At 34.0% G+C, this 72,089-nt stretch overlaps 1 protein-coding gene across 2 annotated transcripts; it reads left to right on the plus strand.

Annotated features, from left to right (window-relative positions):
• The first annotated feature begins 11,461 nt into the window (after positions 1 to 11,461).
• On the plus strand, positions 11,462 to 50,862 carry LOC138691587 (golgin subfamily A member 6-like protein 7). Of its 2 annotated transcripts, none has more exons than XM_069813708.1 (6): positions 11,462 to 11,528; positions 30,380 to 30,949; positions 37,074 to 37,203; positions 38,293 to 38,356; positions 41,595 to 41,691; positions 44,415 to 50,862. In XM_069813708.1, exons 2-3 carry the CDS (start codon positions 30,383 to 30,385, stop codon positions 37,200 to 37,202), a joined length of 696 nt encoding a protein of 231 aa, XP_069669809.1. In that variant the 5' UTR covers positions 11,462 to 11,528; positions 30,380 to 30,382; the 3' UTR covers position 37,203; positions 38,293 to 38,356; positions 41,595 to 41,691; positions 44,415 to 50,862. The 2 variants fall into 2 exon arrangements, with proteins under 2 accessions (XP_069669809.1, XP_069669798.1); XM_069813697.1 differs by lacking the exon at positions 11,462 to 11,528 and adding an exon at positions 26,497 to 26,711.
• Positions 50,863 to 72,089: the final 21,227 nt, after the last annotated feature.

Genomic DNA, 72,089 nt, shown 5'->3' on the forward strand with positions numbered 1-72,089 from the left:
AGGCATTGAATTAAATTTATTTCAATTGTATTCTTGAGACACGACATCACATTCTAATTAATGAAGACTGGAGTATTCTTTTCACTGTTTTGTTTACAACACTATCTGTCATCATAAGGCCTACGTGCTGGGCGAATACGTGTAGTAAAAGATGCTCTGAAAGAAAAAATTAATAAGTACAAGAATTGATTTGAATCAGACTTACTTCCATATTCCTTCCCACCGCCATGTCTTAAGCTGTGATATCACACTGTCTATAAAAGACCTGATCAAGAAGTGAGTCTTGTACCTTCAGTAATAGTTCATATTCCTCAGAAAAGTGAGTGGAAACAGAGGTATGCGTTCAAAATGTTGACCAAGACGCTGAAGTTAATGTAGGTTAACATTACCATGTTATATAATCATTACTGTGAAAACACAAGCATGCAAACAAGGCTTAAATGTTAGTTCTCAACCTCACTTCATACGATCAGGCATATGCTCAATATAGAGGGCGATATTAAGAACCGCAGCTCTAGCTGCAAGTCTAGTCAATGACCACTATAAATAAAATACTTGAGTGGAGACCTTCCTGTTTTACGAGCCTAGTAAAGTTATTCTTGATAGGGTTTTCCACCATTCAGTGGTTTGCCTCTTAATGCTCTTTCCTCTCAACGGAGGAGAGTACAATCAACGAGTTGTGATGTTTCTCCGACAGACAGCAGACCTGTCGTGCTTAACAGATGAAATTAAATGAAAAATACTGACTCAGTCGCCAGCTCAAAGATATTTAATCCTGCGATTAACACTGTGGCATGATTCCAAAGTACAAAAACAGTGACAATGTGCGGGTGTGTATGTGTGGACGAGCAGAAATTGGTCGCACCTAATGAACTCTGGGTGCCACAAGTAGCTCCACTTAACGTCGAACATGTTATGTACAATGTATGCACAGTGGTTGGTTGCACAAGTTGCGACCATTATACAGCAAGTCTAGAATGACTGCTATCGTCTACGTCCAACATGGAGCCACAAGTAGCTCCACTTAACGTCGATATTTTGTCTATTGTGTATGTAGTTGGTTGCACAAATTGTGGCCATTGTGAAGGAGTTCCAGTGAGACTATTATCACTTCGTTCAATATATAGCCATGAGTGGTCCAGTATTCGTCTACGATGTGTTTTCCTGGTTACACGTGGTGAGACAAGCTAAAGGAGGTCTAGCGCGACTCCTGTACTCTACGTGAGCAGAGTCAAAAGATCTCCTGCAACGTCAAATATACAAAAGATGGTACAGCTGCATGGATGGAATTCAAAGCTTTACTAAGATATTGTGCTCTGTCTTAAGACATAGGTAACCCTACAATCCCAGTAGGGACAAGTTACGTAGTTGAGGTTTTTTGGGGTTTTCCCTCAATCCATTAAGAGCAAATACTGCGCTGGACCCTGCACTCATTTCGTCGGCAATATCAAATTCATCTCACTCCGATGCTACGTAATCATAGCAGTTGGTAAAACGTCGCAAATCAAGTCACTAAAAAACCCTGCGCCCACAAGTGCGATGTGCTCAAACACACACCATACAGCCCGCACATGTCAAAAGCTCCCTCAAGATAACACCGCACGGTCATAGTTGGCGTTATTTGGCGACTCGTGTTATGGGACTTAGATTTATGAAGTAGCTTACACTTAGTTAGTTGACTGCGAACAATTTGTCTGAACATAAAGTTTCTTTCTTTTCATGGTACACCGGCGGCGCGGCGGGAGGAACATCGAGCGCACCTCCCAACTGCAGGATCGCCGTGGAGGATGGAGGTAACACTCCTCATGGGGATTAAGGGGGTGGGTACAGGGGCGGGTAAGGGTGTGATGGGGCGGGTGGGGGTGGGATTGGGTGGATTGGGGTAGGGTGGGGTGGGGTGGGGTGTTAGGGTTCGGGGTTGGTGGGTTTGGGGAGAATATGGCATTAGTTTTGTCAACAGTGCAAATTTTAATTTACTTTATATTGTCGGAGTTCAGTGAAGGTGCTTTCCAAACTTCATTTATGAGGCACAGAAAGTAACAGAACATTTTATTGTCTCACAATAGGAGTATGGGTTTCGTAACCCGAATGGGAAGTCCAACTGACTTAACACACTTCACAGTTTCGAATGGAAGCACAGAACTCCGGCAGCAACACAGAATAAAAGAGGATTTGTCTCAATTATCTAAAGGGATGTATACTAAAAATCTTGACCTCACAACAGGGTGAAAATTACGAAATTAAATCGTAATGAATCAAATTCAAATCAGTTGTAAAGTCATACATAAATTTACAGAATAACACACCACAGCATAATTTACAAGGTAATACTGATATCAGAAATAAAAGATACATTTATTTATATTGTCATCGTAGACAATTAACAGTATTAAATATATAAATATATGTAGCACAGAGAATATTATACAGTGCAAAGTGTGCACAACAGAGCTAAAAGTCCACATCGGACCTGAATAATAAGGGCCAGCAGGACAACTGACTGCAAAGTGGCAGAGTTGAATTCCCTTCATGATAAGGAGAGATATCAACTGTCACAAATTGCAGGCCTGCTAACCGTCCAGCCTCGTTTCGTATGCGTCTACCCGGGAAGTCTATATAAGCAGAACAAGGTGATAAAGTATGCCTCAATCTCGACCGACACAACACAGAAATCATGGAGCCCTACCTCTATGCTTTCTGTAAACAATACTTTAATTACTAGAATCGGCAAAATTATGAGATATAAAGATTATGAAAACGATATGCATACCAGCATATGTAGGCTTATAAAAATAATAAAAACGAATGTACATATATATCGAAAATTTGTATTTCCATGCATTCGTGTAAAAATAAACAGGCAGACCTATCACCATTCCAAAATAACAGTGATTGCAGAAATGTGACAATCGCCTATACTAAGTTTACATTCAGATCATATTAATTATGCTAAATGAAGAATATTTAATACATAAAATATATGCACTGTAAACTGCACACTACAGAGTCCAAATCGGACCTGACTAACAGCAGTTGGTAGGGCAACTGACTGGAAGTGGCTGAGTTCAGTTCCCTCCGAGATAAGGAGGGGAACTATCTGAGCCACAAAATGCAGCATGGCTGCTATCCGTCGAGGCTCGTTTCAGGGGTTACCGAGTTACCCAGGAACTGAATAACCAGAACAGGATGATCAATTATAGTTCAATCATACTTTGACCGGTACACAAAGCATGGAGCCCTACTTCCTCTGTGCTTTCTGTAAAAAAAGTACTTTTGGGGCTTATTGTCACAAGAAGTAAGCTAAGGAAATCTAAAACAAATAATACAAGCCATTGAGCAACTATATTACAAAATTAGATTTCCTTGCATTCATGTTAGGCCTAATAATAAATCGGTATCAAAATTCTAAAATAACAGTGATTGCAAGAATGTGGCAATCACCTATCTTGTACTTATCATGAATTTTATCGCAAACAATGTTATTTAGCAAATAAAAATGAAACTGTAACAATGAAGCTAGCAAGTACAAATTGTAGTTGACTAATATCAGTTGGTAGGGCAACTGACTGCAATGTGCCTGAGTCCAGTTCCCTCCGAGATGAGGAGGGAAACGAACTGTACCAAAAAATACGAAACGGCCATGTGCCGTTCAATTTCATTTCAATGATTACCTGGTTTGTCTATCCAGGAAGTGAATAAGCGGAGCGAGATGATACAAGTATTGGTCAATCTTGCTACGCACGGTTCAGAGAGCATGGAGCCCCACCTCTATGCTTTCTGTAGAACAGAGTCGGCAAAAGCAAGAAATAAAAGAGAACGAAAAATACAAATTGTACCTCAAAACTATGAGTAATTCCCATGTATTTACGAGAACGAAATACATGGGGATTAATGGATTGTTACAGTGGCATAAAATTCAAAAACAAAAATATGTAACCTTTTACTAAACATTCTCTATACCAACGAAATCAATTCATAAGGCCACTGTTAGAAAAAGGAATTGTTCAGAATAACTGAACTAAATTATCACTCGCTATCGCCTGAAAAAAATTCATAGGCATTTTAAAAAACCATAATATCATGTGAAAAAATACCATCTCCAAAAAAAAAAAAATCATGTGAAAAAAAAATACCATCTCAAAAAAAATCATGTAGGGGGGGGAAACACTTTCAATTCCAAATATCACATCATCATCATTTGAAAAAAAAATCATCTTCATGAAAGTTATCACGAATTACGACCTGAAAAAATCATCCTCCTCCTTTGCCACAAAATACAATATGGCTGCTATCCGTCGAGCTTGTTTCAGGGGTTACCGAGTTACCCAACAACTGAATAACCAGCACAAGATGATCAATTATAGTTCAATCTTCCTTTGCACAGTACACAAAGCATGGAGCCCTACTTCCTCTGTGTTTTCTGTAAAAAAGTACTTTTGGCCCTATATGGTGACCAGAAGTACGTAGACTAAGGAAATCGAAGACAAGTAATACAATCCATTGAGCAAATATATTGCGAATTTATATTTTCATGCATTCATGTAATAACAAATCGGTATCAAAATTCGAAATTAACAGTGATTGCAAGAATGTGGCATTCACCTATATTATATTTACCCTGTATTTTATTGCAAAGAATCATATTACTTCTATGAAGATTATTTAACAGATTAAAATGAAACTGTAGTCTACACAGTGAAGCTAGTCAGTACAAATTGGAGTTGACTAATAGCAGTTGGTAGGGCAACTGACTGCAATGTGGCTGAGTTCAGTTCCCTCGACATAAGGAGGGAAATGAACTGTACCACAAAATACGAAACGGCCATGTGCCTTTCAAAGATTATCTGGTTTGTCTATCCAGGAACTGAATAAGCGGAGCGAGATGATACAAGTATTGGTCAATCTTGCTACGCACGGTACAGAGAGCATGGAGCCCCACCTCTATGCTTTCTGTAGAACAGAGTCGGCAAAAGCAAGAAATAAAAGAGAACGAAAAATGCAAATTGTACCTCAAAACTATGAGTAATTCCCATGTATTTACGAGAACGAAATACATGGGGATTAATGGATAGTTACAGTGGCATAAAATTCAAAAACAAAAATATGTAACCTTTCACTAAACATTCTTTATACAAACGAAATCAATTCATAAGGCCGCTGTATAACTGAACTGAATTATCACTCGCCACCGCTTGAAAAAAAATTCATAGCCATTTTAAAAAATCATAACATCACGTGAAAAAAATACCATCTGCAAAAAAAAAAATGTGAAAAAAAATACCATCTCGAAAAAAAAATCATGCCAAAAACATTTCCATTTCCAAAAATCACATCATCATTTGAAAAAAAAATCACCTTCATGAAAATTATCACGAATTTATGACATGAAAAAAAAATCATTCTTCCTCCAATGGGGAAAAAGATCAAACGCATCATTTGATCTTCAATAAAAATTTCAAAATCTTAAAAAAAAACTCACCACAATATCTGCTATCAATGATAAAGTCATCAACTAGCTACCTTAATTACATCTTTTCTCATAAATGTAATCCAAAATATTCTTCAAACGAATCTTTCTTTTACTCCAGCAAGCAACAGCAACTCAATATATCATTTCTTCTCATATGAGAAGCGAAACTCCTTCCAAATAAATCATAAAAAAATAATAATCAAGAGATCACAAGTAATAACAGCCAGGAAACATTAATAAATTTTCCATTAGTGAAACTATTCCTCTGAAATTAAAAAAAAAAACTGCATCACCAATACAGAAGAGCTCCAGATAAAGCAAACCATTATCTTTAATAACATATTCTTCAATGAACGAAAAATGAAAACCAAGAAAAAACCATATTATCTTTTGTCAACAAGGAAAACGATATTACTGTTTACCAAGACGTAATGCAACTGTGAAAACACATCTTAAACGAAGAAAATTGTACGCTGCTAACTAAGAATCACAACAATACTTTTGACCAAGAATAAATGCAACAAGAAGCACTTAATCAACAATGAAGAAGAAAGAATTTCTAAAATTGGAAATTACAGAAGCAAATAAAATGAAGTAGAAGCTGAAATATCTCTACATTATATCCACTGAAGAAGAAATAAAATTCTTATAAACAACATTACGTAACCAGACTTCAGCAGTCATCAGTAACGTACGATTGCAGCGAGGTGCTGAGTCATCATTCTTCTGCCATAGGCAACTTCTTCGACTGCAGCGAGGTGCCGAGTTATTAGACTTCAGCCAGTCAACTTATACCACTGCAGCGACATGCTGAGTCATCTGACTCCAGCAATGGTCAACTTCTGCAACTCCAGCGAGGTGCTGAGTCATCATTCTTCTGCCATAGGCAACTTCTTCGACTGCAGCGAGGTGCCGAGTTATTAGACTTCAGCCAGTCAACTTATACCACTGCAGCGACATGCTGAGTCATCTGACTCCAGCAATGGTCAACTTCTGCAACTCCAGCGAGGTGCTGAGTCATCATTCTTCTACCGTAGGCAACTTCTTCGACTGCAGCGAGGCGCCGAGTTATCAGACTTCAGCCAGTCAACTTATACCACTGCAGCGACATGCTGAGTCATCTGACTCCAGCAATGGTCAACTTCTGCAACTACAGTGAGGTGCTGAGTCATCATTCTTCTGCCATAGGCAACTTCTTCGACTGCAGCGAGGTGCCGAGTTATTAGACTTCAGCCAGTCAACTTATACCACTGCAGCGACATGCTGAGTCATCTGACTCCAGCAATGGTCAACTTCTGCAACTCCAGCGAGGTGCTGAGTCATCATTCTTCTGCCGTAGGCAACTTCTTCGACTGCAGCGAGGCGCCGAGTTATCAGACTTCAGCCAGTCAACTTATACCACTGCAGCGACATGCTGAGTCATCTGACTCCAGCAATGGTCAACTTCTGCAACTCCAGCGAGGTGCTGAGTCATCATTCTTCTGCCGTAGGCAACTTCTTCGACTGCAGCGAGGTGTCGAGTTATTAGACTTCAGCCAGTCAACTTATACCACTGCAGCGACATGCAGTGTCATCTGACTCCAGCAATGGTCAACTTCTGCAACTCCAGCGAGGTGCTGAGTCATCATTCTTCTGCCATAGACAACTTCTTCGACTGCAGCGAGGTGCCGAGTTATTAGACTTCAGCCAGTCAACTTATACCACTGCAGCGACATGCTGAGTCATCTGACTCCAGCAATAGTCAACTTCTGCGACTGCAGCGAGGTGCTGAGTCATCATTCTTCTGCCATAGTCAACTTCTGCAACTCCAGCGAGGTGCTGAGAGGTCTATTCTTTACAGTTGTATAAGGTATTTATTTCACCGTTCTACAAGCTTATGAATATGTAGAAGTGCCTTTCACTATTGCAGATTCCGTTTATGATTCAACATTCTTTATTGCAAAATGATTCCACGGATTACATGTAATTATTGGAACAACCTTCTTAATGACGTGTTCATTACGACACTTACATCATCATTCTTCTCTCATAGGCAACTTCTTCAACTGCAGCGAGGTGCTGAGTTATCAGACGTCAGCCATTAACAACATCTGGGGATGGGTGAAAGGTGATGAATCATCAGACAACAGCCAGAATCTACGTCCATTGTTCTTGTTTCTCAAATATGCAAAAATTAGCTAATTAATTGTTTTATATTCTGACCATTAGTTGTCTTGTCAGTTCCATTTGGATGACGTATAATAAATACTATTTCTGATTTCATTCTTTGTAGTTGCAACATTACTATTATCTATATTTAATCTAAACAATAGGATAAAAGTGTTAAAACCCTTTGCTATCCAGTAATATTTTTTATGCTTAATCAATTTTGCTTACAGCTAGCTCTGTCTGGACCTGTAGCATGTATATAATACTGATCCAGGGAATACGTCTATTAATGACCGGGTGATGGAACGAATGAATGAATGAACATAAATTAATGGATAACATATGTGGATGCATGAATGAAATAATACGGGCCTATTTATACTCATCTTCCTAAGTACGTGCACTATATGCACCACAGATGACGGGAAAGTAATTCGAAGTCATGACTTTAAGACCACCTTCCGTCACACTACCACAAGAAATGTTGCTGCTAACATAACTATATATATCATTATGTAAAGGTTAAGGCCTATACATATCAGGTTGACAATTTGAAAGTATATCTTTGAATATAATAGTCGTAATGGAATTCCATATTACCCTACTAAATTAAAACTACAGATATTCAAAGATAAAGACGGTGATTTGTCGATAATGGAGGTACAGTTAAAAGAAAATTAAAATGCAGGTTATTTGGATAGATAAATCTTAAATCAGTTGAAATATATTGATATATATTCTACAGAGAGACAATCAAATCATATGGTAGTAATGAAAGAATGAATCTAGAAACATAATAACCGATATGTAATGGAAAAGCATCATTACTTCGATAATGGACCTATAGTTAAATGGAAATTAAGAGATGATTTATTTGGAAAGAGAATGCTGAAAACAGTTCAAATATATTCATATATCTCCTACAGGGAGACAATCAAATGATGAAGTGGTAATGAAAGAATGGATTTCGAAAAGTAATAACCGATACGTAAGAGAAAAACAGCAATATGTCGATGATACAGCTGCATAATAATAATAATAATAATAATAATAATAATAATAATAATAATAATAATAATAATAATAATAATAATAATGTTTTATTTTCGCTGGCAGAGTTAAGGCCATAAGGCCTTCTCTTCCACTCAACCAGCCTTAATCAATACAATACATAAATTTAAATTACAAATATTTACACTACACTTAAAAGGTTATCCAGCAATATTCTTCACTACACATTTATTTAAATTAAAACAAAAAAGTGAATTATTTGTAGAGAGAAAGTTCAAATCATTTGAAATACATTCATATTTCTCCTACAGAGAGACAATTAAATGATAAGGTTGTAATAAAAAATGAATATAGCAAAATAATAAGGGATACATAATGGAAAAATTTTGTGTCTCTTAAGAAATCTTTAAAAGAACTCAAAGTTTGATAGTAAAATAAAAAATTAGTATTAACTATAAAGCCTTTACAGATATTCGAGACAATGGGATGAGAAAGGAGTAATAATTGTGGAATTAAATTGAGAGAGAAATAGCATTGCACAGATCACCATAGAAACAGTGAATTACAAGTCATATCGATAACAGCGAATTGTTCTCGATGGTTTATTCTCGAGTGGCTATCTGACTACCATTGTTATTATTATATCAGAGATTGTAGGCACTAAATCTGCCAAGTACAATGGATTTTAAGGGTGATATCTGATAACTAAACTGAGAAGGAAATTAATTCTTTTTGGAAAGGCTGCTTCTTAGATACACAGAACTAATAACATTGCTCTGAATTTATAAATTTTACACACATATTAGTAAGTAATGGAAAGGATACATAAAAGTATAACTGTATTAAATCCTTGGTAGAAAGACAGTAAAAATACTCTGGATATTCAATGTGAAAATGTTTGTAAACAAAGCCCTCCGGGCACTCTGAAGCTATGAGAGCGAAACCAATTGAGGCGCTGACATGGGAAAGGTAGTAACTGCCAAAAACAAAATTTTTCAGGGGAAGCAAAAAACAAATTTATGAACACTTTCTCACTTACATTATTACAGAAACTGCTTTAAATGAAAGGCATGCACCCATGTTTGTGTTACATATGAAATTTGAAAAGTCTGGCACAGATTTATCTGTGAAATCCTATTTTATGAAAACACAACATTGAAATCACTCCTTCGCCAAACTGAGAATTAACGTTATTTATACATTATGCACAAATTTTTCGTAAAATGCATGATACTTTTCATCGAGGAAGTCTAACATAGATAACAAGTCTCTCTTTTTGGCATCAGGGACGACTGGTCTTCTTTCAAGGCGTTGGTTGCAAGCACTGCAAGTTAGTGATTGACGTTAATGACTGTCCTTTCTTAAAAATCCTGTGCTCTGTCCACATTTCAAAGTCATTAAATGACTGTCTTGTTTTTATTAGAGGAAAATCAGCTCCTGAGAGTCTAATCCAGTTGAGGGTGCTGATTTTGATAGGAGTTGTATTCAAAAACTTGTCACATTATGCAGAAAAGTCGAAGAAATCCTCATCCTTCATCATTATTACATTATTAAGCCTTACCTCTTCTGGAACCATGGTCTTGCATTTTTTTTTCTTTTCTCTATGATGCCAAATTCCCTATCACATGGCATGTAGGAATGTTCTGAAACCAGGAATTTCAAGTCCACTGAATCAAAATGTTTCTTGGTAATAATGTAAATCAGGACCATTAGAATCACCCGATTCTTATTCTGCCCTGCACAGTTATCGGCCCATATTTGTCTAGACACACTCTGATGTTGTAAAAGGAGTTACTAGGCCTACCTTCTCCGCGCCAACAGCAGTGCACATACAACTTACAACATCTAGTGACTACGTTTCCAACTTCGTTTCATTACATACGGACATACTACCTTCTCTGTGCCATTGGCATGGCCATTTACTACCTTCTCAATGAAAAACCTAAAAATTCGAATTTTTGGCAGTTACGACCTTTCCCATGTCAATGCCTCAATTGAGAAGAGAAAGTTATATAACCATTACAAAATCATTCACCTAACAAGCCTCGTATTTGCTATTTACTTAATCGTGGATTAAGTATGAAACAAGATAAGATTCCAAGCCATTGCTAGTTCTAACTATTGTGGTCTGATCACTTGAGGCAGCTCTATCAGTCTATCAACAGTATCAAAACCATTGCACCTGGGAGTATCTTATATTCATTGTGTGTTATATACAGTTGTTTCAGGAGAAACAGTAAATATTTTAGGTGTGGTAGTAAGGACTATTCTGTTTAAAGAATCCATATAAACCCACGTCCAATTTGCAATGGATGTGGAAATACAGCTGTTGGAACACTGCCCACAACAAACCTTACTAATAGTATGAATGAAAGACGAATGAATATGCACAATAGTGGCAAAAAAACCGGACCGACCCTTGTAGCTGATTTCAGAGTCACAGATTCAAATGTTGCTAGTCATAAAACACATTCATCTTGTATAATTAATTGTAACAATGAAATGTATTGCATTTCTTCGATTCTTACCGTCTTTTGTTTCCTTCAGTGCCTCAAACTTACAGACGAAAAAACTTTGACAGTTTTATTTTTATCTGGTATCAATATTACATTTCTACCACTATTCGGCAAAGAAAACTGTGTATTTTTACATTAAATAGCAGTACAAACCTCTAGCTTCACTATCCATATTGAAATTACCACAGTTTGACACAATACACAGCACAGGATTCTTTTGTATCAGCTACAAGGGTCGGGCCGGTTTTTTTGCCACTACTGTACAACGGAATAGTACTTTCTCTTCTCTGACATGATCTGAGGGCGATCTAGTAGGCTCTGATGATGGTGCGTGAAGCACTGAAACAGCTGTAAGCCGGACAGATATTTCATATTTAACACGAGTAAGTCCACTAGTTCATCAATTAATTATATTCAAGTGTTAAAAGTGGTGTACGCAAGATTCAAAATGGAATAAGACACAGAGATGTGTCTTATGATTGAAATTTATATATACTTATTCTATTATAAAAATATTTACACAAAAATAAGTAATTTTTGGAACATTTCAATTTTCATAAACAGCATAATTATGGCATGATTTAGTTCTTGTTGAACTTATACAGACCATGTAATACAGAGTGGTACATGTTTCAACCAATCGAAAGTTCTCCACTTCTTTCCTTACATCAGGGACGTTCTTGTATGAAATGAATATCAGACCACATATAGGTTTATTTACACTTACTCCTATGCAATGCAAACATTCTTTGTACTGTCCTTTTTATTTTTTAATTTTCTTAGTATATGTCTTGTGGTAAAAGTTAGTGAAAAGACACAAGAAAACACCACTTATGAATATGAAATAGATGGATAATCCTTTTAGTTAATCACAGTCAAGCGCCAAACTTCCTATCATGCACGACAGCATCATACAAAACTGGATCTGTAAGCAACAAAACTTAGGTTAGAACTTTAGTTCTACACAAAAATATCCAACAAAAACTTCACCGTAAGTATGAGAGATGCTCCAAAAGTAATGTGATCTATTTTGACGTTTAAAGTTTGGTGGAACAGATATTACACTGATCGTGTAGAAATGCTTACGTTATTTCCGATAAAAGAAGCAACGAAAACGGGTCCATTCCTAGATATAAACTCGTATATAGGGGAATCTGCATAATATATAACATACTTGGAAGAGTTTATTATAATCCATGGGAGGTTACAATAGGCTATATTTAAAAAAATAAAATTATTCAAGTGTTCTTCGACATGCGCGTGAGACAGACGCGTGCACAATACATGCGTAACTATAGAAAATTAATACAAGCTTGGCACATACAGATGAATAAATGGTGAATGTTACTTATGTCCCGACCACTACAGAAACTTGATAAAAATACCTTTAAAATGCATTGGATTGAAAGTAGTCTACTGATTAGTAGATAATTGATGTAATCACTGGGGGAACTTGTAAGTCCACCCAACCCGCCCTAAATACGTACCTTACTTATATACGAAAATCGTAGTGCGTGAACGAAGAATACCGCCATATTTCTTTAATGTAACCAGTGGCGGCTCGTGCCTTTCTTGGATGGGTGTTCACAAAAAAAAATATATTGGTAATGAACACACTGATATATTCTCGTATAGCTGAGTCACACGTCAGAGATAAACGAGGTCTAATATGCATGTACCAAATCTACGCATATAAACCAAAATTAAAACCGTTAAACAAGAGTAGAGTAAAATTAATTCATAGGACTCACCTTCACTGCTGTTTTTGAAGATCTAGATTTATTTGTAGAGAAACTCCATGCGCCTAGTTTTGAGAGATGCAAACTTATCAATAACTCTAATGTTATTAACAATTTTTTTCCCAACATAGCCAATGTACTTAATCAGTCTTCTGTCATTGTATTACGGAGGAATGTTTTAATCCTCTTTTAATTTAACACACTCACAATTTCACACACGTCCGTCTCCACCTTCAAGTACTACTACTCTTTCAACTTTCAATACGCACCATTGCAGCTTGTATTTTCCTTACTTTGCTGAACAAAAGACAACAGAATCAGCCCCCGTGTGTTACGGTATTTAGAAAAGAAAGAGTAAAGAGAGAAAACGAGGAAAGAGGGAGAAAGGAACAGGATGCCAGACCCAAGAGAGATGGAGCATCTCTGTTTCTCTGTCACTAGCACGTTAAGACCTGTGCGAGCAGAGCTATTGCAACCATTGTAACAAACCAGAAAATATTCTCGCCTCAGGCTATTCCACCCTGCTAGAGAAAAATTGTGCGAGCTGCTGTCAATCTGTCCAATGGAGATTTAAAGACACACGAACGGGACGTTCTCTCGAGACGAAATATGTAGGAACGTCATTACACATTGGAAAGTAATAGGTGTAATAATATTAATACAGTAATACGTACGATTATTGTTGGTTTTTAAGGTGTTCACGTGCTCCTGTGCTCATATAGAGGAACCGCCGCTGAATGTAACAGTGGCTTTCAGTGTCGCCAACATAGTAATAATATACACACTTAATCAAACCTAACCTAACCTTTCTCATAATATTGCACACCTAATCAAACCTAACCTAACCTGTCACATAATACACACTTAATCAAACCTAACCTAACCTGTCACATAATACTACACACCTGTAGTAACATTCCTCACATTCAGTATCATTTCGTTTTCATGTATTGCCGGCTCTGCCAATCGTGTCGGTTTCCATCTAGTGAAAGTGGATTATCAATTTTTTTGCAAAGTTATCAGGGGTGATATTGATTGTGAGTTTGTCATAAACAATATCAGCCTTCGCATTCCTACAAAGGATTTAAGATTTCAAAAAAAAAAAATTTACAACAGAAATTCAAAATCTCTTTCTCCAATTTGTACATGCATAAAATATACCAATTTGCATGGAAACAATTTAGATCCTTTTAAAGTATAGTTTCGTTTATTATTTATGTATGTTTGTCTTGTCTTGATTTAAGATATACAGCAATTTTATTTATTCTTGCACCTTTGTAACTTCTGTTTGTGTATTGTGCTGAACTATAATTGGCCTCTGGTTCAGCAACAAATATAAATAAATAAATTAATTAATAATAATAATAATAATAATAATAATAATAATAATAATTGTAATAATAATTATTGTAAGATTGTTTGTATAACTTGTTTCATTCCGTTCACGTACGTAACCTAATTTCTGTATAGACGTTACACACAATCGTTGGGATTTCCTCAAATCTCCTGTCAGTATTTTGTATTTTCTATTCATTTTGAAATAAATCCAATTCTCCATATTAACTTACTATTCATTACCATTTCAAACAAGTCATTGGCGTTATATATTTTTTAAATTTAAGAAAAACTTTATTATACAATGATGTGCAATACAATTGTGCTTAAAAGAGGCGTCATATCGATGTGTGAATCGTTTCTACTATCATTTGCATTGTTGTCTCGACGCTAGGCTTCGTGGAATGATGAAATAGTTAACGGGAAGGCTGCGTCTTGTTTTAAATTCGGGGAGAATAATGATGGAAATTAAAAGAAATATTGCAATATTATTTCAAATCTCAAACATTCTTCCGATCCTAAACTAATAACAATCACGAACAGCATAAATGTTTCATCGAAATGCATATCGATTGTGTTGAACAGCAACCTCGAATATCAAAACATTCAATTTCACAAAAGAGCGAGAAAAAAATATTTTAATATATTGACATAAGAGGATATTATTTTAAATATCTTCTTGTGAAGTTTGTATCCATGCCTGCATATAAGATGTGTTTGTAGAAGATTCGGAAAGACTTTTTTAATACGGATAAAGTGAAATCTCATTAGTTATTAATTTTTTTTTTACATATGAGGTTGCTATTCAACACCATCGATATAGGGATTCGAATAACCCTCTGTTACATTTTATTTTAAATTATTACTAGTGGCTTGTGAAGCAAATGCTGCAAACTAAGTTCATTAGACGTTCAAATAAAAATTTTTCAGATTTATTTTCAGCGAAGAATAGCAGACATTTTGAAAGTTATTTGCTTCCATAATAGTAAAACATACTACCTCTGTTTTTTATGCCAAATACTTTTTCTTGGACTTATCTACCTTCAGTTTTTGAATTTCAACGCGAAGACGCAAATAACAATGTCAGTACGATCAGTGGGTTTTTTCATGTGGGAGTAAAGAATAACTATTTCAGGTCAATGTGGAGTGTAGGTGAAAGTTAAAAAAAGTCAGGTTTGCTATGTTCTCGAACAATAGACATAGCATCTTGGTATAGCTGCTGCATGTAGAGCTTGAAATGTAGAGGCTAAAATCATTTTATCCTGCTAAGAGATCTTGCTGAAATGATAGGGAGACAGCAAAATTTTGTAGGCCTCTTATTTTACCAGTAAGTAATACCGTTTGGTCTTTCCTTAGGAACTGTAATTTTTGCGCTGTCTCGAGCCAATACTGAAGAGATGACGCAAATAAATATCTACACCACACCGCCAATAATTTTATGAAAAAGAACCAACCCCACTTGATTAATAACTATGAAAATATTTGATTTTTACTAACAATATTATTCTCTTATCTAAGTTTTGTAAGTTCATTTGTAAAATAGCCGCCACTCAGTAAATTATGGAAATGATCTAATTTAAGATATTCTCTACATCTACTTATATAACCCAAAAAGTTTCACTTTCGTATCATCAATATAGCATTAATATGTATAATTAGAGTAAGGGAGGGTATTGTCGGATACCATTTTGATGTTTCAAAATAAAGATAATTGAAAAAAGTTAGAACTGGAATTACTTAGTATTATAATAAGCTCTTGGGGTTCCTGCAGATTGTACATAAGTATTAGGTAATTTACATAATATGTATTTCCTGTATAACTTGCAAAGAGAAAACAGAAATAATATCATCACTGACAGAATGGGAAGCTAATGTCGGATATATTAGACATTATTATGTAGGAGGTATGATAATGCATTTAAAATAATATATTGCATATCAGAAACTATTACAATAGTGTTCTGTTTAGCCAACTGATCTGCAAGCCTTTTAACATCATTTCTGGTTCATCCAAAATATTTTCTCTCCATCGTTAACACATAGTCAACTAGCTTCTCTTCAAGTGAAGCTGGAAGTATTGGTTTTCGTCCAAGTTTCGATTTAACGGCTTTGGTGGGCTCAGAGTTGGACCGTACATAATCAAATAATGTTGATCGAGGTACATTGAATCTTTTGGAAGCAGCAAGATAGCCCATTATTTTCTCCCGTACTGCGACAATGGCATTTACCATACCTTCAGACTTCCATTTTTTTAGACTGAATCTCTTTTTTCTTTTACTTTAGGCATCTAAAAATTTCACAAGAAGAAACAATTCGTTACTTCATAATATTCGATTAATTAGAAAATTAATTACTTACATTAATTAAAAATACCCATGAGTAAAAATGTAGTGATTTGTTATAGAAAACATATAAATGGGTTTAAGGCAGCTTTTATGTAGCGAGCAGCATTGAAAGACAGCCGTTAATGTCGTATACTATCCGACATTGCCCTCGGCTACTATCCGACATTGCCCTCAGCTAGTATCCGACATTGGCCGACTCTTCACAAACAGTAAAACAAGCCAGCTGCATGAAACATGTTGTCGATAGCATTTCTGCAATTAGAGAATTAAGAAGCCTTATCTATGGTATATCAAACAGTGCATACCATGTTGTGTAAATATAAGAATAACTTGTAACGAATAAATCACATTACTTACCCTCAAAAAGTTTTTTTTTTTTTTTTTTTTTTTGCAGTCACGTTGAAAACACGCTATTCACAAACAGTGAAGCACTCAACAGTAATGGCTATTCATGCAGATGTTCGTCTACTTGTAGAGAACGTAATGCATTATTTTCACATCAGATTGCACCATTCGATGGAAAAGAAATATGTTATCCGAGATTATCCGACATTACCAGACCTATCCGACAATCCCCTCCCTTACTCTAATTAAAAATAGTCACATCATGGCATTAACTATAATAATATTTCATTTCTAATGGTAATAATGTTATCAAACTAACTCAAGTTTTGTAGATTTTAATATCCAAAATACAGCTGTACTCAGAAAATTACAACCGCAAAATCAGACCTGTAAATTATTTTAGCAAGTCTTGAAGTTTTTAATAACCAATTGAATTTGAACTCTAAATATGTCGGCAATCCTGCAGGTCATGGCTTTCGTGTAATAGCCTATTGTTTATTGTAGTGTGTGTTTTGTTTTACTCTGAAATCACGGCCGACTGTTGAAATGCAATCAGTTTTCAAAACTGACGAAAGATGGATTTTGGAAAATAGGAAAATTATGTAGGAAAATAACGCTTCATTGAAAGTTACTATTTTTCTGAAAATCCTTGGATGCCAAGCTTCAAAATGACGGGCCATTCATTAAAATCCGTTCAGCCGTTCTCCCGTAATTTCCATTACCAGTTCAAATGATAAATATAGATATTTTACGACTTCCTTTTCCGGTTCAACTGACTCGTATAACTGAAGACCTACCCGAAATGAGAATGTAACCAACAAATCTATAACACACGTTCCAGGAGAAAGGAATATAATTTCTGACGTATTTCGTTGGGCCTACATTTACCAGCAGAACCATTAGATTAACCGAGGATACAAGTTTTTTCAGCTATTGGATGCGATAATTTATTGTTATAAATGAATGCTTCAAAATTACATTTTCTTCCGAAGTCACACATTCATTAATTTGTTGCCAGATCCTTTTTCTGGGAAGGTCTTCAATTATACCAAATATGAGAAAAATTCATCGTGAATACAAACCGGAGAGACAAATGATAATCTCATTTCGAAATAGTGATGAGTATAAGCATATCAAAGTAAGTTTCAGCATATAAATCGAGAAGCAAGAAAGATCAAAGTAGCATACGAATAAATACCATGCATTCTTCAGAAGATATGCCAACAGGCAGGATCTAGCCTTAAAGCATAAATTAAATATTAAGAATGTAAGTGCTTATAGGTGTGTGAGATGAACTTTCACTCCTAGGATTATCTCTAGCATTAGCAATTGTCTTACCAGTTGTATCCAAGTGATGTACTTTTTCCACCAAAGATATTTACGTAACCTGGGTCCCATCGCAGACAACATGTAGTATGTGTGCATAAACACATGTGCGACTGAATTGAGATATGCGACAATAACACCCTGTGCGCCTGAAATATAATATAATATAATATCTATACTAATAATAATTCTGTAGCCGAAATTTTTCGGGTAATTTTCGATTTTCAAATAATAATTGGTCCTAACATACATAATTAACCACCCTGAAACCGAAAATAGCATTTTTGAAATTTTTGTTTGTATGTCTGTCTGTATGTTTGTTACCTTTTCACGCGATAATGGCTGAACCGATTTATATGAAAAGTGGAATATAAATTAAGTTCGTTGTAACTTAGATTTTAGGCTATATGGCATTTAAAATACTTTATTTAAAAGGAGGGTTATAAGGGGGCCTGAATTAAATAAATCGAAATATCTCGCTTATTATTGATTTTTGTGAAAAATATTACATAACAAAAGTTTCTTTAAAAATGATTTCCGATAAGTTTTATTCTTTACAAAATTTTGATAGGACTGATATTTAATGAAATAAGTGAGTTTTAAAATTAAAATAACGCCATCTAAGACGGTGCAATGAATTAAGAACAAATGGCTTCGTCTATAATGGGCCTTGGACAACAACAATCGAAACAGGGGCCTTGAACATCAACAATCGAAAGCTATTAAACATAGCCTACAGAGAATGTTTCTGTATTTGTATGAAGTAATATCAGAAGCTAAATTAACCGATTTGTATAATTAATTATTATTTCACCATTGGAAAGTGTAGTTTCTCTAGATGGACATAATGCTATAACGTTATTACAATAACGTCTGAGTAAATCGAGGACAGGTAAGATTAAAATAGCTTCTTTTGCACAGAAAATTTGATCGGCTATTTTGTACATTCGTTTTCTGTATTTCTTAAAATAATATTTATGTACACTTATTTTAATCTCAGAGAATTAACGAACAACGAGAGTGTATTGATTTAGTATGCAGTAATAGTACGTTAGCATAGCAATCCATTATTTTATAATTCAAATTTTAACTATGCTCAATTGAATCGTGTTAAAATACATAAAATATATATGCAATAAATGCAATGCAAAAAAAAATTGGGTAATGAGCGAAGCAGATTATCTTGCGCTGTTGTAAAAGTTGTTCCCTGGATCAAACGTCCTATTTTAATTATGTAATTACTTTATATTTATTTCTAACAGGTGCAGCGGAGCGCACGGGTACGGTATGGCTAGTAATATAATATAATAATATAATATAATATAATATAATATAATATAATATAATGTAATATAATATAATTGTTTAATTTAAATTTCAAAATTGTATTAAATTTTATTTTGTGTACGACAGTTTGACATGTTTTTTAGATAATATTGTTAAAAAAATCTAAAATCATATTGAAGACAACAATGTATTCCGACAAATGTTATAATAAACCATATTCACTGAAGATAAAAAATATAATATAATATAATATAATTGTTTAATTTAAATTTCAAAATTGTATTAAATTTTATTTTGTGTAAGACAGTTTGACATGTTTTTTTTAGATAATATTGTTAAAAAAATCTAAAATCATATTGAAGACAACAATGTATTCCGACAAATGTTATAATAAACCATATTCACTGAAGATAAAAAATATAATATAATATAATATAATTGTTTAATTTAAATTTCAAAATTGTATTAAATTTTATTTTGTGTAAGACAGTTTGACATGTGTTTTTACATAATATTGTTAAAAAAATCTAAAATCATATTGAAGACAACAATGTATTCCGACAAATGTTATAATATACCATATTCACTGAAGATAAAAAAATATAATATAATATAATATAATATAATATAATATAATATAATATAATATAATATAATATAATATAATATAATATAATATAATATAATATAATATAATATAACATAATATAATAAACTTACCCGGTATGTAATTCATATGGACCCATGAGTAAATCAGTGTTAGTGTGCGATGGTATAAGTGCAGGAAAGATATTTGAGAGTCTTTCTTTCGAAGAACGAAGAAAACCTGAAGAATAAACAGATATTTTTATAAAAAAATATTTATATGTAAACAGCTGCAGAGGAAGTCTGTGACAATACATTTTCTAGCTAGGGTACTTTACAAATACATGTGGCACAATAAAGATCAAAGTTATAGATGCAGAAAGATGTAAATGCTGAGGATCTGTATTATTGTTTATGTTATATTACACTGCGTAACAAATTTTAACTTTTTTTTTTTTGCGCTGGGCATGTGCTACATGTTTTCTACATAATTTGAATCTCCTGAATACGAATATGACAATTAAAAACAGTTGTTTGTTACGGTTTTTGAGAAATTTTCGAATTTATATCTATTCAAAATACTGCTTTACACAATGACAATAAGGTTAAATATTCACTGTTAAGAAGAGTACAGCTTTCTTTTTCTACATTTTCTTTTATGCTGGGCATCAGGTACATCACGAGCTAAAGTCCAAAAATAGTCTGCTAGCATATTGGTACTCCACTGTCCTTGACGTCTTTGTTCCGTAGTTGAAATTTCTTGATGAAAGCACTTACCATGCTTATCACTGAAATTGCCACAATTCTCGGGGAAAAAAGTCAAGATGGGAGTGAAAGAAGTGAATTTTCAGGGACATGTTACAACCCATAGTTTCATACGCCAACAATAGTTCTTCATAATTCTCACTTCCACGATTACCCAGAAAATTTAATACAACCTCCTTGAATGCAATCCAAGCGGCTCTCTCTTTTTCTTCCAACAAAGATTCGAAGTGATTGTCCTTCATTATTTCTCTAATTTGTGGTCCATTGAAAACTCTCTTTTGTTTTTGAGTCACTAATAGCAGAAAAATTTTCCTGGATACGTTAAAATACCTCAGTTTCATTATTAATCCCTTTAACAAAATTCTTCATTAACCCTAGCTTAATGTGCAAACAGGGTAGAATTACTTTGTGCGAGATCGTGCGTATTTGCTTGTTTTCCGCACAGAACCAATACGCGGTAAGTGTGAAATACCACATTCAGTATTCCCAACGTAATACACATAACAACTTCCCTCTTCTTACCGCTTAAGCGCGACATTCATTTTACTGCTTTAGGCTTTTAACATATTATTTTTAGAGACGTTTAACATAGTAATAATTATAAATTGGAAACTTACCACTGCAATTTCACCTAAATTGCAATGTTAATTATTGTTTTTGAATATTTGCAAAAATTAAGTAAAGTCTACTACTCCACGAAACTTATTGCATTCCTGATACAAGTAACATTAAGGAAGCCGTGAAAAAATCAACGAGATTCTAGATGTCGATGTTATTACTGCAATATGTTATATAAATAATATTGTTAAAATATTAAAATGAAAATAAATCATTACATAACCTTACCGTTTGTTTTAAGTTCGCATTTATAGACTGGGGGAAAAAAAATATAGACGTATATCACGGCCTGCTGGAGTATAGTAAACACAGAAAACATTTTACAGCAACAATGTTGAAGAAAGATATTTTGGTGTTCCGAAGTTGGCGTCATTAAACAGAAACCAACATGGAGATTTCATTGCAACTAATTAGAAATTCGTCTTTCAGGTATGTAATAAACGATCTTCGCACAAAATACGTATGACACACGAGCGGTATGTTTGTTTTCATGTTCTCGGAAATTAAAAAAGCTCAACTACGTTTCGCTTTTTCAATCTTTTCCTCGACCATGAAAACGTCAACATACCGCTCTTGTAACGGATATTACTATTACTTTGAGGTTCAAGGGATTGATGTATAATATTTTTCTTCCCTGGCTCTAGTGATTGTAGTGTTGGTCATATAATGCTTATCTCGAACGTGACTGTCCCATTCACACAGAAAGCAGCAACATTTTGTGTAGCCTAATTGCATTCCAAGAAGCAATGCTACCACCTTCAAATCCGCACATATAAACTATTCGTACTTTGAATATTATCATTAAAGCACACTTTAAAATAATACATAGCCTACCATGGAAATATTATGGTAAACTGAAGCGATTTCCTATGGCGAACCTGTTTCTCCTCTCCAAATGGAACCGAAATGGGCAATAAAACAATTTCCGATTCTATAAGCGGTTTTGACTGGATGGTCTATTGCAAAATATAAAGTACAGTAATGTCATTAAAGCTCACAGTGAAAGAAATACGCATCTAAATTAAAATCAGGCAAATTCAAGCGAATTCATACCGCGAACCTGTTTCAACCCCTCCAAATAGACTCGTAAAAGGGCAATAAAATAATTTCCGTTTCTACAAGTGCTTCTAACATGGTGGCCAACTTATACTAATATTGCTTTCACATAATGCCCCACTTTGATTATTGTGATTTTCTACTGATTGACTTCAATGTCAACCAGTCGCAAAGAGATTACAACGTGTTCATAATTCTTGTGTTCGCTTCGTCTACGATGTCCGTCGCGCTGACCACATTACCCCATCCTTCCAAACTCTAAACTGGCTACGGCTTAACGAACGTAGAAATTTTCATTCTCTTGTTGTCCTTTTCCAAGTCCTTCACACTTCTACACCTACCTACTTTGCCTCCCGTTTCAGTTACCTGTCATCATATAATCTCTTCACACGCACGCAAAATAGCCGCATACTAGCCATACCAACACATAAGACATCATCGTATTCATCATCATACACAATCTCGCTCTCGCGCTTGTGGAATACCCTACCCAGTGACATCAGAGACTGTCGGAATTTAGTAGCGTTCAAAAGCAAACTTATTAAGCATTTTCTTACTGCGTAGAGAAGGTTTAATTTTTACTTAATCAATAAGAGAAATGCTTCTCTCTTCTTAACTTTTACAATAAACTGTCTAGCTTATATTAATCAGTTAATCTTTTAGTACTTTGATTTTTATTGTATTTGTAAATTTAATATTAATTGTAATTATAATTGTAATTGTATTCTTAATATTGTAGTTGTAATCCCCTGATAGAGGGGAAGAGAATGCTTGATGGCCTTATCTATACCAGGTTAAATAAATAAATAAATAAATGTAAAAATAAATGAGTATAAAATAAATGAATATAAAAATAAATAAACATAAAAATAAATAAATATAAAAATAAATAAATAAGTAAATAAATAAATATAATAATAAATAAATAAATAATGATAATAATAATTATAATAATTTATTCCTAATATCTCCACTCATAAGAAAAACCAACGTAAATAGAAACACGTGATTAAAATTACTATGAGTGATTGATGCCTGACCGGATCACGTAGCTGCAATGCTCTCCAAAAAAAATACTTCCCTTTCGTTTAACGTCTTTTGTTTCTGCTGTCATACAGACAGTATATCCTACATTTAAAACATATAAGATGTGGAAATATATGAGCCGTTCAGAGCAAAAGTGGTGTAAGTCAAAATTGGGTATTGAGATTTAAAGTAAAATTCTGTAAAATACAGCGCAAAGTAGCAATTAATATATTCTTCTTGCTATCCACTGACTGATAATAGTTTAAATAAAATGAATATTAATTGCTACTTTGCGCTGTATTTTACAGAATATTTACTTTAACCCTCATTACCCATTTTTGACTTACACCACTTCTGTTTTGAACGGCTCATATATTGCATAATGGTTGATTCTCTGATAACACTGGTCAACAGTCATTATGCGCCAGATATAAAACTAACAAATTCTTACTAATTTCGACCTCCAGAATTTAAAAATAACACGCAAAATGTTCCATCAGTTCGGGTTTTAGAGATAAAAAATATAATTCATTTTCTATGCATTTCACTTTAAAATAAACGTATTTCATGTGTAACTATTTTGTTTTATAAATGTGGTGACTCATTATTTATTTATTTATTTATTTATTTATTTATTTATTTATTTATTTATTTATTTATTTAATATACAAAACAAGTAAGTTAATTAAATTTAAGGCATAAACAATTCAACCAGTTGTGATACACAGAAATTGATAATAAATATCATGCAAACTACTTCAAATTACAAACACAAACAATTTATCAACAGAGCTATACAGATTACTATTCAATTTAAAGCATATACAATTCATCGGCCAAAACTATACAAATATAGGGGAGAGTCGGGCAGCACCGGACCCTTGCCTTTTACAAAAATATGATTATACAAATTGAAATATAAATAGGCACCTCCTATGAACAAGTGTTCAGATCTCAGAAAGTATGTGTTGTAGGACCCATGTTTATTAGACATTTTTCTTGTTTTGAGGTTTTCACCTCCTAAAATATTGGATACTTTTTAACATTCTGTATATTCCTATGTAACAGAAATTAGCAACAAACTTAATTTTATGTTTATGATGAATTGTTTATTATTATAAATTGAATTAATCTATTTGATAGTAATTGTACAAATTTGTATAGCTTAATGAAAGTATGCTTGTAACTTGAATTAATCTGTTTACTTTGTATTGTATATGTTTGTATAGCTTTGGCCGATGAATTGTATATGCTTTAAATTGAATAGTAAACTGTATAGCTCTATTGATAAATTGTTTGTGTTTGTAATTTGAAGTAGTTTGCATGATATGTATTATCAATTTCTGTATAGGCCTATCACAACTGATTGAATTGTTTATGCCTTAAATTGAATTGTTTTGTATTATACATATAGCTCAACTGATGAATGATCGTTTGCGTTTGTAAATTTAATAATCTGATTGGCTATGTATTGTATATTTTTAGTAGAGCCATCGATGTAGCTCAGCCGGCAGACTCGCTGGGCTGCTGATCCGGAGCTGCGTTCAGGCTTGGGTTGGATCCCCCTTTGGTCTCGTTGAATGGTTTCTTCCGAGGTTTTTTCCCCAGCCGTGGGACTGAAGCCGGATGGTCTATGGCGAGTTCTCGGCATCACTTCATTCCACCCCTTTAATCTGATTACCTGGTTGGGTTTTTCCGAGGTTTTCCCCAACCAAAAGGCAAATGCCGGGTAATCTTTTGGCGAATCCTCGGACCTCACCTCATCTCACTACATCTCGCCAAAATATTGTAAAAAAAATTGCAGAAAATTGTAAAACTGTAAAACTTTGTAATTGTAATGTTGTAAAATTTTGACTTGTTCCACTTCTTAAAGCTTCAGAGCTCATGTAAGATCTATGGAATATAAGGATACGTACACGCTGGAGCGACGATAAATGATAAAAGAAGCAGCGATGCTATATCAGAGAGAATTGAAGCATGCGTTGTCATTGAGGTGTGCATATTGGAGTAACGATAAAAGCGAAGATACACGATAAAAGCAACGAAAAAGCAAAGTTCCATTTCCTTCGCTCTTGTCGTTCATATGATCTCTGATTAAGATAATATTAATCTGTATAAATACCGGTGGTTACCAATATATCCGAATATTAACCGATTTATTATTATTTCGGCTTATTAAATTAATTATTGTAGATATTGACAAATTGATCAGTTGTGTATTTATTCGTCCCATGTTATGTGATCACAAGAACCAATCACAACACAACGAATTTATACTATCTTTGGGATGAGAAACGGGTTCAATTTTGTACGTATTTAAGTTATATTAACCTTGAACTTGGCAGCTGATACTTTCTATATATCTTCTCTCATTAAGTGGATGCATAGAATATCTTCTACTGATAAATCAAAATGTTCGCTTCCCGCGTCCTCGTTGCTCCGATATGAACACTTGATTCTTTGATAATACCAAAGCGTCGCTAGGTCATTTCTCTTATCGTTTATCGTTGTTCCAACGTGTACCTACCCTAATAAATGAATGAATGAAAATGAATTTTTAAAATATACCGATTCAATTACGAAAATAATTCACGAGCGAACTATTTAAAAGTTATAATAAGATAATTTTTCGCTAAGTAATACGTTAATAATAACAAACAAAGTTGTATTTGAAAATATAATAGATTTAAGTCAATAATATTTATTTGTAACAAGTGCAGCGAAGCGCATGGGTATGGCTTGCAAATAAATAAAAGCGGGAAAGTATTGTATACGGAAGTGAAGGTTTCAGTTGCCTGTGGCCGTGATCAGGAACCAAACAAGAGCTGTTCAACACCAAAAGCAAGCGCTCTGCCGATATACGAGACATAAAACTCGGATGACCGTGGACTTCAATCGATAACAGCTGGATTTGTCGACAGAAGAGGGCAGAGAGCACGCGGGAATTCAGATCGATCTGTCATTTGCATAAACAAAAGCACTGAAGTAAAAATTGAAACAAACGAAATATACCAATAACGTTATTAATATTTTTCTGAGCTTTTTTTTAGTCTTGATTGTGTGAATGCATCACCTAAAGTCAATACACAGCTTAAAGATATTCCCTGCTTCGTGAATTAACGATATCTCTTCTATGAAGGTAAACAAGTTATTTATATTGTACTTCTAATCTGTGAAATTTTTAAAAATTAATTGCCAATATCACGTGGACTGTTGTATAAAATTATTATACAATGAGTGTGTAATAGCTAGAAGGGTTGCATAATCTTCTCGAAATAAGGTTAGGTAGTAGAAAACAAAATCTACTGTAGTTGTGAAATTGAATACGTAGGCCTATCCATTACATTTAAGTTACAGTATATCTCTATACCGATACTTCTCAGTTCTCAGTATCTTGTATTATTATTATTATTATTATTATTATTATTATTATTATTATTATTACTTTTCTACTCCTATGAGTCTATTAATTTTATACTATACGTTGGTTAGATCCAAGCTTGAATATGCATCTGTTGTGTGGAACTTCATTACTTCCACTGACTCGGCTAAATTGGAGAATATTCAAAGAAAATTTATTTCCTTGTGTTCTTATAGATTTATACCTAATTCCGATTATAAATATGAGATTAACTGCAAATATTTTAATTGCTGTAGTTTATTTACCAGACGTCAAGATCTTGATTATTACTATTTTTTTTTTGTAAAGTTATTAAGGGTGATGTTGATTGCGAATCATTCATGAGCAATATCAGTCTTCGTATTCCTGCTAAGGGTTTAAGATTTCATAATTTTTTTGTAATAGAAATTCAAAATCTCTCTCTCTCCGGTCTGCAGATGTATAAAATATGCTAATTTGCATGGATTGAACTTTGATCCATTTAATGTATAACTTTTTGAGTTTTATGTCAGTTGTTATTAATTTATGCCTTTTGTTTAGATACGTATTATAATATTCTCGTCATCTTGTATATATTTGTAATACTATTTATATGATTCCATTCTTCATTTATATGATTCCATTCTTCATTTGTAAGATTACATTCTTTCATTTGCAATTATCATTTTATTTAATTGGCATTATTTTAATAATAATTATTCCATTGTACTTTATTTTAATTTATGCTCGACCATGCCGAAATGTAGTAATTATACACCTGGTAGCAGTCCTTTAATGCATGTCATTAAAGTACACCTACTCATTAAAGTACAGGTGTTTTCAGCCAATGACAACTCAGCTTACAGGTGTTCAGCCAATAACAAGTCAGGTTTGTACCGTTATAAAACCGCAAGTATCGATTATTCTCGGATATGCAATCGAAAGAGAATTAGCGAAAAGTCACGGAGGCTGGAAATCCAATACTGTCGCAGAAGGTTATGTTCTGTTACTATAATGATTAGCGTTAATTGTAAATAATATTCAAATAAATTCAATTTGTCATCTCGTTTTTCAATGTCAAATGCAATAATCAAGGTTATACCAAGTTTAAAGGGGTTACACAAGGTCAATGACATTATTGTTCCTCGGAAAAAATCAATACTTTCGCGCACATCTCACAATTCACGACCTAGAACAAAGTCACTTCCGATCTTGTCAGATACGAATAAAATGTATAAGTTACATCTGAATAATTTCAAGTTAGAAATATGGTCGAGCATAAAAAGTCGTATGAAACTCGCCTATGATGGTAATTAAGAAGCTCGTATGAAAATCATAAACATCCATACTCGCTTCTTAATTACTATCATTATAGGCTCGTTCCATAATGTACTATTATATCATTGCTAATAGTTTTGTTATATTGTCTTTGTGCTGAACTGTAATTGGCCACTGGCTGTTGTACAGCACATTAAATATAAATAAATAAATAAATAAATAAAAATTATTATTATTGTTATTATTAGCATTATGATGATGATATTATTATTATTATTATTATTATTATTATTATTATTATTATAAAATTAAACAGCTGGAAGATTGTTTAATGCAATAAATTTTAGGTGAGATAACAAACGAAAAACATCTATCATAGCATTTCTTTTCTTCTTCAAAATTAGGTAAAAATGTGTTTTTGCTTGCGTGTAGGCTTAATTGTGTGAAGTAACTATTTTAGGTCCACACTCGTAGAGTAACGGTTAGCGCGAAATCAAGTAGCCCGGGTTCGATTCCGGGTAGGGACAAGTTACCTGGTTGAGTTTTCTCTCAACCCAATATGAGCAAATGCTGGGTAACTTTCGGTGCTGGACCCCGCATTCATTTCACCGGCATTATCACCTTCATCTCATTCAGACGCTAAATAACCTAAGAAGTTGATAAAGCGTCGTAAAATAACCTACTAAAACTATTTTAGGAAAAAACATATCGTCCGTGCTGATTCATTTTAAAAATACTAAAAATTACCAAAATTTCACCAGACTCTCCCCCTTAATTTTCTAACTTGCTATATATTTTCTCTGCTAGTAAATAAAAGAATGCTGATTCATTTTAAAATACTAAAAATTACCAAAATTTCACCAGACTCTCCCCCTTAATTTTCTAACTTGCTATATATTTTCTCTGCTAGTAAATAAAAGAATGCTGATTCATTTTAAAATACTAAAAATTACGACAAATTTCACCAGACTCTCCCCCTTAATTTTCTAACTTGCTATATATTTTCTCTGCTAGTAAATAAAAGAATGCTGATTCATTTTAAAATACTAAAAATTACCAAAATTTCACCAGACTCTCCCCCTTACTTTTCTAACTTGCTATATATTTTCTCTGCTAGTAAATAAAAGAATGCTGATTCATTTTAAAATACTAAAAATTACGAAAAATTTCACCAGACTCTCCCCCTTAATTTTCTAACTTGCTATATATTTTCTCTGCTAGTAAATAAAAGAATGCTGATTCATTTTAAAATACTAAAAATTACCAAAATTTCACCAGACTTTCCCCCTTAATTTTCTAACTTGCTATATATTTTCTCTGCTAGTAAATAAAAGAATGCTGATTCATTTTAAAATACTAAAAATTACCAAAATTTCACCAGACTCTCCCCCTTAATTTTCTAACTTGCTATATATTTTCTCTGCTAGTAAATAAAAGCATGCTGATTCATTTTAAAATACTAAAAATTACGAAAAATTTCACCAGACTCTCCCCCTTAATTTTCTAACTTGCTATATATTTTCTCTGCTAGTAAATAAAAGAATGCTGATTCATTTTAAAATACTAAAAATTACCAAAATTTCACCAGACTTTCCCCCTTAATTTTCTAACTTGCTATATATTTTCTCTGCTAGTAAATAAAAGAATGCTGATTCATTTTAAAATACTAAAAATTACCAAAATTTCACCAGACTCTCCCCCTTAATTTTCTAACTTGCTATATATTTTCTCTGCTAGTAAATAAAAGCATGCTGATTCATTTTAAAATACTAAAAATTACGAAAAATTTCACCAGACTCTCCCCCTTAATTTTCTAACTTGCTATATATTTTCTCTGCTAGTAAATAAAAGAATGCTGATTCATTTTAAAATACTAAAAATTACGAAAAATTTCACCAGACTCTCCCCCTTAATTTTCTAACTTGCTATATATTTTCTCTGCTAGTAAATAAAAGAATGCTGATTCATTTTAAAATACTAAAAATTACCAAAATTTCACCAGACTTTCCCCCTTAATTTTCTAACTTGCTATATATTTTCTCTGCTAGTAAATAAAAGAATGCTGATTCATTTTAAAATACTAAAAATTACCAAAATTTCACCCGACTCTCCCCTTTAATTTTCTAATTTTCTGTATATTTTCTCTGCAGAGAATGGCTCACACGACTACCAAGCAGCATCTCAGACAGAGGGTACAGAAATTAGAAGAGCAGGTTCGTTTCTTGATGAGCGAAATGAAACGCATTAAACAAAAGTATGAAGATGACGACTCACCGGAGAAAGACGTAGAAATAGAAATTTACGAGGAGCAGGGGGACAACTTCAAATTAAGTGAAAAAGAAAATAAGGATCAAGAATTGTGGACGAAGTTGGAGGACGACAGAAACAAAGAGCACTCGCTGCGACTCAAATTCCAAGAGGAGCTGAGGGAGGAGAAGGAAGTGCAGCTGAGGCTGAAGCAAGAGAGGGACAGCGAGCAAGAGCTGAGGCTCAAACTGGAAGTGGAGCTCATCAAGGAGCGGGAGCTGCGCCTCAAACTGGAGCGAGACTGGAATATCGGACAAGAGAGGTGCCTCAGGCTGGAGGAGGAGCTTCGCGAGGAGCGTGAGGAGCTGGCGAAGCTGAAGAGTGAGCTGTACATGCAGCAAGAGCAGCAGCGGGACGCGGAGAGGCGGTGTGCCGAGCAGTGCGAGGACAAGCATCTGCACAAGGAAACATGGGTAAGCTCACCAGCCGCCACTGCGTGGTAGAACTATGCAGTAGCGGCTGGTGGTCAAAATAATGAGTGTGCTACAATCTCTATACCTGCCTACTATATACACTTATATGTATTTATCTTAATTTGAGACTCGCCTAGTGACGAAATATGAAATCCATACGACGTTCCTTTCTACTACAGAACTTGTCAATTACCCTGGTGTTAAACCCCTCCATCTTGGACATCATACTCTTTTCTATTGACAGAATTGCAAGAGCAGTGAGACGATCCTGGGACATAGTGTTCCTTAAAAACGTTTTTATACGTTTAAAGAAAGAAAAACATCTTTCTGGCTCAGCAGTGGTCATTGGTGTTGTAACCAAAATATTTAACAACTTTGTTACTTCACAGAATGGATCCTGTTTTTTTTATGTTTAATATTGGTCGACCAGCAAACTTGCTATACAGACCACTGTTAAATTATGGAATATCACATGCAGAATATCATGCTGAGGTTGGCTCTAAAGGCTCCTCTAATTAACTTAAATTAATTAATTGAACATTTTTGTGAATTATGTGAACAAAAATATGATGATTTTCTGTGTTAAATTATGAAGAGTCGTCAGTATCACTAAGAAGGATGTCTTGAGGGAGTTTCCTTTTAAGTCGAGATGGCTGACAAGATCTTGCTCCAATGTTATATGTCACAGCTTCAGGAACACCAGGAAGTTTGTTGAAGAAAGATTTTGACATTGAATGGATGTACTGTTCTAGTGGAAGAATTCCCAATTCTTGATGCAGTTGTTGATTTCTTACAAACCAGGGGGCATTTGTTGCAGTACGCAGGAACTTGTTCTGGAGAACTTGTAGGCGATGCATGTATGTCTTATTTGCAGTCCCCCACACTGGCGCTGCATAAGTTAAAAGAGGTCGTACAAGCGAGGTGTAGAGTAGCATTGAACAGTCCAATCCAATTTGTGAACGTCTATTATCCAAAGGGTATAATTTTCGAATTCTAGAAGAGGTTAGTGTGACAATGCGAGTTATATGGGCATTCCATGTGAGTTTCGTGTCTAATAATATTCCCAAATATTTGACAGCTTCTTGACTAGAGAGCCATGTAACTTGTTCATTTAGAAGAACCAAAGGAGGTGGATTATGAATAGGCCTTAAAGAGAAGATTTTAGCTTCTGTCTTGGTAATGTTGAGTAGTAATCTCCCGTCAGAGAATCATTTAGACAGCTCCTGTAAGGATGTCTGAGGAGTGCTGATTGCAGTATTTAGGTTACTATGACTTTTGGAAGCGAAACCTGGACTCTACCTGAACGAGCAATAACCATCTTAAATACGTGGGAAAGGAAAATTTTAAGAAAAATTTATGGCCCTATTTATGATAAGGGAGAGTGGAGAATTAGGACCAATTCTGAACTACAAAAACTATATAAAGATTCAAGTATTGTCACTGATATAAAAATTAGACGGCTGGAGTGGCTGGGCCACATTATCAGAATGGACAATAATAATATTCCTAAAAGATTACTAGATGCCACGCTAAGTGGTAAAAGAAGAGCAGGAAGACCAAAACTACGATGGTTGGATGATGTTCAGGATGATCTAGTTAAAGTAGGAATTAAGAGAAGGAGACGGAGAGCCCTAGAGAGGGAAGATTGGGCGGCAATTCTTAAGGAGGTCAAGGCTAAACTAAAAGGGCTGTATGACCACAGATGATGATGATGATGAGAATAAAAGAGAACTGTATCGTCAGCATACATAGCTATGTGTGACGGTTGTAAACATGGAATGTCATATGTGAAGATATTGAAGAGAAGTGGTGACAGTATAGATCCTTGTTAAAAAGTTGTGACAGACTACAGTACTAATCGATATTAGCACTTATCGCGATCAGGCTCGACCACGATTACCGAAATGTGGTGACCAACGAGTTAGCGTACGTACACGTTGGAGCAACGATAAACGATAAGAGAAATGGTCTAGCGACGCTTTGGTATTATCAAAGAATCAAGTGTTCATATCGGAGCAACGAGGACGCGGGAAGCGAACATTTTGTTTTATCAGTAGAAGATATTCTATGCATCCACTTAATGAAAGAAGATAATGTAGGAAATATCAGCTGCTATGTTCAAGGTTAACATAACTTAAATACGTACAAAATTAAACCCGTTTCTCATCCTAAAGATAGTATAAATTCGTTGTGTTGTGATTGGTTCTTGTGATCACATAACATATGACGAATAAATACACAACTGATCAATTTGTCAATATCTACAATAATTAATTTAATATGCCGAAATAATAATAAATCGATTAATATTCGGATATATTGATAACCACCCGTCATTATACAGATTAATATTATCTTAATCAGAGATCATATGAACGACAAGAGCGAAGAAAATGGAACTTTGCTTTTTCGTTGCTTTTATCGTGTATCTTCGCTTTTATCGTTACTCCAATATGCACACCTCAATAACAATGCATGCTTCAATTCTCTCTGATATAGCATCGCTGCTTCTTTTATCGTTTATCGTCGCTCCAACGTGTACGTACCCTTAGAAAGAGATCACAAAATCGTAGGTCAGATATCTTTGAACGCCAGTGTACAGTAAAAAAATGTATAAATATGATAGAAATGTTTATTAAAATTAAGAACGTAATAAAGCGAAGTTCATGTTGCGCTGATACCATTACGTTGGAGATACAGAATTTCATATTTTTAAATTAATAGTAGGGACTAAAACTAATATTTATATGATGAATAAGTTTGTGCACCCCTGAGTACGTTCAGGCGATGAGGCTAGTTAATTTCTGTACTATATGGAAGGATCGAATGTATAAGTATGGCTATTAGAATTGGATCAACTTCCGACTTAATTTTTTTTATTACGATTATTTGAATGTCTGTGAGGTTTAGAAGGCAAACGGACAGAAATGTTAAATATTTGCATTAGAAATTATTTTCAACAATTTATACACACATTTAAAGTTATTCATCACTCTATATTATAAGAAATGTATGTTAATTTTCCTGACCAGCGATGGCTACGTAATTTCCGTCTGCAATCTCATTGGCTGAACCGAATGACTTGCCGTTACTACGTGCTACCGAACGGTTGACTCCATTTAGTCCAACGTACGTCGTAGAGGAGAGCGGACGGTCCTGGGTTTGGTAAGGTGGCTGTTGAGTTTCCAACTTGTAACAGTGTTTCGTTCAGGTGGAGTTGAAGTATTATTTCAAAGTGAAATCTAATTTTAAAGAAACGAAAATAAATAGAAGACAATAATAACTGTAACTTTGAATCACGTCAGATATTTTCTGTTGCAGTAAGTTAAATGAAATTCGTGATAGTCTCGGTAACGGCAGTTTAGAATGGAAATATTAAAAATCTATGCGTTGTGAATAAGCTAGTTCGAATATGTCCTCACTTAAAGTAATTTCTCATTTCAGAAGACTAAGTGCTTTCATTCTAGAGAACCACTGGATTCTAGAATATTCTGGAAAATCGTGTTGTGTCGACGTCCAATATTTTACTCGTGGACTCCATTTTGTTAAACATTTTCTGCAGACATATTTTCTTAAAGTTTGAACTGATAGCAAATCGACCCAGAATATTCCACAAATAATACCTTTAAGATTATTAATATTGTTTATATTCACGTTAAATACACTATTAAATAACATTCTACGTTATGGGCTTGTATTTCATAATGTTATAATAGATATTTCTAGTAAATATCTTAGCCACGAACGTTCGTTAATACGACGCATGTAAAGAGCAAGTAAATTGAATTGATTCACGAGATTGGTCTTAAATTTCTCAATGCAATTCGAAATTTCATCGAGGTTCTTAAATAGTTAAAACGGCCACCAGTTTGTATAAATGGCATAAGTGCAGTAAAATAGTAGGAAAAATGTACGTAGCATGTAGAATCTAATTTGGTGAAGGTATTCTGTATTTTTTATTCGTGTGTTGGATAAAATTGACCATAGGATGTGGAGGTGTAGTAAGTGTAAGAAAACTTGGTGATGGACAAACTAAAAAGCATGCTGCACTTCTGCCATTATGAAAATTTCGTTCAAATTTTTTTAGTTGAAGATACGATTATTCGTGATTTTTTTCTTATTAAATAGGACGAACAAAATTAAATGCGAATTAATAACTTTTTCTTTTGAATAGTTTTATTTTTAAATTTCAGATTCATAATAAAATTAAGTATTAAATTCCTCGAGTTTTTCTTTCTTTTTCGTCAGTTTCAGGCAGGCAACCACAGTCCTATTTAAAGTATAATAATTAAGCAGTATTGAAGCTCTTTAGTCGGAATTTCTCTTTGGAGAAGATACAGAAAATGTTTTTAATTTCAGCAAAATTTGTTGCAAGGAGCATTTGACTACTCTTGGTGTATTCCTGGATGCAATATTGAACGTCTCTAAATTCCCCTCGTCTTCGAGAGATGATGGGCAGCTGAAACCAAGATCTTTCGTAATTCATGTAGACCTTTCTCTTCATATAGGCCTTTTGAATGAGGAAGTAATAGAATCATAGAATAAAGTCGATTAGGATATGTGCACGTCATTGAAATACAAGTACTCTGATATGGCCAATCAACATGTTGTAGAATAATAAATGAAAAATTAGCAGATCAAATTCTTGAGATAGTACATTTCAGGATGTGTCGGCTTTTCTATTTTCAATTAAAAATACAGTATGGGTAACCAACCCCAATTATATAGTCTGTTTGGTCGGTGCACCGTCGACAGCAGAAGTAACAAGGGACTGTTTTTACTTAAACTTTCTTGGGATCTTAGCTTTAAGCTTCGCCTTCGCCTTATGAGGTGGAGAACAATCTAGACGTTCAGAATTGTCCTCCGTCGTTCTGTTCTCCAGAATCAACAGTCCGTAGGCCTAGATATCGAAGTTACGTAATTTTTAACTAACATAATTGAATTGGGTGATATGTAAATAAAATGGTGTTGTCGACATTAAGGCATGTTCGTGTACTCTTAAATTTAGTTTGGAGAACATTTAATTCTTTATTGGTTCACAACTTTAACAGAAGAGAATTTCTGCGTGTCTGAATGCGTTCACACGATGGGTTTGACTAAGTCCGCGTTCCCGTACTTCTGAGGAGTTGAGAAGGGTGGCCAAAAGTAATTGATTTTAATTTCTAACCACGTTCTAAGTGTTGAAATTCAGTACTAATCATATCATGGTATAAAAGTACTCAATCTGGACAAAGATTTGAGCCGTTGTCACCCGAAAGCCACAGCGTGATGTAATGGTTACAGAAACATTTAAGAACTTTGTAAACACTTGTGTGCTTCACTTTTAACTTGTATATTTTACTACTCGCTTCATGAATTGTTCCTGTTAACTGTGGCATTACAACATACCACGGAAATTGTAAATATACTTATTCGAGATTATAGGCTTCAAACCAGGGACACTGCTTCAATTTAGAAACACGGAGACAATTAAAAAAATTAGAATAATATGGCCCCCGTAGTGCATGCTAACAAGGCGTCACGAACGCTTTAGATTTTTAAAAAGAAATGCCGTGATGTGATAAGTAAAAATAAAAAAAAACACATGCATTAAAACTATCCATCGAAAACCGAATCTATGTTACAGCAAAAATAAGTGGACTCAAAAGTAATGTAAATTACAGAAAAAAATTCTCTCAAATTAACCAACATACAATAACCCTAAACTTAAAATTATCTGAGTAAAGAAACCAGAAGTGACACGAACCATTTGCACATGTAAAACTCGATGGATAAACGCGGACGGAACGAGAGCTGCAATCCTTCCATCAGGCGCAAATGCTTGTTAGTGCAAGAAATTTCTGCACGTGTCATCCTGCACCTTGTAAGGGGGCATTGCTGGTATTTTTAGTAATTAAGACTGCCCCCTCTCCATACTCCAAGAATTCGGTGTCTAATGTAGAAGACTGGATTTTATAATGAGGTCAAATTCTGTTCATATTTTAATAATTGGTGTTGAATTTAGAAATCACAGGCGAACAGGTAAACGACATGAGTTATAATGAAATTATTGTGTATGAATTTACTAGTTTGAGACTCAGTTCTAACTCTGTAATACTCAAAGTGCCTACGTGTTTGTTCATAGCATGTACTTCACGTAACTTCCGTCTACAAGGCTCTGGCTAAAGTACGTGGCCTGCCATTAGTGCAGTCACTGAAATGTATTGGTGCAACGTACCCAGTGGAGCAGAACGTGAGGTCCGGAATTCAGTAAGGTAAGGACATGAAATATCTTTAACCTTCTTTCTTATAATTTTCATTTTAATGTGTGTGTTCTTTTAGAGAGTGGTTGGATATAATCATAGGTGAGGGGGGTGAAACCTACAAAATAGGACTTTTTAGGTACAAAGCACGTACGGTCAGAAGACCTGTGCATTGAATTTTAGAGAAAATTATGATAATATAAAATCTGTATGCATAATATTACTCAATAAATCCATATATCTGTATTTAAATGTAAATTATGAATCTTTCAAGAAGACATGTGTTCTCACATAAATTGCAAAATTGTAATTTATATCGCAGAGTTACGTCAGATCTAACAATTTTTCGGGTCTACCGCTGTGGAGTAACGGCTAGCTTGCCTGACCGTGAAACGAGAGGGCCCGTTTTCAAATCCTGGTTGGGCCAAGTTACCTGGTTAAAGTTTTTTCCACGGTTTTCCCTCAACCTATTAAGAGCAAATGCTGGGTAACTTCCGACGCTGGACCCTGGACTCATTTCGTTGGCATTGCCACCTTCCGCTCACTCAGATGCTAGATAGCCATAGCAGTTGATAAAGAGCAGTAAAATAATCAGTTAAAAGTAATTTGGTAAATAAACTAGGCTACATCATCTGGTAGCACGTTTAAAATTACCAGGATAGTTTAGAAAATGAGGGAACTCCTAGAAACGGGATGTGAACAATGTCCAAGCTCTGCCGGCATCTAGTCCAAATTGTCATTTGTTCACAGCATAATATCAACGAGCAGGTTTGTACGCCAATAGTACAAAACATCCTCGTCATTTAGTCCATATTTCTGTGCTACAAACGTAAGGAGGGAATTTGTCATTACGCGAATAAGGATTGCAGAACTTTTCACCTTCGCATACAGAAATTACAAGCCTCTGATAAAGGGGCTAAGCACTGACTTCTGGTGCTTGACCCAGTGACCTCAGTCACTGCCCCTGTCTTTTACCTAAATATCAGTCACCAAACCCTCCCTAACCTTATAAAAATCTTCGGCATATTCCTATTACAAATAATGTTTAAATATTCCTACTCCTTTTGTAATAGTCATTGATTTGCCCTTTTCGTCTTTCAGATGTTGCCACTACTTCCGCGCCTATTACGAAGAAGCCCAAAGGGAAGCTTTTCACCTCGCTGATGTAAGCCTTTAGTGATTTATAATGGCGCAGTAGAACTTATCATTCAGTAATTTTTCTCGCTCTGTAGCCAAATGATCATCAGGGTAAATGTGGGATGGACTATTCTTAACAATTATAACCAATCTCAGAACTTGAACATGTCGAGTTCATATGATATTCTTACAGCTCTTGTTTAGTAATGGGTTGCCACCACATCTCTGTATTCGTGCTCCCCATCACTTTCTAATTACATTAACACATAGAAACTTTCATCGACGTGTGCATTCATCATGTTTTATCTTTGCCAGCCCTGTTACTATAATACATTCTCTCAATTTACTATCTAACCTCTCACCTTGAAAACTTTCCCTTCTATTTAGTGGTCACCTCACCACTTTTATTGCTTACTTAAACTGAAGTACTTCCTATCGTCTAAAACTTCCCTTATTTGTATACTATAACTTCTACTAACACTACGTAATCATGATCATTCGCTTTCATCTCCACTTCTACCTCTCCTCACTTCTGTCATCGCTCTTATCCCCAATTTCTTCACTAGTCACTAAATCTGTTTATTTGTTCGCTTCCACCCCCGATAACTTCTTAGGTAGGCACTATTAACTCGTATGATTGAATTAATATAACATAAAATCCGGAGTGTAAAGATCTAACCAAAATTATAAAACCAGTTCAAATTTAGATATCTGGGCGTTAACTTGAAATCAGGTAAATTAATTTGCATCTACAGAAAGATTATCGATGAAGAATTAGAAAGCACAGCGTTGCTATGTCTACATAATTTTTATAGACCTGGCTTGCTTGGGTTACGTTCGACGCTGACCTCGGATACGTGCTACTCTGGCTACAGGTACAGACATAGCCGCTGTCTGCTGACATCTGTTACATTACTAGTGTTCTTGACATTTAAAAATGAAATTTGCGTGTAAACGTTCGCTCTGGGTTACGGTGAAAGACAGCGATAGAGTTGTAACACAATACTTCCTACACAAAATGAACACTGCACATAGTCGCTTGTATATCACATATTACGTGTATAATGGGGAGAAAAGTAAAGGAACTTACAAATAAAAAAACAGAAGAAAGCTAAGGCAAAATTTCAGGTACGTTCCTATGAAAATGGAGGCACAAAAGCGCAGAAACTGGAGAGGGGGAACCCATGTTAGTGCCCCGAGGCCGGGATTTAAATATCTGTAATAACCCACTACAATCCAAAAGTTATCTTTTTAACTCGTTAAAGTCACTTGTGTGGAGGGTCGCGTCCACTTCTGTTCTGCTGCTCTAGAATATTTTCAGTTATCTTAAAGTTTGTTTTGATTAACTGTCACTCTTGGCTAAGTTTTTAATACATAAATATTCCATTTATAGCGAACAACGAAAACCAAATCTAAAATTTAAATATTATTTGTTAATTATTCGTATTTTTAAATAAACGTTTGAAAATCATTTGGCCACGTTTCTTTGTCAGTATGACTCGAGGGAAATACTCAAGAGATTTATTATTTTATTGTGGGTATAGAGGGAACTTGACGATAAATTTATGATTTCGGTAAATTTTTAGATAACTAAAAAAAATTAAATTGGTCAGCACTTTACATTTGTCAATGGTAAAAGTGCAGTACATTAGTCTGTGCATGACAAAACTTTTCTGGCCAATTAGTGAACAGTGTCTTAATGTTAGTCAATGTCTGTGCGGTGTGTCAGTGTTCTAGTTATGGTTGAGCAGTGTTGTTAAAATATTGGTGATGGAAGTTATTCTGGAAATAGATTTTGAAAATCAGCTGAGTTGTAAATGTGATCCATATCTTCATGGTAATTAAATGTGTGGTGGTGGTGGTGAAAAATACTTACCATACTGAACTTTTACCATTATGAAATGTGACTTTTAAATTTTGAGTACATATGCGTCTTAAATTTTTGGTTTACGTAAACTTATGTTCACACTTATATTCTGCAGGAAAGGATACCTACAAATAAAGAAAATTTGAGTGAAATTATATTCTAAAATAATACAAATGCAATAAAAATATATCTTACGTTGAAATTAAAGATTACCGCTAATCAGACGGGAACTTCCATTAGACAACACGTTAATCGAAAGTGTGGAAAACCTTTAACGCATATTAAATCACACTAATTTATGGTTTATGGTCGAAATATATGAAAAGTTTTAATTTCAAAATTTTATACGTTTCGGTAACTTTTACACAAATTTGCTGGCCTACATGCTAATTGTCAAGTGTTACTTCTCCTTCATTGTGTGGAGATAGCCTACCTATTTACAAATGGCTTTTAAGGAAACCGGAGGTTCATTGCCGCCCTCACATAAGCCCTCATCGGTCCATTCCTGTGCAAGATTAATCCAGTCTCGATCATCATATCCCACCTCCCTCAAATCCATTTTAATATCCTCCCACCTACGTCTCGGCCTCCCCAATGGTCTTTTTCCTTCCGGCCTCCCAACTAACACTACATGCATTTCTGGATTCGCCCATATGCGCTACATGCCCTGCCCATCTCAAACGTCTGGATTTAATGTTCCTAATTGTCAGGTGAATAATAAAATATATGCAGTTCTCCGTTCTCCTGTAATTTCATCTCTCTTAGCCCCAAATATTTTCCTAAGAGCCTTATTCTCAAACACTTTTAATCTCTGTTCCTCTCTCAAAGTGAGAGTCCAAGTTTCACAACCATATAGAACAACCGGTAATATAACTCTTTAATAAATTCTAACTTTAAGATTTTTGATACCAGACTAGGTGACGAAAGTTTTTCAACCGAATAATAACAGGCATTTCCGATATTTATTTTGCGTTTAATTTCCTCCCCAGTGTCATTTATATTTGTTACCGTTGCTCCAAGATATTTGAATTTGGGTGGAGATACTACTACAAAAATTAGACTTGAAGAGAGTTGCATTTTATATAGGAAATTAATGAATTTGATAAAAAGAAATTTTTAATTTAGATCTACATATACTTGCCTTGCAAAGGAGATCGTGTTCAGCTGTGTATGAAGTTCTGTTATTAAATTTCACTAAACCTAATACGGTAACTTCTTTAGGAAAACTTGACAAATATGCTGTGGAAGGTAACACAGATTAATAGCCATTGTAACTTGAAGGATCGGTGAAAATAAAACTTACGAGGGTTATTTTTGTGTGTATTTATATGTATAATATTTAATTTTAAATCTTGGTATAATCTTGGCATGAATTGTGACATTACTTATTTTTGTCGAGGATTGTTGCTGTGAAATTTCTGAAACTAGAAGAAGGGAATCAGCGCCAAGGGACCAGATTATGGTGAACATCATTCTTCATCTCGTAGTGGCAATCGGTAAGTTCAGTTAATAGTTCACATAACTTCTTAAATCGATTACCATTATATTCTATTCTTTGGAGAAAGAACGATATAATTTATTCCAGAATAGTGAGATCAATCCGATTCAACATTAAAATAGTTCTACAGAAATTGATAAATTGATAATATTGGTCATGTTATTTGATGTGCATTTAACAAAACTTATTTATGTAAAGAAATTGAAGTTTAAATTTCTGGCCCTGCTTTGAATTCGTAAACTGAGAACTGTGAAATAAGTTACACAAATAAAAATAGATTTGAAGTTAGCAGATTAATAGAAAGCAAGAGTTTCTTATACCGGTACTCTAAAAATAGAGTATCATGATTTCTTCAGTTTTGGGCTACAAATTTCAAAGTGTGAAACAAATCTATTCTCTGTGCTAAAAACTAGATTTGTTACTTGTGAAAATTTCACTTTTATGAACAAAGGGTTGCGTTCATATTAAGTTCTGAATCAATACTATAACTTACAGAACTTTTAATACGTAACTGCCATTCAAATGTTCAAGACGTGGGATGTTAAATTGTAAGCAATCTGCAGTTTAAAAATTCCTTAAATGATTTACTAATTTGAGTTGCGAAAATAATTTAATTAAATTTTATTCAAATTCTTAATTCATGTAAACTCCAGGTATTACATACACTGCATGAAGCTTTCAACATAACTTAAAGTATAATATAATCCAGCCTGTAAAACAGTTAATCAAGCAATAATACACCTTGAATAGCCACAAAGTGCAGGCGTGTGAGTTTTCGAATCGCTCGCTCTGAATGCAGATTTCTGAATTACGTTTACTCACTGCAAAACTTCTAGGAATCAGGAACTGTGAACATAAACTTAACTTTTTGACGTTAATTCAGATGTCAGAAAAACTTAATTACGGCAGAATTAAGGAACTTAAAGAAATAAGGAACATTTTTAGCTTCTGCGCACGGGGTTTTGGACCGAATCAAATCTATTTTTCCCTCTTACAGTGATTCGGTTCAGATCCCTTTTATGCAGGAGGCTTTAGTTCGATGGGGTGAGGTTTCCAATAACTCTGATCCTCCGTCTTTTCCAGCGGTTCAAAAGAATTGGGATGAAATACTAATCTCTCTTGTTAAGGAGTCCCTTCAGTCATCTTTTTCTTCAGATACAGATCGTGCTCGTTTTTTGGCTCTCCAACAAAATGTTTCAGGATCTTGCCTTCATGCAATTCCTTCCCCTAACATCGGTACCCTTATGGATCCCAGATCCTTTAAAGTTTCCGTGGCTTTCCGCCTCGGTTGCAAAATCTGTCACATTCATAAATGTATCTGTGGCAATATTGTAGATTCTTATGGGGTGAGGTTTCCAATAACTCTGATCCTCCGTCTTTTCCAGCGGTTCAAAAGAATTGGGATGAAATACTAATCTCTCTTGTTAAGGAGTCCCTTCAGTCATCTTTTTCTTCAGATACAGATCGTGCTCGTTTTTTGGCTCTCCAACAAAATGTTTCAGGATCTTGGCTTCGTGCAATTCCTTCCCCTAACATCGGTACCCTTATGGATCCCAGATCCTTTAAAGTTTGCGTGGCTTTACGCCTCGGTTGCAAAATCTGTCACATTCATAAATGTATCTGTGGCAATATTGTAGATTCTTATGGCCACCATGCCTTAAGTTGTGTCATGAGTAAGGGGCGTCTCTCTCGTCATTCATCGCTCAATGACATCATTAAAAGAGCATTAACATCCTCAGGGGTTCCATCCATCTTAGAACCTTCCGGTATCAGCCGTTCAGACGGCAAGAGAAGAGACCCGATGGTCTGACTCTAGTCCCGTGGCGTGTAGGCAAATCCTTAATTTGGGATTCCACATGTGTGGATACACTGGCCCCTTCAACCTCTAAGACACCAGGATCTGCAGCAGAAAGTGCCGCTACCAGTAAACACCATAAATATAAACCTCTTGCAGATAATTATATTTTTGTCCCTTTTGCGGTTGAAACGTTTGGATCATGGTGTAGTGAAGCCAAAGCTCTCATCTCCACCATAGGCAGAAGTTTAGTGCAGCTTTCTAGGGACCCTCGACGCAGTCAATATCTACGTCAGCGCATTGGTATCGCCATTCAGCGCGGTAATGCTACAAGTATTCTTGCATCCTTCCCCGAGTCCTCTTATTTAGATGCAATTTTCTTCCTTTAATTATTCAATTCATTTGTATTTTATTATAAAAAATGTATATATTGTGGCAGTGTTAAATCCCTATGTCATTTATCCAGAAAAACACACGGTATTGTAATTCATGTCTATTTATTTTGTTGTTACTATGAAAAGAACTTGCTGTTATTTTATATATGACAATATAAAGGAACTTAAACAACCCTTAAATTAGCAAAACTTCATTTCTCACACTAGTTTATTAAACCTTGTCGGACTGTAAAGAAAACTACTATCGCAATGTCCATATTTTATATGTTGTACAATATTATAGTATTGTGAAATTTTAATTTTCCTACCATTTTTTTTTATTATATTAAAATTATAGCATAAAGTCTATTAACTTGTTGTATCCTATAGGATACTTTGTCAATTTAAGGGTTAAATAACAGCACATGAAATATGGATGCACAGCAGATATCTTGTTTTAATCTTTTGGCATTGCCTCAAACTGTTCCTCCACTCTGTTTATGTTTTGTTCATGTATTGAATTCTAAAATGTTTTCCTTGTCTCAAATCTAGGCGAGATGTATGACTGAACAGATAATACGGTCCCTTAACAAGAGGATCTTCAGGAAGATGTATTTGGAGTCGCACTAAGTTAAGTATCAGATGAGAGATTTTATACTTTTAATTGTGGTTGTGTAGACGAAAGTTCAATTTTCAGCAGCGTTGATGTATATTAAAAGTTTCGGTCTAGACAGTTCTATTGTCAGGGTCGTGTTGCAAGAGAAATGGTGTCCGTTTTTGTTCTGTCCGACATCAGACTAGTCGAAACAACTGGTGCAAATAAAACAGGCAACTGTTCACACCATGGGAGGGACAATCTTAGAAGTTCAGGAACGTAGAAAGTTATAAGTGTAATATGCAGTTAGCGAAAAATTTTTTTCGGAGAGCCAAATGAATTCTTAAATTATAACAATTATAAAAATTAACGATTTTATTTAACAGGTTTCTGAGTAGTACAGATACATTTAAGAACTATAGCATTTGACAGCTTTGTGTAGTTCACTCTACATAAACAAGAGACTTCGTGAATAAAATAAGACTGTGAAACACGATTTCTAGGATAATTTATGTATGTCTAAAGTGTTCTAAAGTAACTTTTAATTGAAATTATTTTACATTCGAAAATAACTTTCGTCTACTCAACCTAACAAAATTGAATTTTTGTACTGTACATATTGTACATAGCCTATAAAACGCTTTATAATTATTAGTTATTAACATATTCAATTTATGTATCCATTTCGCGAATTTTGTGTTCTATTTTCCATAAACTGCGAGCAATGAATTTTCCATTGTTCTAGATAATGTGATCCGTGTCTAATCTTTGTAAAATTTTTAAATGTGTCCAAATAATTGTTACTTAATTAAAAATTCTATATAATTCTAATATGTAACTCACATTAATAAACTACATGCAATGAAAGCAATAATGAAAATGAGAAAATTTCATCGTCTATTTCGTCATTGTCATTTTATGTAACACTGCATTCGCCTAAACAGCATTAGATCCAGATGTCCGTCTGAAGATTTGGAAGTGTTGAGTTAACTGTATTGTCACAATTTTCTACATTTATCGTACACTAATTTGTTTATTTTTTTTTAGGAATCTTGTAACATAATATACCAATCAAATTTTCCACAATTTTATTTCTGAATCCAGATAGCACATGCTTACTTCGATATTTCATTGAAGTCTTTAAATTTATAACATTGGCAACATTGGCACGTATGAGAAAGTGATAATACGTAAATTTTATTTATTTAGTTGGACTTCATTTGTTTTAGTGCTTATTTTGTGATGTTTTAAAATTAATTTGTATTCTCCTATGTGACATGAATTTGGTTAATTTTCTCGAAATTTCGACACTGCAAAGATATTTTCTTTCATGTGTGTTAGAGTAAGAATTCTATGAAGTGTTGTATATGTGATGTGCATGTTATTTAAAGAAATTGTAGATTTAATAGTATTGTTCGAATTAATTGTCTCATTGAGTGTTTTGGTTACTGTGATCGATAGTTTTCATTATTTTACTATTTCAGCAGTTTTTAAATTTTAGAAAATAAAAATTTGTGACTAATAATGTTATTCTGTAAACGTAAGAAGCAACATTCCTATACTCTGAAACTGATGTGCTGTATGATTAAATATTCAGGATTCTGTGACACTTTTTACATTTTCTCGTTGATTTCTATGACAGTTTTATTTGGTACAGAGTATTTTTAATATTTGCCTTATACTGTCTTAATGCGAATTGATATATACAAGTATACTAAATTCAGAATAATAGTTTATTAATCTGTAGGCATAATTTTTATTTTTATGATTATACAATAATAGTTCCAATATTTTTTTACCGTCCTGTGAGAAGGAAAGCAAACGTTTTTTATATGTAAATTTATACGTTACGTTTTTTCGTATTCTGTGTAAAATTTTCGATTTTGTGAATATTTTAAATTTGAAGGGTTCTGAAGAAGTGTTCATTATTTTTTTAACTGAGTGTTTCTGATAATGCAAGTGAATGACTAATTTAAACAAATTTCATTTGAGAATGTTTCTGCTAGTCTTAAGTTGTGGGAACATGAATCTCGTGTGTGCAAGTAGAAATTATTCAGTGCATGTTTGTATCTTTTCAGAAGTACAAAATTCAAAATTGCTGTAATGCAAATATTTAGCTTTAGACTAAATTTATGACAGTTCTTAAAAGCATCATGTACCATGTGCATTGTCAACTTTTCTCTTGCGAAATTCATGCTAAGTTATCTGTGAACTTGTAACTATTTGGATAAGACTACATAATGCCAATTTTTAATATAAAAAATTCGTTTGAAGTAGTTTAGAAAAATAAAAATGCAATTCATGTAACTCAAAAACTACTGAATTAAAATTTGACTTCCAAAGTTATTCACATGTCAAAATTTTGTACGTCATTATGTATTACTTAGAATGCTCATGAAATCTTTTGTCTCAAAATTTAGATTGTGATTTCCCAAGAATTGCTTCATGTCAATATTGATTTTATTTAATTCTCTCTCTTCTGTGAAACTTGTGCCCTTCTTAAAAAAAATCGTAGAAATGCGGAGTGTGTAGTGAAGTGAAACCGTGTGAACGTGTGATGCGAAATGGGGGAAGTGAAATAGTGAATTAAAGGCGAAAATAAATCAAGACAACTGAAGAAAGAATTGAGAAAACTGAAGAAAATTGAGAAATCTGAAGAAAGAATTGAGGAAACTGAAGAATAGTTAAATGAAAGAAAAGATATTGAAGAAACTAATGGTAAAATGATACAAAAATGTATGGAGATAAAAGAAGATGAAATTAAATTAGCAAAGGATCGTAATGTGAGGCGCGAAGAGGGGTACAAGGATTCTTTTTAAACAACCAATCTCGGAAATTTGTGGACATTTCTCTGGGAAGTCACATTCACAGCGTGGAACTGAACTAAGTTTCAAAGTTCTTTTGGATTTAACCCATAGTTTCGTTGCCAGAACATAGGTACCCCTAGCGGAGGTTTCAGTACCTCCAAGATCGAAGTTCCTTTACATAGACTAAATTCCAAATCCCAATCATGGAGGAAGTGATGAAAAATTCACGCATTTCACACGAACGTAATTTAAATGCTGGAACTCACTGATGTTTGAAAACTTCTCGGACAAAACATATTTTCACAGAAAGAACTAAGAAGCATGTTCCCAATTAAAATACTAAAATTTAACAAATGATTTAGTTTAGAATTACTTGCAAAATTTCAGTGTAAGAAATTACATTTACTTTTTTACAGAAAAAATTTATTGGAAGCTGAAGAGAAAATGGACAAGCTCCACATTTCCTGGCATTTCATTGGGGCTCTTCGAATACTTAAAATATAATTCATTGTCTCTTTCTTACATTTTTAGGACTATGTTAGTGAGATTGGTATTAATCTAAGGACTGGAAGCCAGTGATCGAATTTTACAGAATAGCAAAACGTTTTCAGTCCTTAAAAATTGCTCTATTAACATTACATCTGTAAGTTTCCATAAATATTTTCCTCTGATTTTATATTTTTTGTATATTTTTGTCTTAATTTAATTGCATTTATATTTGTTATTAATATTACTTATGGCTTTTAAGGAACCCGAAGGTTCTAATCTCTAGTTGGTTAATTTTAAATCCGTTTTGTAATCTTGACGAATTTTTTGATTGTGCAATCTCTTTGTAATAGTTCCATTTTAACTGACCTTATCTATACATATTGTTTTTAGACATGTAATTTAAGCTATTACCGCCCTCACATAAACCTGCCATCGTTCCTTATCCTGTGCAAGATTAATCCAGTCTCTAGCATCATATCCCACCTCCCTCAAATCCATTTTAATATTATCCGCCCATCTACGTCTCGGCCTCACCAAAGGTTTTATTAATATTACTAATTATTTTTGTATGTGTTATTAATTCACTATAACATTGGCTTACTCTTAACGTCTGGATTATTATGTAATTATCTTATTACGTGACTGTTTTCAGGGTAGAGTACGAACTAATATGTTACTTCTAATAAAAGTTTCTTCCTTTATCTTGGAATGTTATTAGCTGACGAATGTTGATGAAATTTTCTCATTGAAATGTCAAATTCATTTCTACCGCAACTTCGTTTTCTATTACTTACATATGGTGCTAAAAATCTTGACCATGTAAAATACAACTTAATTTGCTTTCACTACAGGCATAACCGTTACTAGGCAACTTCCTCAATCTGAATCTGAAATCGACGCACGTTTTTATATTATTTGTGTATAAATTTGTTTAAAAGTGATAAATTAAAAATGTATAACACTTGTACAGTTCCTCTACCGGTAATTTTTTTCATTGCTCGTGATAACCCTCCGTACTAAACGGGTCTCAGTTACGTTTGATTTCTGTAAGAGTCTGTCCTCGTATATTTAATAGAAATGAACTACGCGTCCTTATTCTGATTTATAATTTAATTTGTGTTACAGATACGATGCCTCGTGGTGGATGCGTATTTCGCAATTGTATACAAGTGGTTGTGGATCGCTCATCGCTTCTGTCTGAAGATTGAAATGAAAAACTAATTCCATAGACCATGAAATAAATGTATGCAGACAATTTTGAAATATTTATATAATTTGTAATATGGTGGACATGTCTGTGTTCGTTTTTCTGACTATTTTATAGTTCTTTTACCTGAAGATGTGAAGAGTCGTGTATTAGCCTGAGAATACAGTGTGAATATAGGAAAGTTCTTGGTACTTCAGTAATGTGTTATGAATGATTTAGGCAGAAATAATGGTGGAATAAGGTTATAGTGATCTTGAACTTCATATTTGCTCACCACCAATTCCACTTACACGCGCTTGATTTGAACCTGGTCTGCCTGGAGATATAATACAATAATTGTAACACACAGTTAATCAGATCATATGAAAAACTTCAGTTCATAGTACAGTACAAAGTGTGTTTTTTAACTTTTAAATATATCGGACATAATGTAGTTACAAGAATTTTGTACAACTTTGGAACATGAAGTAGAACACAATAACTGCAATCATTGAAGGCAATACGGAAAACCAAATTCGTAATGTTCCAAAACACATTTTAGAAGCGAAACTAGGGCACTTTCTACAATGCCTATTTCTTATCCATGTATTTGATTAATGGCAGAAATCTTACCTTGCCTATCTTGTCACTAATACCCAAAAATGGGAGTTTTAAATATCGCTGGTGTTGAACAGGAACCTCGTATATAAAAAATATGAACGAAAGATTTCACTCCTGATCACATATCAGATTGTCCATTTCCACATAATAAAATGGCAACATATAAAAGAGAACAATCACTAGGATTTCCATTGTCGAATATGAATTCTTCGGCAACGACCGCTAGATGGAAGTACTGCTGCAAGATATTACTTAATGAAGTTTCATCAGGGTTATAACGTGACTTCCTTTGCAGTGGCTAGATGGCAGCATAGTGAAATCGATTAAAGTTGTCTTGAAAGTGCATTAGATTCAATCTGTTACATGTGATCAGGGATTTCACTCTAGTCCTATCAAATAAATTTTCCGAATCCTCTGCAAGCATATCTTAAATCAAGGTATGAATACAAACTTCACAAGAAGAGATTTAAATATTCTCTTATGTCGAACATTTCTTAGTTTTCTAGATATTAAAATGGTTTTTCGCTCTCCTGTAAAGTTGAATTTTTTTCTGGCAAACGAGGTTGCTGTTCAGCACCATAGACATACAATAGTGTATTACGATACAAGGTTGGGAAGTGCGTTTTACAAAATTGAGGAAAAGTTTGTAATGCACTTCACAAACGTGTATTGTACAACATTTTTGCACGATCATATTTTTAAAATTGTAAATACAATGTTTAGAGCATCATTATGCCAAAGCCTACGCAAAACTGCACTGTAATGGTAACTAAGTAACAAGTGCACTGTAATGGGTCTATTTCAGTATAGTCTCGTGTTGTGAAGAATGGTTTCCCTGGCAACAAGCTTCTGTATGGGAATTCTAACTTTCAAGGCCTAACAACAATAGCAGTAAATACAGCAAAAAACACGATCGTGTAAAAAAATTATATTGTATTAAAGAGCATCTGAATTCTACACCGTAAGCTAAAAATTGAGTGGGTGAGTGGAATAAGGCCCAATCCCAATCCCAATCCCTGTTTAAAATGACAGATTTCAGCAAAACATGTGAAATTGCTGCAGTTAACCTAGGACTCTGTATATTTTCAAATAGGAAGATCGATATACAATATTGTAAGAAAGAATATATGATTTATGTTTATAAACATAAATCAGTATTTAATGTTAAAGTTTTCAAAATTTACTGCAATTGGGATGGACTTATACTCCAGTCATTCAACTCTATAATGAAAGGAAATGATGAAAGTTAATCATTTAGTGAAAATTTGAAATAAACATTTGAAATATGAAAAAAAAGACAAATCGTTTAAAAAATTTGTGAACTTGGAATCTTTACAAATTCGCACTATATTATAACGAGTGCAAGAGAGTATTAGGAAATTTAGAATTTCGAATTGGTAAAATACAAGATTAAGTTTTTATTTTATCTTGCTGTCAAAAGTGAGCGCTCGCACAAACTTACATTTACGTACCAAATGAAGAAATACAAACCTCTGTAAATAAGTACTTTGCTTTCACAGCGGGGAGGAAAGTCACTGGTGTTTGTTATATTTCAATATGATTTACTTAATCTGAGATGCATATCTTAAAATGCAATGCAGCATTTAGCTTGCATTTATCTGCTGGAACGCTGTTGGGAGGTAACATCACGTGATTTGCGTTGGAAAAAACAATTTTCTCAAAGTGCTTCATCCTGTAAACTCATGACATTACTGAACTTCTTTCTTGTTTTTGTTTTGGTTTGTACAACTTACTCATAGTAAGCCTACCTTGAATACAAATCTTGGGGTATCGTAAATGTGTAAGGGCGAAATGCAATTTTCTAACTTGTCAAAATATAATGCAAATATTGTAACTAAGAAATTTGTAATACAACACAAACTATAATAAAAACACTGTAATGCAATAAAAGCTATAATAAAGACATACGAAAGTTCCTAATGAATTCATTTCCATTTTTATAGATAACAAAATAAAACACTCGAATTCATAGCTAAGGAGTCTGTGTTCGTAATTCATATCCCTTACGGACAAGAAGCAATGTCCAAAGAAACTAAACAATAGTCACGAATGCGAACCCCTTACTACATTGAAACATTGTAGCCGAGCACCAAACTAACGAATTTAAGAATTTAGAATCGAGCGAGAGCTTGTGTTTCGTCACTTGATGAGTAATTCTTTTATCACGCTGGAGTAGTAAAAGTTATATTTACTCCGTCCTTCATACAGAGCGAAGAATTCGAGCGTTTTGTAGCAAGTTCCATTTTCAGCTCCCTGTGTATTTCAACTGACAAAATCCGTTAGACAATTGGGTGCAGAAGGCGACCTATAATCTTCGCACACTGTGCTTTTTCTTATATTTCAAAAATTATTTTTAATTTACTATTAGGACTTAGTTAAAATTGGCATAATTTGAACTGTGTTTCTCTTGCTTTGTGTACTATCAACCTTTCAATAACTGCACTAGATTTGCAAGTATCATAGCGAGTATAAAGATATTCAGATAAAACTTATAATAACTTATATAAAGCATAGCAAATGGAAAGATTTTCAGGTAAAACTTTTAATAACTGCACTAGATTTGCAAATATCATAGCGAATATGAAGATGTTCAGGTAAAACTTGTAACTTATATAAAGCATAGCAAATGGAAAGATTTTCAGGTAAACCTTTTAATAACTGCAATAGATTTGCAAATATCATAGCGAATATGAAGATGTTCAGGTAAAACTTGTAATAACTGTGTTAGATTTTCAAGTATAGCAAATGTAAAGATATTCAGGTAAACCTTTTAATAACTGCACAAGATTTTGAAGTATTATAGCAAATGTAAAGACTTTTAAAATCTACTAGATTTTCAAGTATAATAGTAAATGTAAAAATACTCAGATAAACCTTCTAATAATTGTAACAGATCCTCAAGTATCATAGAAAATGTAAAAATACTCAGATAAACCTTTTAATAACTGTAAGAGATTCTCAAGAATCATAGAAAATGTAAAAATACTCAGATAAAACTTTTAATAACTGTAATAGATTCTCAAGTATCATAGCAAATGTAAAATATTCAGATAAACCTTTTAATAACTGTACTAGATTTTCCAGTATCATAGCAAATGTTAAGATACTCAGGTAAATCTTCTAATAACTGTAATAGATTCTGAAGTATCATAGAAACTGTAAAAATACTCATATAATCCTTTTAATAACTGTACTAGATTTTCAAATATCATGGCAAATGTAAAGATATTCGGGAAAGCCTTTTAATAACTGTACTAGACTTTCAAGTATCATAGCAAATGTAAAGATATTCAGATGAATCTTTTAATAACTGTACTAGACTTTCAAGTATCATAGCAAATGTAAAGATATTCAGATGAATCTTTTAATAACTGTACAAGACTTTCAAGTATCATAGAAATGTAAAGATATTCAGATGAATCTTTTAATAACTATACTGGACTTTCAAGTATCATAGCAAATGTAAAGATATTCAGATGAATATTTTATTAACTGTACTAGACTTTCAAGTATCATAGCAAATGTAAAGATATTAAGATGAATATTTTATTAACTGTACTAGACTTTCAAGTATCATAGCAAATGTAAAGATATTCAGATGAATCTTTTAATAACTGTACTAGACTTTCAAGTATCATAGCAAATGTAAAGATATTGAGATGAATCTTTTAATAACTATACTAGAATTTCAAGTATAGCAAATGTAAAGATATTCAGATGAATCTTTTAATAACTATACTAGATTTTCAAATATCATGGCAAATGTAAAGATATTCAGATGAATCTTTTAATAACTATACTAGACTTTCAAGTATCATAGGAAATGTAAAGATATTCAGATGAATCTTTTAATAACTATACTAGACTTTCAAGTATCATAGGAAATGTAAAGATATTCAGATGAATCTTTTAATAACTATACTAGACTTTCAAGTATCATAGCAAATGTAAAGATATTCAGATGAATCTTTTAATAACTGTACTAGATTTTCAAATATCATAGCAAATGTAAAGATATTCAGATGAATCTTTTAATAACTATACAAGACTTTCAAGTATCATAGCAAATGTAAAGATATTCAGATGAATCTTTTAATAACTATACTAGACTTTCAAGTATCATAGGAAATGTAAAGATATTCAGATGAATCTTTTAATAACTGTACTAGATTTTCAAATATCATAGCAAATGTAAAGATATTCAGATGAATCTTTTAATAACTATACTAGACTTTCAAGTATCATAGCAAATGTAAAGATATTCAGATGAATCTTTTAAAAACTATACTAGACTTTCAAGTATCATAGCAAATGTAAAGATATTCAGATGAATCTTTTAATAACTGTACTAGATTTTCAAATATCATAGCAAATGTAAAGATATTCAGATGAATCTTTTAATAACTATACTAGACTTTCAAGTATCATAGCAAATGTAAAGATATTCATATGAATCTTTTAATAACTGTACTAGATTTTCAAATATCGTAGCAAATGTAAAGATATTCAGATGAATCTTTTAATAACTGTACTAGACTTTCAATTATCATAGCAAATGTAAGGACATTCAGGTAAATATTTTAATAACTGTACTAGATTTTGCTAGTGTCATAGCAGTGTAAAGATATTAACTATGATTTTAATCAAGTTTCTAGAGTATTGTATCTACGCACTATATAGATACTATTCGAAGCAATGGCAAAGGAATGTTTTTTAAGTGGTCTGCAACAACAAACATTAGTTGTAGCAGCTCAACTGTGTAATATATCCTGTTATATCCCTTGACCCTACAGGTTGAAGTCGGGTCTGGTAGTCAAGGTAGTCCTTGCGTTGTAATTGTAAAATGAAATGTAATTTTAACTGTGTATCCAGTCATTATTAGGGGTAGACATGAAGTATGGCACATGAACCAACAATGTGATGAGAATTCTCTCTCAAAATTATTCCCAAACTTCTTGATTTTGGATATAAATGTAAAGTGTTAAGTCGAAGTTGAACCCAAAACATATTTCCTCCTTTAAGACTATGTTTGAGGTAGTTTTGAAATGGACAGCTTGGATAATATTTTGTAATACTGATGGAGTCGAGTTCAATTTTTAAATATATGTATATTCCTCTATTCCAAAATCGGGTACTAGAATTTTTGTCTTTGACCTAAATATTTTAGTCTAAGAGGTGGCCGAAGATGGTGTTTTTGCCGCCGTAGGCGTTGGTCTCCGTGCAGCATAGGGATCGTTGAAGTAATTTAACACTCAGAAGAATACATTAATCAGTCTCTTCATATATATATATATATATATATATATATATATATATAGGTATACTCGATAGTAATGTGTACTGAGTTTGCAGTAAGCAAAATATAATATTAATACCTAATTAAACTATATTGTGTGCGATAGTGTCTGACATGTAATAGGAAGACATTCCATAAGAATAGCTCCTAAAAGTTGAGACTAACTACCTCCAGACTACACTGCAAGAAGGAAGGCGGGTGACGTGTACTATAGCACAGAATATCCTGTGCTGCTACTCAAGTTAAAGGGCTTCAAATATACACAGCGAATCCTAATGTCTAGCGCATTAGAACTACCGACCATTATAATATTAGAAACTGTAGGCTCCAGAATGAACATGAATCTCGTCCGAGTACAATGTGATGCATATCTTCCAGGCGCACAAGTACGTTGATCGACGACTCCATCTCTCCAAGGAATCAAGGAGGCGATTTCTGAAATCAGGGGTTTCTCCTCATGAGGGCCAGAGAGGACGCTGCCAAGGAGTGCTCAGACTACAGCGGCGCAAAGCACATCAATAAGAAGAGCAATATAAAAAGAACAATTTCGCAACTGTTATCAACTGAAAATTTCAACACGTAATATTCCGAAAATGTTCACGCTTATTACCGGGGATTGTACTCGCCAATACATCATTATAATAATATGTATCATTATAAAATTTAGTTCACAGAAAACAATGCAAAACCAAATTGTAAGTGTATACAGAGTGCCACAAACGTCTGTTTCCCATACAGATGTTCAATGTGTCAGCCGTTATTTTCAATATATTTTATATAACGACGTACAACAGATTTACAAGTACGTGATATGTAAAATTTATCATTAATACTGTGAAATGTATATTCACGACTGGTAAATCTCCTAATAATATGATAGCAATATTGAGAGAAAACTAATTTTGGGGAAATTCTGTATATAATTTAACAGGCGAAGTTGTTAATGTTCCGTAACATTGTGACCCATTGAACATATTGGGATAAGTGGCTTAATGTAATGTATTGTTCCGAAGTGAAAACACAGAATACTGACTGCCAATCTGAGGGGTTTCGTGGTTTTTTCATTTTTTCGTACCTGCCCACTAATATGCAACTTCGAATGACATCTCGCTCTTGTGATGAAATGTTTTAATTTTTACTTATATAGTTAATAATAATTTCAGGTAAACTACACGATATATTACTATCAGAGTTACAAGCCAAAACAACACTGCGCGAAAAGAAATTGATTCGAATACATTATATTAATTTGCACAAATTTGAAATATTTGCGATTGTCTACCTAAATACGAGCAACAACTAATATACGAAGGTAATATAATAAAATATGCTATTATTATGATTATTATGATTATTATTATTATTATTATTATTATTATTATTATTATTATTATTATTATTATTATTATTATTATTATTATTATTGTCCCGTCCCTTATCGCCCCGACGATAGAGCTCACGCATTTGTTGTCCTGTCATCTGGTATCCTCAGGACTAGGATCCTCTCTGGTCCAGAAGTATGGCTCCTTATTTGTCTTCTCCAGGAGCTTCTATCCCGTAGTTTATGAAGGGAGAAAAACTCAATAACGTCGCATGCAATTTTCCCACATCATCTACTTCAAAGCCCGTTCTTCCTCAAACTGTATGCTTTAGAAACGATTCCTTATGCAATTTTTTTAGTCTTTCTCGACACATTTAAATATTTATCATAGTTTGCAGCTGATAAATCCCGTGCACACTTTCAATTTTCTCACATATTCACCAAAGCTATACTTTATGAAATCCTCCTTATTACCTGGAAAAAGTATTCCTTTGTGGTTTCTTAAAGAGTTGAATTAAAAATATGCGTGAAACATTATAATCGTATATTAAATCACCAGAACTGTTCGCCTATGAATCGTATAGTTCGATGTACGAAGTAACGCGGCACCTGTATAGCGTAGACCTGAAACAACGCATTTTTCAGAATAAAAAACACTAAATTTCAAATAATACAGTATAATATTATGCAATCGTAATTAGAGTATATTTATTAAAATCAACACAAAATATCGCATAATTTTATAGAGTAACAACTTTAATTTTATATTTTGATGCGACAGTATCATTTAAATTTATATATATATATTTATTATTATTATTATTATTATTATTATTATTATTATTATTATTATATTAATTGCGTACTTGAAGTAGACATGTTTCGAACTTGGAACATTGCACCTGGAATACTAAAAGACAGGTGATTAGACAAGTGATTTAATTTTTAAGCTAGGACAACACATCGATTAACCGCTTCTTAATTCCTACATGGGGCATGCTGGTGGGTTTGTACCTAAACGTTATCATGCATATAGACGCAATTTATGCTCTGATTTTGTGATTCACTTTTATTCGCATTATTCGTAACTGTTACGTGAGCTCCGTGGTAAAGTGTTGGGTATAAAACACGTAGTTTTTATATTTTAAGAGTATGAATCCTACCTAAACGACGGAAGTATATTTTATAATTTATTTATAATAAGTAACTACAGAAAAACGCGCAAAAAAAAAAACAAATTCTAGTCGTATATTCGCAACGAAATCTACAGCTTGGGGATAAAATAAATGGCACGTATTCCATAAAGAAAGCCATTAATATGAACAATATTTTTTTAAATACTTTATTATACTTCCATCAACGAATATCTTAATCGATATATTTTATTAATGGAACCTCATGTAAATTCACTCATATTGTTATATTAATTACATTTATGGTATATGGTATGAAGACGTCTCGAACCTAGGACACTGTATCTAGAACACTGAAAGAGCAAGTATTTAACCACGTAAGCTACGACATCATATCGGTTCACTGCTTCTTCATTGCTATATGAGGCACGCTGGTAAGTTTCTACCTAAACGTTATTGTACATATAGACGCTATTATTCGCTCATTTTTTTTATTGACGTTTATTGTGTTACTTTTCGACTGTTATGTTAGCACCGTGGTAAAGTCTCGGGAATGGAATATAGTGTTTTTGTATTTTAAAGGTTCGAATCTCACCTAAACCATACAAACAATTTTTTTCCCCTATTTTTATGATAATTAACTACCGAAAAAAGCGCGAAAAAAGCAAATTTTTGGTTGTATATTCGTAAATAAGGGCTAAAATAAATTATATTTAATGCATAAAGACGATTACCTGAATTTTAAATTTTTCATAGACATATTTTACAATTTTGTATAGTTCCAACGAGAATACTCATATTTTATATCAAGAACAACACATATATTCCGTTATATTATTATATTAGTTACATATAGAAATTAAACATGTATTGAACCAGGAACACTTCACCTAGAACACTGAAAGACAAAGCATTTAACCACTTAAACTACGACAACACATCGACCAACTGCTTGTTCACTGCTACATGAGGCGTGATGGTATGTTTCTACCTACACGTTATCATATACAGACTAAGTGCAAAATTTAGACCCTCGACGACCATCGCCTTACTTAGCCGAGAGCGCTAAGGCATAGCTTGTTCCGTTCATTCTGAATTTCACTGGTTCGAAACCTGATATAAAATAAAAGAAATTTTTTGTACCTATAAATTTATTAAACAATTGTAAAAGCAATCGCCTCACAGAATAAGACCAAATTTTAGACGGTGGACCAACATCGCTTTCCTTAGTCGAGAACACTAAGGCATGGCTTGATGAGTTCATGCTGAATTTCATTGGTTTGAAAACTGATATAGAACAAAAAAAAAATTTATTGCTTATAGATTTATTAAATAATTAAAAATCAATCGCCTCACAGCATAAGAGCAAAATTTAGACCCTTGTCCAGTATCGCCTTCCTTAGTCGAGAACGTTAAGGCATGGCTTGTTCAGTTCGTTCCGACTTTCAACGGTTCGAAACCTAGCACAGAAAAAAAAATTTTTTTTTACTTATAGATTTATTAAATAATTGAAAAATCAATCGCCTCACATGATAAGAGCAAAATTTAGACCTTCGACCAGCATCGCCTTCCTTAGCCTAGAACGTTAAGGCATCGTTTGGTTAGTTGGTTTTGAATTTCAAAGGTTCGAAACCTGGCATAGAAAAAAAAAATTTTATTACTTATAGATTTATCAAATAATTGAAAATCAATCGCCTCAAAGGATAAGAGCAACATTTAGACCTTCGACCAACATCGCCTTCTTTAGCCGAGAACACTAAGACATGGCTTGTTTAGTTCGTTCCGAATTTCAACGGTTCGAAACCTCGTATGGAAAAAAAAAATTTTTACTTATAGATTTGCTAAATAATTGAAAATCAGTCGCCTCACAGGATAAGAGCAAAATTTAGACCCTCGATCAGCATCGCTTTCCTTAACCGAGAACGCTAAAGCATGGCTTGTTCATCTCGTTCCGAATATCAACGGTTCGAAACGTGATATGGAATAATAATAATAAAAAAAAAAGTTCTTTTTATTACCTAAACATTTATTAATTAATTGAAAAGTAATCGGCTCACAGGATAAGAGCAAAATTTAGACCCTCTGCCAGTATCACCTTCCTTAGCCGAGAACGCTAAGGCATGGTTTGTTAAAAACGTTCTCATTGCTTGTTTCACGGGTTCGAAACCTAGTAGAAATCTGATATATTATTACGTTTCAATTATGCAAAAATTACACCTCAGTGTCAAGAATCACACCCCTGCCGGCCTTCGGCCGGCAGGGGTGTGATTCTTGACACTGAGGTGTAATTTTTGCATAATTAAGACACCCCACTGGTTGGGTATATACATATATATACACACAACCAGGGGGGTGTGTTAATATATATATATATATATATATATATATATATATATATATATATACCCAACCAGTTGGGTGTGTTAATTATGCAAAAATCACACCTCAGTGTCAAAAATCACACCCCTGCCGGCCTTCGGCCGGCAGGGGTGTGATTCTTGACACTGAGGTGTGATTTTTGCATAATTGAAACGTAATAATATATCATAGTTCTGCTAGGTTTTGAACCCGTGAAGCAAGCAACGAGAACGTTCTTAACAAACCATGCCTTAGCGTTTTCGGCTAAGGAAGGCGATACTGGTCGAGGGTCTAAATTTTGCTCTTATCCTGTGAGGCGATTGCTTTTGAATTATTTAATAAGTCTATAGGAAATAAAATTTTTTTTTTTTATTATTCCATAGCAGGTTTCGAACCGTTGAAATTCGGAACGAGCTGAACACGCCATACCTTAGCGTTCTCGGTTAAGGAAGGCGATGTTCGTTGAGGGTCTAAATGTTGCTCTTATCCTGTGAGGCGATTGATTTTCAATTATTTAATAAATCTATAAGTAATAAAATTTTTTTCCTATGCCAGGTTTCGAACCGTTGAAATTCGGAACGAACTGAACAAACGATGCCTTAACTTTCTCGGCTAACGAAGGCGATGTTCGTCGAGGGTCTAAATTTTGCTCTTATCCTGTGAGGCGATTGATTTTTCAATTATTTAATAAATCTATAAGTAATAAATTTTTTTTTTTAATATCAGGTTTCGAACCGTTGACATTCGAAACAAACTGAACAAGCCATGCCTTAACGTTCTCAACTAAGGAAGGCGATACTGAAAAGAAGGGTCTAAATTTTGCTCTTATCCTGTGAGGCGATTGATTTTCAATTATTTAATAAATCTATAAGTAATAAAATTTTTTCTATTCCATATCAGGTTTCGAACCGTGGGAATTCAGAACGAATTGAACAAACCATGCCTTAGCGTTCTCGGCTAAGGTAAGTGACGCCCGTCGAGCGTCTAAATTTTGCTCCTATCCTGTGAGGCGATTGATTTTTCAATTAGTTAATAAATCTATAAGTAATAAAATTTTTTTTTTATTTCATATCAGGTTTCGAACCGTTGAAATTCGGAACGAACTGAACAAACCATGCCTTAGCGTTCTCGACTAAGGAAGGCGATGGTCGCCGAGCGTCTAAATTTTGCACTTAGTCTGTATATGACAACGTGTAGATAGAAACATACCAGCACGCCTCATGTAGCAGTGAACAAGCAGTTGGCCGATGTGTTGTCGTAGCTTAAGTGATTAAATGCCTTCTATTTCAGTGTTCTAGGTGAAGTGTCCCAGGTTCGATACATGTCTAATCCATATATATATATAATTAATATAATAATATAGTACAATGTATGTGATGTTCTTGATATAAAATATAAGTATTCTCGTTAAAAATATATAAATTTATGAAATATATCTATGAAAAACTTAAAATTAATATAACCATCTTTATGCATTAAGTATTATTTATTTTAGCCATTATTTACGAATATACAACCAAAAATTTGCTTTTTTGCGCTTTTTTTTGGTAGTTACTTTTTATTAATATAAGGGAAAAAATTGTTTTTATGATTTAGGTGAGATTCGAACCTTTAAAATACGAAAACATTATATTCCATTCCCGAGACTTTACTACGGACCTAACATAACAGTTGATAAGTAACCAAATAAATGTTAATCACAAAATGAGCGAATAGTAGCATCTATATGTACAACAACGTTTAGGTAGAAACTTACCAGCGTGCCTCATATAGCAATGAAGAAGCAGTGAACCGATGTGCTGTCGTAGCTTAAGTGGTTAAGTGTCTGCTCTTTGAGTGTTCTAGGTACCAGGTTCCAGACGTCTGTATTCCATACATGTAATTAATATAATAATGAAATATATAATTAAACTTTTTACTATATAAAATTATGCGACATTTTGTGTTGTTTTTAATAAATTTACTGTAATTACGATTACGTAATATTATACTGTATTATTTGAAATTTTGTGTTTTTTATTCTTTAAAATGCGGTTTTTGTTTTGGTCTACGCTATACTACAGGTGCCGCGTTTCTTCGTACATCGAAACTATACGATTCACAGACGAACAGTTCTGTTGTTTTAATATACGATTATAATGTTTCGCGTATATTTTTAATTCAACTCTTTAAGAAACCACAAAGGAATACTTTTTCCAGGTAATAGGGAGGATTTCGTAAAGTATAGCTTTGGTGAATATGTGAGAAAATTGAAAGTGTGCACGGGATTTATCAGCTGCAAACTGATATATTATAAATATGTAAATGTGTCCAGAAAGACTAAAAAATTGCATAAGCAATCGTTTCTAAAGCACACAGATTGAGGAACAACGGGCTTTGATGTAGATGATGTGGGAAAATTACGTGTGACGTTATTGAGTTTTTGTCCCTTGATAAACAAAGGGATAGAAGCTGCTGGAGAAGGCAAATAAGTGGTCATACTTCTGGACCAGAAAAGATCCTACTCCTTAGGATACCAGATGACAGGACAACAAATGCATGAGGTCTATCGTCGAGGCGATAAGGGACGGGATGCAAAAAATGTAACATTAGTAGTAATATAATATTTTTATTATGTTATTATTATTATGGTAATATCTTTGCATATTAGTTGTAGCTCATAGGTAGTTAGACAATCGCAAATATTTCAGATTTATACAAATTAATATAACGCCTTGGAATCAATTTCCTTCCGCACCGTGTTAGTTTGGCCTGTATCTCTGATAGTATTGTGTAATACAGGTTACCTCAAATAATTATTAACTATACCCGATGAAGTTAAGAAATTACAACACACAAAGTGAGATATGATTCGATATTTTACATTAGTGTCCATATACCAAACTTAAAACAAAGAAATATAGGAAGACAACGAAACTCCACAGATTGGCAGTCAGTATTCTCTCTTTCCACTTCAGAACAATATATTACATTAAGCCACTTATCCCAATATGTTCAATAGGTCACAATGTTACGGAACACTAACAACTTCGCCTGTTAAATTATATACACAATGTCCCCAAATTTAGTTTCCTCTCAATATTGCTATCACATTAATAGGGGATTTACCATCCGTGAACATTCATTTTACAGTAGTAATGATGATAAATTTTACATATCACGTACTTGTAAATCTGTTGGACGTCGTTATATAAAATATATTAAAAATAATGGCTGCATCATTGAACAGCTGTAGGGGAAACAGACGTTTGTGGCACTCTGTATACACTTACAATTTTACAATTTGGTTTTGCATTGTTTTCTGTGAACTAAATTTTATAATGATGCATATTATTATAATGATGTATTGGCGAGTACAATCCCCGGTAATAAGCGTGAACATTTTCGGAATATTACGTGTTGAAATTTTCAGTTGATAACAGTTGCGAAATTGTTCTTTTTATATTGCTCTTCTTATTGATGTGCTTTGCGCCGCTGTAGTCTGAGTACTCCTTGGCAGCGTCCTCTCTGGCCCTCATGAGGAGAAACCCCTGATTTCAGAAATCGCCTCCTTGATTCCTTGGAGAGATGAAGTCGTCGATCTACTTGTGCGCCTGGAAGATATGCATCACATTGTACTCAATCTCGGACGAGGTTCATGTTCATTCTGGAGCCTACAGTTTCTAATATTATAATGGTCGGTAGTTCTAATGCACTAGACATTAGGATTCGCTGTGTAACTGAAATTGCTGCGAAATGTATAGGTAAGCTGTTGATGGCAAGTTTTCTTGTATAGGATGAGAGTAGTCTGCGATCCGACAGGCAGTAAGAGAATGAAGTGTGTCTACCATGAGACTACGCTGTCAACCCTGACTAGCCTCTGGTACAGGACAAAGGATGTGTGGCTAAGAGGCACTGAGCCCAGAAACACAAATATGTAGTTTGAAATGTGGCTATACTGAAAATGCTCCACTGCACTGTTTTGAAAATGTCACACTCTATAAATATGATATCCCAGGTTTGTTTGTGTAAAAAAATAATTTTTGAACACCGGTTTTCCATAACAAACGCTTTATTAACCACAACCAGAAAAAACTGTACAAGAATAACAAAAAGAAAACACAAAATATATTAGAATAGCAGACAACTTTGAACAGGGCAAGGTGCCCAAAATTTGAAGCGCTCTAACTCGAGTGGCAGCGCTGGATATTCTGTGCTATGGTGACGTCACCCGCCTTCGTTCTTGCAGTGTAGGTGTCAACTAGAAAGAGCTATTCTTAGGACGCGACTTCTTAATGCATGTACAAGTGTATCCGATACAATATTGTTTAATTATGTTTTAATGTTATATTTCCTTTCGGCAGAATTCCTACACATATTATAACAAGAGACTGATTTATACAGGGTGGAAGTGAAATAATCCTGCAGATTGAAAGGGAGAAAATGTTTTGCGTTTTACTTCAACTTGATTCGTTATATTTATTGAAAGATTGAATAGTAAACGTATATATTACGTTCTCTGATTAAATGCAAGGTTAATTAGAAAATTGAGTTGAGAGTTTCAGCAGTCTGGCAACATCGCCGCTAACACACTGCTCTTTCTTCTAGTAATACAGATGTAAGAGGTAACTCAGGTCTGTCTACGCTGTTGCAATGGTAAGTGGCTTGAAATTAGTGGCTTTGAAATTAAATTTACACTAAAACCGTCCACGCTATTGAAATACGCCAGAGGGATAAATGATTATTACTTTTTTCATCGATACAAAGTGACGATCCTACTTGCAATAGTTACCGAATCAGAGTTAAACATTTGGAAAAACATTTTTTCTGAGAAAACTGTGGACTTTCCACCAATATGGTATTACACTTTTGTTACATACATGATCTATTCGCTCTGAATTGTGCAGGGTTGTTTCAAGTCCACTCCGTATATTCATTTCAGTGCTAAATTGTATAATCGCCTCTACCAACGAATATGGCGGCAAAAACACTTCCATCTTCGGCCACCTCTCGATTAGGCCACTTGGGTGAAAGACACAAATTCAAGTACCCATTTTTGGAAAAGATAAATATATAATAATAATAATAATAATAATAATAATAATAATAATAATAATAATGATTTATTTTAGCTGGCAGAGTTAAGGCCGTAAGGCCTTCTCTTCCACTCAACCAGCAAAAAGTGTATATACATATGCATGAACTTACAAAGAATCCAACAATTTGATTTAGATGAGAGTTACATGTATACAAAAGTTATTTACAAATTAAACAACAAAATACTATGAACTATTAATTAAACACTGAAATAAACTGTGTAGCAGAATGAAACTAAAATACGTAGAATGTTAATATATTTCAAATAATATTAGATAATAGAAAGATATTATTACGAGACAATTAAAATACAGCACAATCAGGATGATGTCTAAAGAAAAAAGTAACAATGTAGTCAGTGATAGTTTAAATCAGTATGATTGGAGTGAAATGCTAATAAGGTTATCTTTTAAGCTGTTCTTAAAGGTGTTTATTGTCTTGCAGCCCCTGATACTTTGTGACAAGGAATTCCATTGACGCGAGGTGGATATTGTAAAAGATGATGAATAACAAGATGTTCTATGAAGAGGTATACTTAGCGTGCCACAGATAAGTGATCTGGTATTTACGTCGTGGTTAGAGTATAGATAAGAGAAACGAGACGAAAGGTAATTTGGTGTTGAAGTGTGCAGAATTCGAAAGAGTAAAGACAAAGAGTGTAAAGTTCTACGTTCTTTAAGTCGGAGCCACGAGAGACTTGCGAAGGACAGTGATATGTGATAATACCGTCGGATGTTGCACACGTATCTGACACACATATTCTGAGCTCGCTGTAACTTGACTGACAATTCAGAACTTAGGTCACTTAACAAAACGTCACAATAATCGAAGTGCGGCGTTACTAGGGTTTGTACTAGGGTAAGTTTTAGTTGCTGGGGCAAGAAGTTTCTCAAGCGACTCAAACAGTGAATGGAGGAACAGATTTTTTTTATCTTTTTTTTAAATTGAAAATTCCAACTTAGATTATTATCAAAAAAGAAGCCAAGATTTTTTACGACAGATGAATAAGGGATTAGCGTGTTGTTAAGGGTAACAACTGAAAGATTACTGTTATTAAGGGAGTTAACTAAACGCTTATGTCCAATAATTATGGCTTGAGTCTTACTTGGGTTAAGTGCGAGTCCGAAATTGGCCGCCCAAGTGGAGACGGTGGCTAGGTCACAATTTAACTTGTCAATCGATTCATTGATCGTATTGGGTCTGGAATGTATGTAAAGTTGTAGGTCGTCGGCATAGAGGTGATATCGGCAATACTGTAAGTTCTTTGATACGTCATTAATGTAGATAGAGAAAAGTAGTGGTCCTAATACGGAGCCCTGCGGCACTCCCGCCTTTGTGCATCTCCATTGGGAGAATTGATTATCAAGTGAAACACACTGTTGGCGGTCACGTAGGTAGGAGTCCATCCAGCTCAAGGTATTGTCTGACAGGTGCAAAGCCTTCATCTTTGCAAGAAGCAAGTCGATATCAACAGAACCAAAGGCATTGCTGAAATCGAGAAGAGTTAGTGCCGTTACTTCACCCCTATCCATAGCTTCACGGATGTCCTCAGTCACTTTAAGTAGGGCTGTAGAAGTGCTGTGTCCATGTCTAAAACCCGATTGATAGTCATCAAGGAGTTTGTGTTCGTCGAGATAGTTCATAAGTTGTCCATGTACAATATGTTCTAATGCTTTTGAAAGAGTGGGAAGAATTGATATCGGTCTGTATTGGTTTACTGTAGAAGGTGTGTTAGATTTAGGTAAAGGTTTCACTAATGCCATTTTCGAGAGTGAGGGGTAGGACCCAGTCATAATAGATGCATTGAATATATGTGTGACGGTCGGCAGGATCACATCTATTATTTTATACAGGAGAGTGATATTTATATTGTCTATACCTTGGGCTTTAGATTTCATACGTCGCAGCGTCTTCATTACGTCAGTCGGGTTAATGTATTTAAAGAAGAATTTATCCCACACAGGTTGGGGGTAAGATCTGAGAAATTCAAGAGTCTCTTGCTTATGTAATGGTTCAGGTGGAGCAGTGACAAAATGTTCATTTAGACTATTGAGTGACAAGTTGATGTTATCTACCCGAGGCTTTGCTTTTGTTAGACCCAGGTTATTAAGGTTACGCCACAATTCTTTCGCACTGACCGAAGGTAGAATAAGGGAATGTGCATGGCGTAATTTAGCATTTCTTACTGCTTGATTACATTTATTTCTTAAAACTTTGTAAGTATTAAAATCTAATTCGTCCTTGCTCCGTCTGTATTTACGATAAGCAGTGTCTCTGTCTGTCATGAGTAATTTTATGGCATCGCACATCCAAGGCGCAGGGCGTCTACCAACTCGTCTGGTTTTCAAGGGTGCGTGTTTATCGTATAACTGAATTACTAGGTCGTTAAATTTTTCGATTTTGTCGTCAATGTCTGGTAAATTCCACACTTCAGTCCAAGGCAGGCTAAGTGCGTCATTGATTAATTCATCATGCTCAATATGCTTTAAGTCCCGGTATGATGTGATGCGAGGTTTATATTTTGGACAATACAAGGAATATTCTAAAAAGATTATGTCGTGTGCTGAGATACCCGGCGCTGGTAGTTGTCCATTCGTTAATACTAGCTGAGGATTATACATATATATTTAAATATTGTGCTCAACTCCATCAGTAATACAACATTTTATCGGTATAATTTCCAAACTATTTTAAACAGGGTCTTACTGGATAAAATGTGTTTTGGGTTTAAGCTTAACTTGAGTCTTACATTTGCAACCGAAATCCACAAGCTTGAAAATACTTTTGAGAGAGAATTCACACGGTAATGTTCCATGTACCACACACTGTCAACAATGTAATACACAGCAAATTTACATTCCATTTTACATTTACAAGGGAGAATGCCACCTTGATTGCCAGTGGGGTCAAGGGATATAACAGGAATTTGAACCAGAGTCGAACTGCTGCAACTAATGTTTGTTGTTGCAGATCACTTGCCATTGCTTCAGTGCATTGTGTGTAGCCTACATCAAAGGAAAACACAGTACTCGAGCAACTTAATTTAGAGTTGAATATCTTCACATTTCTATGGCATTACCAATATTGCAATATGGCCTACAGTAACTAGCAGTTATGCACGAGAGAAACAGTTGCAGTGAGAGAAATTTTAGGAGTTTTGTTTTTTGTCAGAGAATAACATGAACTGTACAAATTTGTTCAAACCTAATCCTAATTGGATAGTCTGCGCGCTTCCCAAGCAAGACGTCCAAGGTTTCATTCCCGGCGTGGATAAATTTATCTTCAATCCACAGGACTGGGTGTTTGTCTTGTAATTGTCCTGTGCTGTCTCTGCGGTGGTCGATTCCATGACTTGCAATGAGAGACTTCTAGTATACGGTCAAAAAATGTTCCTCCCCAAGGTTAAACAGAGAAAGAAAGATGATCCCAATTGCAAGTCAGTATGTTTCGGAATGTACAGGGAGTTAAAAATGGAAGGGGACTTGTTACACAACGCTTCATCACGGAGTAAATGTAATTTGTACTGCTCCAGCAGGATGAGAAACAATAGGTCTGCAATGAGCAAGTTCTCGCAAGATTCAGAATATTTTGATAAGAAATATTTGAACTGGTAAATTTAAGTTTCTGAGGTATGGCCCGTAACTTACGTAAGGAAAATCGATTGAAAGAAACACCGATTCCTTTGTCCATAAAATATGGAAGCGCCAGACAGTTATGAAAATTAAAGCAGCTTACAGAATCATCCTTCACATACACTTTCAAGATCTCGTGGCGTCCGAAATATCCATTTCCGACCACTGGTTCCTGATGTCAAAATGCTCAGTTTAGAGTCCTCTATCATCTGTATAATTTTGACACTAAATGTTAGAGACACCCTGCATAAATAATATTCCTAAGCAAGATATGCATTTGAAATCGAGTAAATCCTATTGAAATGTACAAAATTACCAGAAGCATTCCTCGCCACTCTGAAAGCAATTTCTCGTTAAGTAGGCTACATATTTATTGTGGATTATATTTCTTTACTTCATACGTAAATTGACGTTTGTGCAAACGTTAATTTTTAACATGGATGTAAAATAAAATAATTATTCGTTTAATATACTGATTTCTAATATTTAAACTCCTAATGCTCTTTTGAACTTTTTAAAATATACCACGAATTTGTAACCTTGATATATTTTACAATATTTGTAGCTATATTATGTCTGATGTAGGCCTATTTGAAATATCTAAAAGTTTACTTTGTAATAGGGACAAATATTTCATAATCTCTGATTAATACTGTGTTATAAGAATTGTGTTGTATCTTCAGGCAAGCCAGGTTTAAAATCAATATTGTAAAAGGAATTTGTGATGAATAAAGACGAAGTTCCAGACCACTCTTGCTTTAATGTAACATTATTTCCGCTTACATCGTATCAAGAATTTTCCAATTTCTCACACTGTATTCTCAGGCAGATATTCTCATGTGACTTCAGGTGAAAGGAATACAAGATAGTGAGAAATGAACACAGTCTTGACCACTATATTCACAGTTATATATTTTAAAGCTGTCTGTATACATTCATTTCATGTTCTATGGATTTACTTTTTAGTTTTAATCTTTACGCAGAAGCGATGAGAGATTCACAACCATTTGCATCCTACTGCGAAATCCGCATCCATCACGAGCCGTAGTATCTGCAACACAAATTAAATTATGAATCAGAAAAAAGACGAGCAGTTCAGTTCTGTTAAATCTATGAGGACAGTCTCTTACAGAAATCAAACATAACTGCGATCCGTTTAGTACCGAGGGTTGTCATGTGAAAAAAATTACCTCTACAGGAATAAAATCATGAAAGTGCTATAAATGTTTAATTTATCACATTGAAACAAGTTCAGGCACAATATAATAAAAAACGTAAATAGATTTCAGATTGAGAAAGTGAATGTGCTAGGTTGCCTAGTAACAGTTGTGCTAATAGTAAATACAAATTAAGATTTATTATTTGCAAGTTTTCTAGGAACATATTTATATAATACAAAATGTTGAGGTAGAAATGAACGTGGCATTTCAATAAAAAAATTCAACATTTGTCAGCTACTAATATTCCAAGATAAAAGAAGAAATTTGTGTTAGCAATAACTTGATATTAACTCGTACTCCATCCTGAAAACAATTACGTAGTGAGATAATTGTATATTAAAACTAATATAAGAAAAAATAATCCAGACATTAAGAGTGATCCAATATTATAGCAAATAATAACATTGACATAAATTAAATTATATAATGTTAATAACAATTTCATATCAACACACAAAAATACAACTAAATAAAGCCAAAATCTACAGACAATATAAAAATCAAAGAAGAAAACCTCTAAGAAATCTTAAGAATTGCATTCTGTAGGAATCTATCACTGGCTCTCAGTCCTATAGATTAATACCAATCTAACAATCCTAAAAATGTAAGAAAAGGACAATTAATTATATTTCAAGTATTCGTCAGTAATTCTAAATCAAAACGTTTGTTAAATTTTAGTACTTTAATTGGGAACATGATTCTCAGTACTTTCTGTGAAACTATATTTTGTCCGAGAAATTTTCAAACGTCAATGAGTTCTATCATTTAAATTACGTTTTTATTAAAAAAGCCTGAATTTTTCATCAATATCCTCCACGATTGGAATTGGAATTTCTTTGTGTAAAGGAATCTCGATGTTGGAGGTACTGAAACCTCCGCTAGGGTACCTATGTTCCGGCAACGGAACTATGGAGTTAAATAAATGCAAAAGAACTTTGGAACTTAGTTCAGTTCCACACTGTGAATGTGACTTCCCAGAGAACTGTCCACAAATTTCCGCGATTGGTTGTTTAAAAAGAATCCTTGTGCCCCTCTTCGCGCCTCAGATTACGATCCTTCGCTTTATCTTCATACATTTTCGTATCATTTTACGATTAGTGTCTTCGATAGCTTTTGTTTCATTAACTCTTCTTCAGTTTTCTCAGTTCTTTCTTCCTTCAGTTTTCTCAATTCTTTCTTCCTTCAGTTTTCTCAATTCTTTCTTCATTTCACTTCTTTTAGTTTCTTTTCGCCTTTTATTCACTATTTCACTTCCCCCATTTCGCATCACACATCCACACGCGGTTTCACTTCACTACACACTTCGCATTCCTACGATTTTTTTAAGAAGGGTACAAGTTTCACAGAAGAGAGAATAAAATAGATAACGTAATATTATCTTTAATAGCAAGATTGGCATCGAGCAATTCTTGGGAAATCACAATCAAAATTTCGATACTAACTTTGGTATGAGCATTCTAAGTAATACATCGTAACGCATAAAATTTTTACATGTGAATAACTTTCGAATTCAAATTTTAATTCAGTAGTTTTTGAGTTACATGAATTATATTTTACCTTTTCTAAAAGATTTCAAACTAAATTTTATAAGGCCTATTGAGATTTGACAACACACATTTATCCGAATATTAATAATTCACAGAGAGAATTTGAATATATTTCGTAAGAGAAAAGTTGACAATACGTACGGTACATGACGCTTCTAAAATCTGTGTCACAATTTAGTCGAAGGCTAAATAATATTTGCATTACGGCAATATTTGTGTACTTCTGAAAGTACACAAACATTTTCTACTTTTTCGCGAACGTGAGATTTATGTTCCCACTACTTAATGAAGAGTAATAGAAGCATGCAACACTCAAATGAAATTAGTTTTAATTAATTATTCATGTGGGCGAGCTGGAAAAGAAGTGTTGATTATATGAAGCGACTTGTTCTATTTATAAACATCTCTCCAGAATCCTGCAAATTAAAACATTAAGAAATTTGAAATACTATAAAGAATATGAAAATCTTAACGAATGTGCTCACAAGTCACAAATTACGCACTTTTTTCCTGGCAAGACCATACAAACATTAGAACTATATTTCAGTGTAATCAATTTAAAGTCATAACGATCACTTTCAGGTTATTATATTAAAATATATTTTATTTAAGAAGAAAACAATTACAGTGGCATGGATACATGGTGCAAATGGGAGAAGAAGGAAAACCAAAGCAAGTAATGGAGGCAATGACGAAAGGGAGAAGAGGAAAGGGAAAACCAACAACGATGTGTATGGATAATACTGAGATGGCAAGGTAAAGAGGGAAAGAAATTTGGGAACTGAGAAGAATGGCGAGGGATAGAGAGGAATGGAGGTGGTAGGAGGCAGACCCGATGCCGTGAGGCAAAAAGGAAAGAAGAAGAAGAAGAAGAATATATTTGGTACTTTGATTCAGAAGACGAAAGTATAATATACTATATTAT

The sequence above is a fragment of the Periplaneta americana genome, chromosome 2, assembly GCF_040183065.1.
Source record: "Periplaneta americana isolate PAMFEO1 chromosome 2, P.americana_PAMFEO1_priV1, whole genome shotgun sequence".
NCBI lineage: Eukaryota > Metazoa > Arthropoda > Insecta > Blattodea > Blattidae > Periplaneta > Periplaneta americana.

Bases quoted from the DNA above. Each gene is read 5' to 3' on its own strand.
- LOC138691587 (XM_069813697.1), top strand. The intron at 30,950-37,073 runs GTAAGCTCACCA...GTTTGTTCATAG, and splicing joins ATCTGCACAAGGAAACATGG to CATGTACTTCACGTAACTTC.